This window comes from Varroa jacobsoni, unplaced genomic scaffold (assembly GCF_002532875.2).
Source record: "Varroa jacobsoni isolate VJ856 unplaced genomic scaffold, vjacob_1.0 contig00121, whole genome shotgun sequence".
NCBI classification, from domain to species: Eukaryota; Metazoa; Arthropoda; class Arachnida; order Mesostigmata; family Varroidae; genus Varroa; species Varroa jacobsoni.
Window position 1 is genome coordinate 33,089 of NW_019214411.1, and position 64,322 is coordinate 97,410.

At 38.1% G+C, this 64,322-nt stretch overlaps 4 protein-coding genes and 1 long non-coding RNA gene across 8 annotated transcripts; 2 read left to right on the forward strand and 3 right to left on the reverse strand.

Moving 5' to 3' along the window:
• Positions 1-7,846: 7,846 nt before the first annotated feature.
• Positions 7,847-10,186, reverse strand: LOC111270772 (uncharacterized). The gene is made up of 2 exons (XR_002686462.2): positions 9,198-10,186; positions 7,847-9,031 (listed from the first exon to the last, which is right to left on the reverse strand). It is a non-coding gene; the product is annotated as an uncharacterized LOC111270772 (long non-coding RNA).
• A 1,135-nt stretch (positions 10,187-11,321) lies between these two features.
• On the forward strand, positions 11,322-24,555 carry Arl8 (ADP-ribosylation factor-like protein 8). Of its 2 annotated transcripts, XR_002686463.2 has the most exons (7): positions 11,322-11,690; positions 17,980-18,060; positions 18,400-18,473; positions 21,213-21,374; positions 21,717-21,787; positions 22,004-22,228; positions 23,096-24,555. XR_002686463.2 is itself a non-coding variant. In XM_022851176.2 (6 exons), exons 1-6 carry the CDS (start codon positions 11,547-11,549, stop codon positions 22,045-22,047), a joined length of 576 nt encoding a protein of 191 aa, XP_022706911.1. In that variant the 5' UTR covers positions 11,322-11,546; the 3' UTR covers positions 22,048-24,555. The 2 variants fall into 2 exon arrangements, 1 of the variants encoding a protein (XP_022706911.1); XM_022851176.2 differs by having other exon boundaries at positions 22,004-24,555.
• Sirt4 (NAD-dependent protein deacylase sirtuin-4) lies at positions 21,676-38,888 on the reverse strand. 2 transcript variants are annotated; one of them, XM_022851174.2, is made up of 8 exons: positions 38,843-38,888; positions 38,609-38,702; positions 34,873-35,104; positions 33,421-33,573; positions 32,763-32,984; positions 29,578-29,693; positions 28,987-29,009; positions 21,676-21,764 (listed from the first exon to the last, which is right to left on the reverse strand). In XM_022851174.2, the coding sequence occupies exons 2-8, from the start codon at positions 38,641-38,643 to the stop codon at positions 21,700-21,702; spliced, it is 846 nt and encodes a 281-aa protein (XP_022706909.1). In that variant the 5' UTR covers positions 38,644-38,702; positions 38,843-38,888; the 3' UTR covers positions 21,676-21,699. The 2 variants fall into 2 exon arrangements, with proteins under 2 accessions (XP_022706909.1, XP_022706908.1); XM_022851173.2 differs by lacking the exon at positions 38,843-38,888 and having other exon boundaries at positions 38,609-38,836.
• A 57-nt stretch (positions 38,889-38,945) lies between these two features.
• On the forward strand, positions 38,946-43,099 carry LOC111270773 (eukaryotic initiation factor 4A-III). The gene is made up of 4 exons (XM_022851172.2): positions 38,946-39,170; positions 39,962-40,180; positions 40,562-40,940; positions 41,343-43,099. Exons 1-4 carry the CDS (start codon positions 39,093-39,095, stop codon positions 41,873-41,875), a joined length of 1,209 nt encoding a protein of 402 aa, XP_022706907.1. The 5' UTR covers positions 38,946-39,092; the 3' UTR covers positions 41,876-43,099.
• A 3,286-nt stretch (positions 43,100-46,385) lies between these two features.
• LOC111270784 (uncharacterized) lies at positions 46,386-60,465 on the reverse strand. 2 transcript variants are annotated; one of them, XM_086972635.1, is made up of 7 exons: positions 60,196-60,465; positions 55,855-56,259; positions 51,774-52,378; positions 51,207-51,554; positions 48,527-48,790; positions 47,904-48,196; positions 46,386-47,699 (listed from the first exon to the last, which is right to left on the reverse strand). In XM_086972635.1, exons 1-7 carry the CDS (start codon positions 60,242-60,244, stop codon positions 47,513-47,515), a joined length of 2,151 nt encoding a protein of 716 aa, XP_086828761.1. In that variant the 5' UTR covers positions 60,245-60,465; the 3' UTR covers positions 46,386-47,512. The 2 variants fall into 2 exon arrangements, with proteins under 2 accessions (XP_086828761.1, XP_022706919.1); XM_022851184.2 differs by lacking the exon at positions 60,196-60,465 and adding an exon at positions 57,995-58,367.
• Positions 60,466-64,322: the final 3,857 nt, after the last annotated feature.

Sequence of the window (64,322 nt, forward strand, 5' to 3'; positions counted from 1 at the left end):
CCAAATCATCTAAACTGAGCCTGAAGAGCTGCTATTCGAGGCGGCGGCATCGGTCTAGGTTGTGGTACTTGCGCCCGACACTGCGTTATACTTTTCAAAAATGGAGAACGTATTACCCAGGGCACCGCTATAAGGCTACCTACAAGGCTAATGAGACAGGAAACGAGCAAACAATAGTTCCTTAAAATAGAAAAGAAATAATACACCAGTACGCAGATATTACATAAGGCACTTGTCACTCAAGTGTATGCAACGCACATATACATATAATTGAGGAGGCATAGTTTGGTACTGTAGTATGTTATATAAATTTCAACATTTATACATAGATTACAATAACTTACTCATTTGGTTTTGACTATAGATTTCGTATGAAACTATATAGATAAGAGAACAATAAAAGGCGTCCCATAATAGAAGATGCAAAAAAGACTACACCTGGCGGTAAAATCAATATACAGTGAGTCACAGTACGCGACAGCAAGCGCGTTTTATTTCGTTATTTTATTGCTTTTTTTCACAATTTTTATCTCTTGTTGACCGCTTTTGACTAAACTGCACTTGGTGTGGATGACGTAATATTCCACACTAATTCAGACTCGTTCCTGAATAGTAGTGCCATATAGCCTAAATTATTTATGGGGATTCTTATTATTACGGAATATAGCCGAGCAGTGGCAACAGATCATCACATAACTTCAATTTTAGGCTATCTAGCCCGTATTTTAGAATTAAGAGAATGTTAATTTCGTTATTTCAATAATGCAAACTAAAGTTATCTGAACTCAACGGGCACGGTTCTTGTCGGTAGGCTCATGGAAGTGTTATAGTTGGACAGACGTAGTTAGTATTATCATCCTTGTAACTACAAAAAGTCTAACGCGAAAATTTGTTTATCTCAAAACATACATGACGTAGTGCATGTCGACTGAGGGGCTCCAATCAGCAACTGAATCTTCCCGCCTAAGCGTTAGGTATTGAGCCCATCAAGCTGACAAAGTGCAGTGTAACTTCGTGTCCGTAGGTGAACTGAGTCCTTTGACTGAGGCGATATTCAAGTTAATTTCTGGCTGTTCCTAAATGATATTCACCGTCCAGTTTCTATGCAGCCTCTAGGGAACTAAGATGTTCATTACAGTTCTATTCGCGCCTGTAACTTTACCCGTATAGCTACGCGTTGTCCATGTAGAAAACTTTCGTAGAGCGACATAATCAGATCCGAGCATTCACTTCTTTCCTATTTGCCACTTGCTTTCTTTTTTGGACACTATCAGAGTCATCTGGTGCCTCGGGGTTTTTGCCTTTGACTTTTGCTCTGACTTATATAACAAAAAATGATACAACACTAAAAAAAAAATAACAAATGTAATAAGTAAAAGAGAAGAAACTGATTAGTATCCCTAGAACATACAAAAAAGAAATACACTGTACAATATTAGTATACAATGATAGTTCTTTTTGTATAACATAAACTATTAATGAAAAAACTGTAAAAATGAAGACAAATAATCGCCTTAACTACAGTCTCCTTTATTTTGCACATGACACCTTGAAAGTGACATGAACCCATTTTATGTACGTAATGCGATCCAGTATTATATATATATATATATATAGCATATATACATAGTCACCTAGCATGTAATTCAGCAAATATATTATTACATTAACGTACCCTAAGAATATTATTCCAACTGAATAACGCCTAGACTGGCTGTTTAAAACAGTTAGTTTGGCAGTTTATTTTTGTCATTTTCACTAAGTTATTGTTCTTTTTAAGTTAAGCTTGTTAGGTTTTTTCCACAGACCTTATTTTATTGTCACTACCTTCTTTTTACTCTACATTGAGGAGTGTGAGCATACTGTCAAATATACGAGGGAGACCCATTCATATATGCCTTTGAGCCTATACAACGGATTTTTAAAGAGAATAACAAGGAAATGCTCTGTTCATCAATGCTAAAACAACACCAGGAACTTGCTAATCCCAGCGCATAAGCTATTTCGATCAAAAACATTTGTAACTATAAGCTATATACTATGTGTAAGCAAAAAAACAAACATTTGTAACTAATAGGTAATTTTCTGAAATTTATAGAAGTTTACACCTGACCAACATAATAATCTCCATCTTAGTAAATCACTAGAAAGCGGGCGTTAAGGTGTTTTCTGGAGACACAATGATTGCATGAATGGGCTACAGGTATAATGACGTCGCAAACAAATTAACATCATCAATAAGCGTCGGAAAGATGGCTGGTTATTTGGTGGTTATTCTCATTAAACCTTCAATTAAAAAAAAATTAATTAAGTAAACGGGAGTGAAATATGGAGAAGCTATTTGCATAAAAAATTAAAATACAGTAGCATACATTGAAAGATAGCACAATATAAATTAAAGTTATTTTTAAACTATAAATTAAAAAAATAAGAACAATGATGGAAGGGTCACTACTCCTTTTGGATAAATTGCATTTGTCCTAATGATAGGTCTCTTATAACAGAGAATGCCCCAATTTTTTATTTGTGTACTGTTTCTTTATAAGAGGTTGACTTGATATTCAGATATCTGAGGATGCTATCATTGTCAAACTGAAATTTAAACTGAGAGCGAAAGCTGACGCTATAATTGGTACACTTCTAGGATATCGACATTTGACCGTGATGCTGCCTAGCATTTCATTTCCAAAATATTATATGCTTATGAGCATTATGAATGTATTACACTGGACAAACAACCTTCCCTATCGACTCGAATTTTGATAGCAGCGCATAACCACTGTTTATGCGTAAAATAAAACTCCTAGAGGAGTAAGAGTTATACACACAAAATGGGGTTACGGAAACAACTACGAGACATTGCCTGCTGTGCATCTACATCATTATCTCATAAATTATTCAATTAAAATTCCGTTTAGGTTATTGTACATGTCGGCTTATTCACCAGGATTTTTGCCGTAACTGCCGACGACTTAAATGTATCTTATTACAAGCTTATTGATGAACTAATTTGGATTTGGACAAAGCATAAGCGTTCAATTTGCACTTACTCTTTTATCTAAAGACCAAAGAATTTTAATTCTCACTGAATGAATTATTAGAGGAAAATGTGATGCACTTTAATGGTCGAATAAAGTTAATGGATTATTGAAGCCTCGATATGAAGACATCCATATATTGGCAAATACTTCAATTTGCCTGACACCTCGTGTCAATAATACAAATAAACACAATTTTTTTCCAGTCCACATGCATTGAAAAAAGGGGTAATTTGGCTGTACTAATCTACTCGACACCTTTAATAATTGATAGCTTGCAATCAGCGATAGACCACTGCTGTCACATAAAACCTTGTTTCTTCAAGAAACTTCCTCAGCTCAACATCTAATACAATATGGACGTGCGATTAAATGTCCAATTCAGTGCCTGATTCTCGTCCGGCTGTACACTGGTGGGTGAAAATATTTTGATACAGCTGCTCTTCGACGATCCTTGCGTAACAGATTATATCTTAATAGTACAGTTTACGCTAAACATAAACAGGGCATCAATCTCATTCATCTATTCAATCTCTAAGGTTTTTGTTTTAAGATTACTCATATAACTACTGCTTTCAAAAACTACACTTGAGTAAACCATATCGTCGTAGAATAGTACCTGTATCAATTAAGTAGACATCCATTTACCATATTAACTTCAATAATATAACAGGCTTGCTTTTTGTTATATTTGATCATAGATAACTATTTCCATTTGTTGCAACAAATTGTAGGTACAAGTTTAGTGAAATATATTACATAAATACGCCTCTAATTCAGGTGTAACCTGAGTGGTCGAGTGCAGCTACAAGCAACCGAGTTGTGGCTACTATTCTAGAAAGACGTCACCTTCCATAATTAATAGAAAAGAGCAGCCATTGGGATCAATTGTTGTTTCAAGTAGATTCATAAAGTGAACTTTTCTCGACGTAATAATCATCTCATGGCCACAACGACGGGCAGATATTGATATAAAAACTGATCGTTTTAACCCGTTAAGGATAAGGTATACGCAATAAATTCGTCGTTAGATTCAACTAAACGTCATTCTTATTCTAATTTTCTAATACAAATCACATAAAAATCGATATATATCCATCATATGTTAAAAATGGTTTTAGACGTAATTCAAGCAGCATTAGATTGTGTATCCGCTTATCCATGGAGCTAAAAAAACTAGTGTCTAACCATTTTTTGCTTTTTACCATGTATGAATATACTGTCTCAGAGGTGTCAAACTTTGCAATGGTATGTATAAACAACTTTTTTTATTCAAGTATAATATAATATTTGCATTGGACAGCTAGCATTTCAGTAATTTTGAAGATTGGATTTTCAATGACCAGGTTCCGAATAAGGTTGCCGTCTTTGGCTCGTTCTCCAATGCCATTTCAGTGATAATTCCAGGAGACTGCAAATTTTCCGGCACTGAGCGGAAGATCAGCAACACAACAATCTTCGATCGAGCGTACAGTTTCGGCAGTGACTCCTGTAGAACTGTTTAGGTTGGCAAATGGTGCACTTACCAACAATTGTACAAAATGAAATGAAATAAAGTAACAGAGACTCTCGTCAGCGTTGTTAAGACTACAAATAAACTGCCATGCGCTATTCCTAGCTTTCGTCTTTGACTATTGATACAGTTTCCTTTTACTTCTAACTAGAAGCATATACACTGTCATTGCGCGTGGCTCACCAGCCTCGACTACTATAATGTCTGAGGCTGACTAACACAAATACCCGCCGTCGAGTACTATAAACTCGTCAACGACCTTATACGGTACTAATCAGGTTGTCGTCGTCGTCCATCGTCCGCTCGTCTCTTTGTTTGTCCTCGCTTGGACGTTCTCACTTAGTGCGCCAGCCAGTTAGTGAATTGGCGACTCTCTGCTGTCTTTAACGACCAACACGCCAATATGACTAAACCATACAACCGGTGTTAGTCAGTGTAAACTGACTCTATGCTACGCAAGGTCAGTGTAATAAGTAAAGGGCTCTGTTACTTTAACGGTGCCCGCAAAGGTCGCTTGCAGACCTCGCATACCTGGAACTCGAATCTCCCGCACGCACCGTCCTCGCAATAGTAACGTTTTTGATGTTAACAGGCAAACGTAGCTGTGGTCTAGATTCGAATCCGGGCATAGGCAGGCACTTACTTGATTTTCAGGCATAGATCCTGCACCAACAAATGCATAAGTAATCATTCCTTATTTTGCTCGATACCTCGGAGTACCTACCGGATAAATGACTGAGACAATGCCAAAGAGCGCTACAAGGACCTGTTATAGAAGGAGCAATTGAAAGTTGGTTTTGAAAAATCCTTTTAGCTTAGACATACACTTGTCCGAACATAAATGCACAAGAATGTTTACAATATAGATACATTATGCTTGAGAAAAAGTACGACAAATTCAATATACTCAAGTAGAAATGCCTAGAGTATGGTCGCTTTAGCACTATTCCAATAGAAGAAGAGTAATGGTCGAATATCTAGGGGAATCGTGCTCTTAATGAGGTATACGTGATTAGAATATATAGTTACAAGCTTTAATTATGTTACATTAGAATCAAAATCCTTTGGTAGCGGTACAAAAGTAAGAGCACAATTTAGCCCCTAAAAAAACAAATTCCATTATCTTCTTTAATGCCTTCTGAAGCTGATAGTTGCTTACTCCCAGTGTAATTATACATGGATGTATGTGCGTGTGTATGTAAAAATTCATTTTGGAATACATCTTTGTTAATCATGTTATACTATGAGGGACATTCATAATATACGGGGAATAACAGCCTTTGAATGAATAATGGTAGAACGAATACACCGTATCTCTTCCTCGTCTACATTTCTCTCCTACCCGATCCCGCCTAAGTTAGCCACGGTACGACGCGTCAGTGTCAATGACGCGACGCTAAAGCCAAGCCGCTGGTATGCGGTCGCAGCAGAATATTGAAGCGCAATATCGTTACTGATCTTGGGGGCGCGCGGCAACTCATGGCATCCTTATCGCTAGGCTAACTATAGAATTGGTAACGGAGGCGACGCCGGCCTTTTGTTCCCCTTCGATGGCCATCCGGTCGCATCACACGCCGTTAACCCAGCTTCGACCGACCAGTCAGCCTATCAGCTAACAATATGGGCAACGGTAACAGTGGCGACAACAACCTTGCCAAACAACAGCAGAAGCTGCATAAAACCCGCTGCCAGCAGCATCTTCTGGTAACAGCACCAACCTTTTTTCTTTTCCCGCGTTTTTCCTCTTACCTTCTCTTGCTCACCCCATTCATAACTCAACGTGAATTTCTGGCATGAAGCCGATGGTATTCAACGAAGCCGCTGCCGGCGGAGTTTTTTTCTCTGTTAGCAACTGGATGCAGAGCTAGCAACAACTCTAGCGAGCGCAGTCGTCGTTCTACTGGAGCACTAGCGTGATTCGCAATCTGCTGCTCGCTACTGACACAGACTACTATAACAACATTAATAATAACAATAATAATAATAAATAATACGGCAACAACGACTGCTTCTAGCGCCATCAAGAATTGAAATAATGGTGAATAGCAGAAGCGTCGTCTCTGCAGCGATAGGAGCCGACGGAACAGACAGCAACAGTAACCGCTCTGCTGGTTTTGAACTGAGCGTCAGGCAGCTGCAGCAACGAACTCAGCGCCATGGCAACCGACGCATAACAGCGAACAGCGGCAGAGCCATCGTCAACGACAACGAGGAAAACTCAACGAACTGCAGCAACACGATTATGTTGCTGACGCCATCTCGCGGCTGACACAACAACTGCCAACGGTAGCTTTCGCTGAGCGTCAGCAAAAATACCCTTGACAATTCAGCGAAAAGAAGTCGAATAACGCGTCTGCTGCTACTACTGGTTTCTTTGGGAACAAGCAAACAGAAGAAGCGACGATAGGCCCAACAATAGGTTGAAGCTGGGAAGTAAAAGGAAAATAGGCAGGCAGCAAAAAAGGGCAAAATAAACAACTATATAAGTCATAATATTATCCACAATGATAATAGAATTAAAAGATTAACATTGATAAGAGATTCGAATTATCTGAAGTAAAAGACCCCGCAACGAAGACGGCGCCGGTGACAAAAATCACAATAGCCTCGGTCAAGGGAGTTAGTTCTTGCGATTATAGCCAGCTCGCCATTATCCGCCGACTTATCACTAAAACCTACAAATTCGGAAATAAACTGGCAGCTCTTATCACAATAGACCAATTTTTTTCTAGAGCAAAGTTACAGTACATGAAACAATGCCATGTTGTTTTTAATTTGTACTGATAACTACTATAGCACAGAGCTTTGTAATGATTATTTGAAGAACATAACCTACGTGTTGTAAGCAGAAACGTTTGCATTGTTTGCATTGTTTTTCTCATAGATGTTTACCAAGAACTATGTCGAGCAGGCCTACCTAATACCTCTCTTCAAACTATGCAAGCTTCGGTTGGTCCATTCCGTTATTAATCATTATTCCATTAATGGTACGGTATCTCAACGTCATTCTGATTGTTGACGTTACTGTCTGACTTTTACTAATTCTAGTAGACAGTAAAGATGTCAACTTCCTGCTTATTTAAATAGATCAAATAGTACATTTGTGATTTTCATTTTCATTTGACAAAAGATGACACAAATACAGAATAATGCGTAAATAATTTCATTACACAAATGATAATTTGGTTTAGTAAAATTTAATCACCTTTGTCAGATATATCACAAAAATAATTACATAACAACATCGTGCAAAAACTTATTCTTGCAGCAGTTAATGAGAAGAGATCAGTAGTAATACGCTTTCGCGATATTTAATACGCCCGGTTTATTAGCGAGATCATGCTATCTATTACTACACTGTTTTCCGCATCTGCTACATACACACATTTCATTTAACTCAATGTTAACCAAGTAATTAAGATGGCTTATAGCTTACCACTGAAACCATACACCACACATTATAACATCAATTAGAAAAAACCGAGGCATCTGCTTTAATGAGCTAACATGAAGGTGATAGATCAGAGCGGCCATATATCAGTACACATAGTATGTAATGTCGAATTTATGAAAACGCGACTTTAACCGGATCTGCCTATGGACGAATAGACGCTGCCGGCAGCTATTTACATGCCTAATGCGCTACTAGTTAAAACTAGAGAAGAGTCACTATTTTTTTCCCACATTTCTGTCTATCGCGCAGAATTGCATCCTATAGGTCTGATGGATGTGCCTAACAAATGCTAAGATTTAAACATTTCACGCACGTAACCTTCTCAGGAATATGCAGGGTCACACGGATTACACACTAAGAGAAGGACTTTTATGGTCACAAAAAAAGCCATTATAACCCAGATACAGCATTAGTGGCCCCATTAATTATACTACGTTGTAGAACATGTGAAACGATGACTAACTGAGGGAAACCGGGCAGTCAAGTTGAGATGTAGAAGGCGCCACCTCGTCTGACACAGACGGATCTTTGTCTATGGAAAACGCTCTCGACAGAGAGGGCTGTGTGTAGCCAGAAACGTCACACCGGCGGGAACGAATCATAACACAGGATAGAGTAGGGAGATTGTACTAAAGCATCAGTCACCAGTACGTCCCGGGTCTCGCGCTAAAAGATAGCCCGCGTACATAGGCGCAGTTTGACATATAATACTGCCTGCAAGCATTCTGTCCCATTATTCCCTATTGACTCTGGAACGTACTCGCGCACACTTTACCTTTGAGAGCAGAGCATCAATTCTTCGGTTCATCACGTCAACATCATTTCACTTTGTTGGCTTAAGCGACGATGCCTGCTACTGTTGCCGCGGTTGCGAATATCAACGTTGATACCGGTAACGTTAAGTGTTTGAAGCCCGCAGACAGGTCAACCGCCAGCTGAAACCTTACGTCGCTTCGGTGGTCAATGTCTCCAAGCAACATTTACCATAAACACTCACTAACGAACGACTCGGCACAACAGAAGCAGCTGTAGAAAAACAACAGCACCACACAAATATAACAACAATCTACAAATCAATTAACATATATACTTTCTGGACAAAAACACTCCGTTGGTCTTGAATATTTTGTTTTTTTCTCTTGCACATTTATAGTTCTGTTTCGGAGTCCTGTGTGTTCGAATTCTCCGTCACCTCGACATGTTTCCTGGAGCCTGCAAGGCACTCCCTTGGCAAAAAGCCTCAACGACCGACGGTCCCAAATAAACAGACACACAGACGGACGGGACCGGAAGGCTGGTAGCGGCGGCGGCGACGGCGGTGGCCGTTAGTTGTCGATGTTGCCACAATGTGCGTTGCTGTGCTGAAAACACTAATGGTGACTGTATCACCTACAAGGGCATACATACACACACACACACAAATAGAACGCCTGCCGCTGTACCGCCCTCCACTCACTGTATACACGGATAGACAACCCACACACCATCAACAAAACACAACAGTACACGATCAACAACGATCACAACGAAACAACACAGAGAGCACGCAGCGGCAACGGCAGTTCTTCCATATCGAAGCACTAAACACTTGACATCAACCGCACAGAGCTACCTTATACAGGCTAGCATAGTTCCGAAATATTCGTGAACAACTCCGCCCACTTATTCTATACGCGCGATAGCTCAAATCAGCCTTTAAGCAGACGACAGGAGGATGGGTGTATATAATTGTCAAGAGTTATGTAGATGACGTCCTTATGACGACTGTATACTTGTTGGTAAATGTCAGTAATTATACGACACGGCACAACCTCACCACTCTGTTTGTCGCTACATGGTTTTTAGTGCGTGCCAATGATGTTTTTATTCGGGATCAGTGCTCGGTCGGTGCAACAAGCTGAGGTAGCTTTAATATAGCATAGAAGCTTCCGTCTTTCAGTACGACCAAGAGTGCCCTTTTACCGACCAAGTACATGACATCGTATAAATAAGTTACCAAAATGTCTGAATTGTTTTTTGTTGTAGGCGCCTTAGACTTGTAAATCCTATATTAGGAAGTTTGTAAATGAATTTAAAATTTGAGCTACGATAAATAAATCTGCTTTTACTGTTCGGCTGGTTTCAAGGACTCATCGGCATAAACCCTACACACGTATACCTATCCCTACCGTGCCCGGTCAAAATGAGGTATCTTTAGAAAATTCATTTTATAATTAAACGTGAATTTTAGGTTATTTGTTGCAAAATGAATTAGTGTATGAAGAATTTATGATATACTTGTGTCATTCTCAACTACGATCTCGACGAATTAATTGTTATTTAGATGCTTGTTACACAATTAGCAGCTTTGATTAAATATTTCAAACCATGATGTTAAAGGTTCTTATCGTTTATCTGAAACAGGTAAAACTTATTCTCTCAAACTTGTCGCTGAGGCTGGTTGTACACTTTTCATTATTACTCGAAAGTCAACTTTTACAACAATTAAATACACATGAACAAATGAGTTCTAAAGGACACAAACGGCGAGAAAATATTATTAAGAGCCTTTTTTAAGAGGAGATCTGTTGTGCAAGGTATTACGAGTAAGGAGAGACAACAACTAACAGAATGCTACAAATTCTAACAGAAGTGGACACAACAGTCCGAGTTTTATGGATGCGGTTGCAGTCGAATCACTAAAAAGTTAATGAGTATTTTGATTTTAAGTCTATCATGAGAGGAATTCTCCGTACTGCTGAATTAGAAAATACTTTAAGATATTATGTTAGTATGAAAGGGTTGAGATTTTTTAAAATTAATTTCAGGATCTTTTAAAATTAATCATGGAAAACGTCCAAGCTCCCATTCTCACACCTTTTATAATAATTCTATTGCTTACTGTTGTCCATAGCTGAAGTTACTTTCATTCAGTGAATGATCTTTATTACAAGTTCATCCGTTGCCTTTTAGTATTTATGAACATGGTCTTCTCAAAGCTCTTTTAAATTTGCTAGCAGCTAGTAGCGTCGCAGTAACGAGGAGCATAACTGTGCTGTAGTAGAGTGTCTCATGATAAGCACTTGTTGCCTTGCGTAATTCAAACGTGTAATTAAATTAAGTTAAATAATTTTGGAAAAATAAAAGACCTATCACTAAGATAAGAAGAAGACATTCTTAAAACAAATAAATGGCCTTTGGCGGCTTAATTGATTGTAAATACATACAGCTGTTTGGCGCTGTGTAAATTAGATATTGATTGAGGCTTCTATTGGTAGCTTCAGCCTCACAGATCGGGTTGACTATCGAGGAAGAAGAGATCATCATGCCATTGTTTTCATAGGGCTATACTCTTAGTCAGACGACAAGAATACTAGGTAATCGTTGAGCAGTCTGTCTGTCTGTTAAAGTCTCACAGTTACCAGAGAACTAGTAGTTAAAATTTCAGTTAGTGTAACTGTTCGGGTTTGAGTCCTTGTATCTTCGTTTACTATATTATTGATTGTGACTAGTGGCTTGTTTTGTCAAGGCTTTCCTAACGTTACCTTCATACCCCGTCGATATGGCGGGGAGCTCGAATCCAATCGTGAACGCAGTCAATAAACTGCTTGACTGGATAAAATCTCTCTTTTGGAAGGAGGAGATGGAGCTGACACTTGTCGGCCTTCAATATTCTGGAAAGACGACCTTTGTTAACGTTATCTCGGTAAGTCATTTCTGCTCATGTTATAGCCCGTGATATAACACCTAAAAAAAGTTAATGCTCAAGATAGCGCTTAATTAAACAGCTACGTTGGCTAAGCTTGTGGCTGTTTTGAATAATATCCCTGTGTATGTTAAGCGGTGGCTGAGATAATAGTAACTGTTGTAAAATAGTCGTTACAAATTTTTCAGCCTCAACATGGTACGTAAGAGTAATGGTTATGGTTTAGCAAGGCATGAAAATAGGCCTCACCGAATAATAGTTCAAAATTTTGATATTTCGATTCTTTTCGTTGAAATCATATGGCATTATTAGCATCAAGTATATTCTCAAGCCGTCTTAGAAGGTAACATCGTATATCTGAAGGCACTAGATCCATATTTTTTATGTCAACTGTAACATATTCCGCATAGTTTTTTCAATGCGTGTACTTGAGATCAAATTGATTTTTAGCTATACATAAAAGGCATTTAGTCTATACTGTTGTGACGACGCCCCACACCGTCGTCACAACAGTATAGACTACTGAGCTTTGCCTACTGAGAGTACAAAACAGACTGAGTAACTTTTGCACCTCAGACTCACTCCGATAAGCCAGTCTCTACATAAGTTCTCTGATTTGTTGAATGATCAACAACAAAGTAAAGTGGCATACCAGAAGTGTATTCTCACTCCTCGATCGACCTTTGAAAGCCGATTTATTCGTTCGTTTGTTTTTGGTGGCTTAAGCGTGTATATCAGGCGTTTCAACAGCATCAGATAAAGGGACACAATGCGGTCAATATTGCTCCTAACCTAGATCATCGTATATAGACTCCTATAGATACTCCTTTCTACATATACTATATGGCTTTATAAAAATAAAAAGATAAGCGAATGCAGGCGCTGAACAAAGATATCAGCTGCGCGTTCAATCGTGAGACTCTGAAACAAAGATAAAACTACAGAAACCACTATTACAACATTTAGTGCTATAGGAAATTAACACTATGATTTTTGCCAATAATGTATTAAAAAGAATCATTGTTGGAACAAACAACGCGTGTCGACTTCGTTATTGGCATGTTGCGATCTGATTTAAGAATTCTAGTTGTACCTCTAACACTTATCGGGAATGATATTGATACCTCTTTTATGGAATTAAAAGTCAGGTTTTCGGTTAGTCCCTAGTATGTAGAAAATTAGATTACTCAGTTGTTGAACCAACTCAATTATTGTGTCATTATTTATTCGATGTGAGAGAAAAAAAAGCTACCGAGTACGCTCGTTCTTACTGTCTCTAGTGTAATGTAGCTCTATGTTGCTGTCACATTTTAAGTCTTAATGCTAGGGCAACAAAACGCTTTCATTGTGTTGAAATAGTATTCTATTAATGTACTTAACTATTTAAGTACATTCATAGAATTTAGCTCGATTTACCAGAACGCACCACCAAATAGACACTGCAATCGATGGCCAACAGTGGTTGACAGACTGCAACGAAAAGGTATACCAACTTTTGTCGGCACCGGAACTCCTGCCAGGAGGTTACCAACGAAGAAATATCTAATTCGTAATCGAGATATGTCTCATTGAAATAACTTAAGATCCAGCGAAAGTTAAACCGCAGTGTTTAGCACAATTAACACAAGTCGCTTCCCCACTGCTTCGTAGTCCCATCATCTCTCAATTTAAGTAACTGTATACAAGTGTCGTTTTCCTCTTTTATTAATGCAATGTTCCGATTATATCAACTAGAGATCTTCATTGAAATACTTTTTTCTTATATTTGCGAGTGGTAGTGCTTTTTCTGATCAAGTAAACCGCAACGGTGGCACAAATTCAGCATAACTCACATAAATATATTCTTTTCATAAACAAAGTGAAAGCGGTGCAGTATCAACATGTTTTTTCTGACCTCTGTCTTTATTTACGTAAATGTATATATATATCTTGTTAACGTCGAGAAGTCGTTAGCTTTTTCAACCGTAGAAAACAGCTGTTTTTCATATACTTGAATTCTGCGTGAATCAAATCACATAAAACTTTTATGAATTTTTTTTTGAGATTCTATACGAAACAAATCTGTCGCGTAGGATTTTCTTTATCTGTTTTGCTGCAAACATTTTTGTTGAAATCTCTGCTGCTGTTAGAACAACAACCACATCAACTTACATGCGGAATCCTGCTTTAGAACATTTTGCGCGGGAAATTTTGACTTCAAGAACGCTGCTCACTCAGGTCAATTCTCTATGCTTGAAAACAACGAGACGTAATCAACCACTAAAAAAAGGGGACGGCATGGCAGTTCACATGACCAATGCGCATCGCTCTGGGTGCGTTGCCATAGTAACCACGAACGTAGTACGATCGCTGGTTCGAATCTAAGAGTTGTCCTATGGTTAGTATGACATGATGTTACCATGCCGCTTCACTGTTCTGTTGGAGAAAAGAGGATTCAGTAGTATAGTCAAAGGAGATGTCATACAAAACCACAGAATGGCAATAGGTAAACCTCAAAAATGGAGTCATTGGATAAGGAAAAGCAACGTCTTTACATCTTTACAAAATCTAGAAAATACGCCATGGGAGAACTTCGTTATTCACAGTTGGAAAGAATGGTAGCAGCCCATTCTCTTCCAAAAGAATAGTATTCTCCAGCAGGATAACACACGGACATACACTGCTAGGGTGAGCCATTATGGCATTACGCATTAACAGGAACAATAAGAAATTTCGCTGTGCCCCTCGTATTCATTACCTTACTTTGTAGCCGTCGACGTCCATCATCAAAACGTTCTTGGCCACCAGCTTACAGAGGATTAACTACCACGTCCTCATTTTTCACACGTTCAAATGAAAACTTTTAAGAACCTAAACTCATTCTTTGCATGTTCGACGGCGGAGACGCGTGTCTACCATAACATTATGTAGCGGGGATTACTTTGTACGGTGAATACCGCTTGGCTAGTCAGCTAATCTGAATTGTGTTTTATATCTAAAGTAAACACCACTGGAAGATTTTTTGCTTCTATATTTGTGCAGCACATATAATATTTTTATTGACTCTTCAGAAAACCTGTAGCAGAAAAATAGGACTAAAGAAGGAGAACATCATTTAAATGCATTTTCTTTCGTGCTGTAAGACGTTACTTGCTCATGGTATTGCTTACCATATTTATGTATTATCCATCGTGAGACAGGTTATATGAATAATAAACCAGGATTAATTAATTATGAGGTAACTAGTAGTCGTGGTAATTTATGCTTTTAAAATAGGTGTTCAAGACAGCGTTGCTATTCCACACCTCAAGTGAACTTTTTGCATTATGCGTTCGACGACCTTATAAGGAAACGCCATTTTAAAAAAAGTAATAAACTTTATTTAAAAAAGGCTAAGAGAAAGAGCGCACGTCGTGTAACTTTGTGCTGTAGCAAGGAAATTGATTTCCTGGATATCTATCATAATGCATCCTCAGTTTATTTGATACACAGAAGTTGGTCAGAATGCACATAAACATGAATGCAGCGCATTAGTGACACCTTTATCCTGACACTGGGTATCCCTAGTTATGCCTGGTGTGGCCTAGACCATGAAGCATTTCTATTCAGAGAAAGACGCACATTGCCGGTTCTATCGTTGATGTAGGGTAATTTTCTTCTTGAGAAAAAATCATCGCGCTGAATTGATCAGGCATAGTAATATGGATGAACCGTACCTAGATGTATCGAGTAGAGCAAAAGTGAGCGTAAGTTCTGAAAAGGTGAACCCGATTAGAAAAAGATTGGCTTAGTGGAAAAAATAAGAATGAGAAAAGAAGCGCATATATTTATTTATTTTACAACTACTTGATGCGTCTACTATGATAACATTAGAACGGCACTCCTACTTACTGTTCCAACTCGACGCTACCTTTTCTGTAACATTTGCTCTAGTCAACTTGTAAAATAAAGGTCTGCCGGAAAGCACGTAGCTCGTCTGCGTAACAGGAGTAGCGAGAGGGTCTCGTAAAGGTCTTTTTACTGCATGGAATTCAGATAGCAATGATTTTTATTTGGATTGAAAAGTCGCGACTAGTTGGTAAGAACTTTTCAAAAAGGGACAGGATGATGGAGTTGTAATAGAGCAGAATGCAAGCGATTTGTACAAGAAAAAAATCACTGATGCATAAACATCCACAGGAAAGTTTGATTGTTGCCACACAAATATTACTGACTCCTCAACTGATATATTTGTCCTGGCAGCTTTGTAAATCATATTAATTATTAAGACTTGATTATTATGAGCAGAATCGAATCGTTTAAGTCGATTTGTGATCTATGTTTGAGGGCGGTTCTTTCAATTTACATATATTTTGTACGTAGAAATCATACTCGTACAAGGGTTGTCTAAAACACAGAGTTTTGTATGTATTCTAAACGATTCCAACAATTTATTTTTAAGCGTAAAAGTTCATGCACTAAAGTGCGGCTCCAAAGAAAAGGATTACTTGAAAGTATAGTCCTTGTATTTCCAAACCCATCGCACTGAAAAGCCCGAGGGCTCATTTCATGCGATTTCTATTGAGTGATTCATTATAGAGTCACATATGTACGCTGTGTTCATTCAGTTTCTTTGGATGTACCCGGATTACTAGATAAACGTGACGTCGAAAAACGCGAGTGGAACATGCAGGCACGAGACCGCAGGTCTCACATAAGACCGCAAGGTCGTTATAAACAATTTATGAAAAATTGGCTGTCTCCATAGATTAGTATGCCGTTCGTTCAAAACATAAGGTTACCGGGTGCTCAATGGCATCATACGATTATGGCGCTTCGTGACGTATTGCTTACCACTGTTCCATTTGATTTTCGTCAATCCCGACTCATAGTTCATAGAAGCTAGCAAGCATCTTTTAACTGGCTTAATTTAGGCTCTACCAGGCGTTTCAATAAGTTCTCAGAACAGTATATAAAGGAAGTCACTCACCTCGAGATTTTTACACCGTTAGACACATTTTTTTCTAGGCAGCAATCGCCAGTGTTTAAGTGGACAGCAAAGTAACATGGCAGGCAGGCTTTCAACATAACTAGAGAAAAGGCGCGCGGTACCAGTAAGTAGTTTTATTCGAAGGGTTTAATGCCTATAGCTGTACATTAGATGATGGAATGTGGGTGCATCGATAAACCAATAAAGTCCCGAAAATAATGTCAATACAGTCAATCTGCTCTAACTTGTTTAAAAGTTCTAGCAGAGAAAGAATTAAAATAGGAGCAGTCTTTTAGAATGCCGGGCGTTAAGTATTTTTTATGAATGATCTAAAGTAGATTATGGCACTGCTGTACAACTATTTTGGGTCACTTGGAGGTGGGTAATGTATATAAAACTCCACTTAGAGGCGAAAATGCAGGTCCCTACAGGCCGCTCCTTTAGGCTAACTAAATGAAATTTGACTCATATCGCACAATGTAAGCCTTTTTCTTGGTTACTTGTGCCTATTTTCAAATTTTAAAGGAATTATTAAGGGAAAGTAAGCTGGGCAACAATTCAATTTTATGCTATTAATCCACCCTTAGGATAAGCGTCGTGAATTCCTGTCTGGTACGTAAATAGACGCCCCTATACCAATGTGCTAACAAAATACTGTTGTCGAGAGTGATGGAATATACTTTCTAAGATAAATAATAGTAATTCGGACATATATAATATTTTTGTTATAAAGAAGTGCGAAAATATATAACAGCTCAGTGGCGATTGTTGCGGCTTGTACGCCAAGCAAGGAGGTTGTTAACTGCTGCATGTTTTTCAGCTGTGGTTTCTGGTTGAACGTTTTTACTGCTTCGAGCATTCGTTGAAACCTTATCAAAGAAGCGCCTTGCTGTATCTCCATCTTCCTGACAGCTGTTAATAATTTTTGTATCGTGTTGCTTCAATAATTAAAGTGCATTTTTATATCCTATGTCATAAGTTCTGATATAAACATTATCCCTTGCTACGCCTATGCCCCACCTGGCAAGGCATATATCAGCAGAAGAAAGATGTATTCTCTGTAAAGTTTTATGTACCGTTTAGAATCTTTAATTTTAAAATCTTTGAAAAAACTTGTCACTTGTCTACATGGGCAAGTGACAAAAACTGATCCTTAAAAGATAATTTTCTAGCCTCACACAAATTGGTGCAAATGGCTGCGTTAGAGCTGACCAGTGGAAAATTCTCCATTTTTAATCTTCTAGATAGCTTTAATCTAAATTTGTTTTAAGTATGAAACATTCTAAATAATATTTTTATAAAAACGCTTATAAAGATCGTGTTGTATGTGCTTTTTTTCAGTCGGAAAAGTTTAGTGAAGACATGATTCCAACAGTCGGATTCAATATGCGAAAAATCACCAAAGGGAATGTTACTATTAAGGTACGTAGTTTTTCACTTCTACTTTGCTTCAAAACCAGTGGGTTTTACGGAGAAAATTATGCGTAATTTCTCATATATTTTTTGATAATTCTTATAGAAAAAGTGATACATTATAGCTGTGCTTTTTTGTTTTGGCCGAATAACTTTGGCCAATAAACTAGCTTTGGCATAATAACCGAACATAATAACCGATGGTTTGGCTGAACTAAATGATGTGCACCCAGAATAAGTTGTATTAAGCAAACATAAGCGCATATGATGATCTGAACAAACCTAGCTTCTGATGTCAGATGTTGCTTTAGAAACATAGAAAGAATGAATAAACAAATATTGTTTCAGATGTGGGACATTGGTGGCCAGCCCCGTTTCCGTAGTATGTGGGAACGATACTGCCGAGGTGTTAACGCCATTGTGTAAGTACTTCGTAGATCGTAATTTTCAAGCTCTGTAAAAATAGGCAGGGCATAGGATTTAAAAAAAAATTATTAAATATTTCGCATATTTACAACCAAAGAATAAATGGTGCTCACTGTGAAACTAGTTAACAACATGTAACATATGTGGACGTGTCATTGAGGAAACGGATGTCTCGAGAAGCGAAAACCAGGAAAATACGGTAATGAATTGGAATGATAACAAGAACGTTTTAATGGGAAAGCATTATTAGGTAAAAAAAAAAGGTAACGAGATTACGGCCACCTGATAGGTCCGCACTTGAGCTATAATTTATACTTAATATAAGCTTAATTAATGTTTCAAAAGCCGACCGGGATTATGTGCCTAAAGCTTAAAGTTAGCAGAATGCTAATGGAGTAAACTGTGTTTTATCTTTTCTTGGTAATTTCGGAGTTGATATTTGCTATTTTTTCAATTTATGCAACACACGCATTCTATGATAACAGATAATAACAACAGGAGGACATAACGAGTGGCAAAAAAGGCTTAAATAGATCACCCAAACAGACAACAGGGTCATTGATTAGTGCCATATTCTATCCATAACGGATGTTAGTTAGATGTAGCCAATAACTGGGACATGGTAATAGGATAACAGCTCTAAGGTAAAGGGTTTATTAAGACGATATAATAATTGACTAAATCAAGAACATAGAGTTAATGTAGCCACATAGCTGCCACAAGGTCATGTAATTATTTATTAACAAAATTCGTTAGGATTAGGGCACGAAACAGGATAACTGCAACGGTATAACGGTTGATGTGCTATAGTTTATGTTAGACTAAATATTATCAATTAAGCAGGTAGATCAATTAAGTAAACAAACGTGGAGTGAAACCCGTAGTTCAATACAAACTAATTTAACTTCATGATATCTGACCCGAGTGATCGCATAGCTGAGCCTTTTTATCTTTATTTGAGGATCAGCTGAGAAATAACTTTAAATTATGCGCTATTTGACTTACAATAACCCACGTCCATCCACATTAACAAACATTGCTCGGTCAACAAATGTTGCGCATTTCGCTTGCCCGATGTCTTACTTTTGGCGTGGTATTAAGATATTTTTTCAATATTTATTTTATTATAAATATTACCCCTATAAATATTAGAGCCGTTGGTACCGTCAAATAAACCGGCGTTGCATGATAGTTGCATGTTTGTAGTTAGAGTACCATCACATATTTTCATTTCAAATAGTACGGCAAAAAACATACCTCATGTAGTAAAAATATGACGCCTGAGCCGTTCTACTGAATATGGTGGGAAACTAAATCACAATAGTATAGACAGAAAATTACAGGTGAATTACGGAAGTTGTCGAAGCAGTTAAATCGCCATATTTTTATTTTTGCTGCCCAGTATTTTTTTGCTATGTCGTTTAGATTTTAATCTTAAATCATCCCTCAAATACTGGGTCAGAAAAAAAATTGTATCATTGATATGTCTATGTATTGGAGTATGTCCTGGAGTATATGGCACATGTTTCCTCTTGACTTATAAGAATTCACATAGCAAGCTGTTTTATCTAAAATTACTGGAATACGTTACCTTGCGTAAGTAAAGGGCTATTTTTGTCGGCATGTTTGCGCGCACAAAAAACCGATTAGGTTATAGTCCCCATTTGTGAATATTCGCTTCAACATGACAATTGTGACAAACATTTCTAACATTACAATTTTCGTTAGCTTTAAAAAACACACCTTCGACCTTCATTTGTTTCTAAATTGTTTTTCAGAGCAGGCTCTAATACAAATTTACTAAGGTTGCAGTCAGCAATTCGAGCCCGCCAACTCGAACAAGGTATTGTTGGGGTTACAATAGCCCCAGCGTTCTTCTTTGATAATAGACGTTGCCTGCGGAACCCATAGATTTCTTATAATTCAACTCTTACTTTTGATTATTTATCATTGTTGTCTCTTTGAAAGCGCAGGAAGCGTATTGGCTTTTTAAACCATTGATCATTCACAAATCAAAAAGCATGCTAAGTAATGTGCTGAGCACACATGTCTACATATTATCGACCAGATAGAATCACAAGGAACAAATAGTACTTAAGTACCCAGGTCTATAAAGGACCCTAAAAATATAAACGCACAGGTCTGGTGCAGACTAGGTAAATGCAAATATTACCACTATATTTAAACAGGTTACCATGCGCTTAGAAGAGGATAGTTTTTACTACATATAGGCGAATTTAATTTCTGTCTTTCATTTCGTATTATGAACCGTAGGTCATGAGGGAACTGCGGCCTACTAGAAAGGTGTAACCACGTCTGTTTTCGTGTGATAATCAATTGTACTTGTCGTTACACCCTTCCTGTAAAACTGCCATTTATCATGTGACACTATCACGGGGCATTTGAAATTTAAAAAAAAATGTGTAATAAAAGTTTTATGCTCGAAAAGAAATTTTCACTAAGGAAGTGAATAAAACGAATTGACAACCGGAAGTAAAGGAAGGCTTACTTGACTTCGTAGTTTCAACCCGTCAATCATTTTGAACTTCTCCACAAGAATAGAACGCGCCACCGTCTTAACAGCATAGCTTTCGTTCATGCTTTCATGAACACATTATATTGCAATCCATTCCGTTCTGATTTGGCCAACACTAACATAGTACACCACCTTCTAATCACATTCCAATAAAAGCTGGAGTAATTTTTGTGTTTCTTTTTTTCGTTGCGTTTGGCAGCTATATGGTTGATGCAGCGGATCGTGACAAAATCGAGCCTGCTCGTAATGAACTACACACTCTCCTTGACAAACCTCAGTTGGCAGAGATACCCGTTTTGGTACTTGGAAACAAGCGAGATTTACCCGACGCTCTGGACGAAAAGGATATCATCGAACAGATGTATGAGAAGAGTTCTTACTTCAGCTAGAAACACTTTTCTTCGTTATTTCTTGGTCTTAAAATTGTTAACATTACTGTCGTGTTTTGCATTGTACATGCAGTGTAAGATGAACTTGTGCTGAGAAAAACCATGTTAAATAGAACTGAGTAACTTAAAATTCTTAATTAAGTACGATCTACCAGTGTGTCAAAACTATGGTGGGTTGGTATATTTGATTTGAGATCCTATTCTAGGTACAGGGATTACGTTAAATGATAGATATCTGAAAACTAAGCTGATGTATCAAATGAACACTTCTAATTATAATATTAACCTTTATTTGGCTTATGATTGTTTCGCAGGAATCTTGGTGCAGTTACAGATCGAGAAATTTGCTGTTATTCTATCTCCTGCAAGGAAAGGGAGAATATTAGTGAGTTTCAGTCTATATCGACCATTAGAATAACCCACATTACCAAAACTGTCGCGTCCATTAGTGCCGATTATTTGTAACAGTGGTGTTTTAGTAGTTTATCACCTAACCATGTTAATAATTTGCCGATGCTAGTAGACAATCAATGTAATGATAACCAGATGTAAATCTGATGTATCTTTTGTCATACTCATTTTGTGATCTGTTGATTTTCAGATATAACCCTACAGTGGCTAATTGCGCACGCAAAGACCCACTAGCACCCAACATAATTGTACCGATTTGTTCGTGTGGAACCCGTTGGCTAGATAAAATCAATCTCAATCAATAGTCGTCAATCTCGAGCTAGTCTCAAGATTGATATATGCCATTGCCACCTTTACTTTGTCCCCGTATCGGGGTGTGACGAACATGGAGTGATGAAACAGAACTGAAACTGAAGTAACTGGCTGTTTCTTTTTGCCTTTAATGTTTATCATCATCACCATCACAACCATAATCATCATCATCAGCATCATCATCATCGTTATCGCTGTTTTACGACGATCGTTACAAAACACCAATAGTTCGAAAAACTCAACCCAACTAGTATTTACTGTCCGACCGCAATATCATTTATTAGAACGCCACCTCCTTCTAGCATGGCTTCGCGTAGAAGCAGTGTCAGCATTACCACCGCAGAAGTGATATCGCGCTGTCGTACTCGTTCAAACATAATATACACGCAGATACACCACATTACCTTGTTCATAGACTTAGACATAGACATCCTTGCGACACAGCTCCTATGGTGAAGTACGATCATTCTAGGCTAAACGATGTTGTCCCCCCAGTAGCTTAGTAGGTAACGTATCTGCCTGCATATCTTAGGGATACGTTGAAGTCTAGGTTCGAATCCATACACTTTATTTCAAGATGGGCTCCAGCCGTCTGATCAACTATTTAACGGCGATACGCTAAACCTGGAGAAACTAACGCAGATTTTCTTTCAACTTCTTTGGATTTAAAGCACTGCAAAGTATGCTTTTTGTGCTCTTTAGAGAGTTAGGTATTACGTAAAGTTAAGCAGTGATGAGGCAGAGCAACAGATCAATAGGCTTTTTGTCTAGCGTCTCTGTGCTTCATTCCCGAAGATAATCGCCCTTCGTGGCGTTCAAGTGCTACAAATTGCGACAAGCACTGCGACACTAATAATTCATTGACCTGTTTGACTAGAATTTAGTTTTCCTTTAGAGACTTTAAATTAAAGGTTATTATTCGGATGACGATGATAATAATAATGGTACATATCGCACCTGGTTTTTCTAGGAGTGTTCAAAGAAGAGACTAGCCACATATGCGCATTGTTACTATGACTACGGCAGTTACGTAATGGTTGCATTAATGGGTTCAGCTTGAGCTGCTGCTGACGTCGCTCCTTTCCCTTTTACAAGTTTTGTTGTTCGCGACAGCGACGTTGTTGTTGTTGATGATGATGATAACCACGACGGCGGTGATGATATGCAAACGAAGCAAACAATCACTCGAAAGTATCAGCCCCTGTGCTTCCAACTAAAAATGACAATAAGGAATAATAGTAATAATAATGTAAAGCTGGCAGTCGGCCGTATCTAAAGTGTAAACGTAAGTAAGGTATGTTTTTTGCGGGAAAGGGGCGTAAGCTGTTCGCAACGATGAAACAAAACCCAGGTTTCTTGAGAGAACAGAAAGCAAGCGAAAAGTCCCCGTTTGGTATTCGCAGTTTCTTTGTGTGCAGTGTATTAATGTTGGTAACTTCTGTGAATGCATGTCGCATATTTTGATGAGTGACTGAAAGAATTCCAAGAAAAATGTGGGAAGAGAAGCTGAAGACGTGAGCAACACGGAAAGAGAACGCGAATGCCAAGCCAGCAAAAGGATTACACATGATAAAGGTTGTAAGAACCCGCTTCGAACGACTGCCCCAACAATGTTTTGCAGAAAAACTGGAATGAATAATGTAGGAATTTAATGTTCTCAATTAAAAAAGTAGGCTACGTGCCAATTTGGCACCCAAAGTTTCCGCTTAATTTTTTTCAATTGGTACAGTCTATGGCTTAAAATAAATAACCTAGCTCACTTAATAGAGATAAGCTAGCTTACGCGGTCACGATTTATATAAGAAACACATGCGTCGCTTACGTTCGACTGATTATAAGGAACAATTGATTAATTCAAGGCGTCAGGGTAGACCATCTGACGCCACTCCCGGAGTCTTTGGTCATAATTTAAAAACAACAAAGTGAACATTTATACCATAAGAACGTCTACGAAAGTAGCCATTATTGTGGCTGATTATAAATTTGGGTGCCAAATATGACCCACTTAGGTCATGACTGTTTTAGTATTTCATGACTGTTTTATGAATGGATTATAATAGTAGACCGGAAGGAACAGACCTGTTTACTAGTTCAGTGCCCATACTTCACTAGAAATAGCCACTGGACTTCAATGAATTCACGTTTTATATATTGTATAGAGTCGGCTACATATGTCAGAGAAAGGGGCTGGTAGTTTGTTTTTTTGGGACTTTTAAGTTCAAAAATCGCGTCTGAGCTTGTTACGGCCATACAGAGAGGGCACCGTGATGTTGAGAAGGCATCGTGATGTTGAAGGTTTCATGTAACACGCGCTAAACCATACTTTGCAACGAGGTTAATTATGTTAAGAAGGTAATGCCTTTTTTGGTACTGTATATTCGCAAAGTTACGTATTAAACAAACGCAAGTCGCTAGAAAAGTTGAAACACATTTTTGCGATTATTTAATTGCTTTAGTTATATAGCTGGCATAAAATTATATAAATTGTGTCTATGAAAGCGGTTTAACTAATACACATAACGATAGAGTTGTAGTATTTACAGGCTGATATTCAATCACTACTTACGGGACAACCGTATAAAGCTTGTTGATGAAGTAGTAGTGAAACTTACGGTAGTGAATGCGTTCCAAGTTAATTTCCAAATACTTGCTGGCAACACGTTGCGATATGCTTGTGGTAGTCATTATATATTGCTTTCATGAAAGAATCTCTCCTTTGATAAAATGCTCGTAGTGGCCCCCGTTGTGGGCCCCGAGGCCGATAAAACCTCTATACAAGACTATACTGTAATGTATTAAATATATATACATATAAATAATAATATTAAAAAACTAGGTTGGAGAAAAAGAGTGCAATATCGTGATCATTAGCATTATAGTTCTTAATGTTAGCGGTCGGAATGGACCTAAGAGTATCAAGGTGAATGTTGAAAAGGGACATGTGTGTGAATTGCTTAAATATATTAATTAATCTCCCTTAAGTGCTCTCTTGTATATACAATTAAAAACCTAGAAACAGAATAGCATAGTCAGCGCCCAAATAAATTGAATAGATTTGACCAAAAGAATCTGAGCTTAACAGTTTGGCGTTGTTATTAGCTTATTTAGAAAAGTCCATGATTATGAATAAGATGTAACGTCTAATCATGGAGTTAGGTTCGACGAAATTGTTTCCTATGAGTGTATTATATATGCACTGACTCGCAGACTTCATCAGCACCAATTTTGCAGTTGACTTACTCGTTGATGACACACCTAGCCTAATGTCTACTACAGCTCGGGTAAACATTAACAATTATCCAGATGCAGTTATTTTATCACAGGTCTTCTTTTCCCATTAAAATGTTTTAAAAATGCTGTACTTTTATAGTTGTTATTAATAATATTTACGAAGTTTGCTTGGTTACATCCAACCTGGCATAAACCGAACTAGATTTCCTTACATCTTCACAAATTTTCGCTCAGAATTTTCCTTGTTGAATTGTTGCACTGAGCCTGTTACCACATTGCAATTACCTACAACTGCAATAATTGTATTTTCGTTATTTAGTCAATCTATGACTTTTCTCAATGACCCTCTTACTTATACGCAACTATCCTAGGTTATACCCAAACAAATTCATAATATGTTACGGTTACAGTAGGGCGTTAATCTTGTTACTTATCTGGAATCGCTTCCTACCTGGAGGATTGATCAATTTTGACCTAAATATATCCAATGTAAAATTAAGCAGATTTCACTTTATCTGCACGTGTAACGTTGGGTTCCGATATTGCACTCTGCGTCAATCTTCTAAGACCTTACATGACCCAGATTTGATCAATTATCTTTGTCTTCCGTCTAAACGCTTTTGTCAGCCCGGTATGTTACAGCATTTTCTCGCTTTCCCACCGCAATGAATCAGTGTCCCAACATTCACAGCAATGTATTCTAGTTCCGAAAATCTCAATGATTCTTACAACAGACGCCAGCTTTAGCCGCTTAATGGAAGCCATGCAAAAAACCCAACTGCTTTAACTAAAACAGAAACAACGACCCAATATAATTCCTTCAGAAATCTTCAGTCGTTGTCGAACAAATCGCCCAAAAAGTCAGATGAAGCCATTGTTGCTAAGAATCTTTAATAAAATATTCAACCAAAGACGAAAATTTTATGTGCAGCCGCAATAAAAGCCTAATAACCCACAAAAAAATCAGCTCAAAGCAACCACTCCATCTAAATCACTTTAAAAAGTAAAAAATGAAAATACAGGTTCTTCATTTTAGTAGTAGGGATTGGTGGGGCTATGTCTGCGCGTGGCAATATAATCCACTCCGTCTTGTTCTAACAAATAAACGTTGGTTTTACGATGAGACAATAATAAAATAGAACAAATGATAAGTAAACCTAACTGAGTAACTTTTTGATTAGTTAAATAACCGTTATGGGACAAACGCAACCTCACAGCTCTTAAATAAAACTATTCGCTTTGAGTTTTGTATATTAGACTGCCTGGAGCAATGTTGCGGGCTTCCAAACTGTTCCTCCAAACTTTAAAACTATTGAAGTGAAGGAGTAAAACTGAATAGTTTTCATATTATGGTATTTTCGTATTAGGGCCAGCACTCTTTTCCAGTTTCTTAATGGTCTTGTTCATTATTTTACATTACCATAGCTAATTTTATTTCTTGAAGGACACTACGATATTACGGGCTTCAATTCGGAAGTTCTATTCATTCCTAAAATCATATCGAAATAAAAACATGTATTTCAACTTAATCTTTTACAATTGTTAAAAGCGTCATTTTTAACGGTTAGGCATGCTTAAGGATTCCTTAACAATCACCAGCTACTTCGATTATAGCTTCAATTCAAGCCTAATTCGCTCGTTGATTTATGTTGAAATATCTTAAAAGGCTTGTTCCAATCTTATTTGTAAATGGGTATTTCGCTACATTACTCCACCCGACGAACAGGTGTACCATTTGGTAGGAAGACGTTTGGCCTTCTTTTAGACACTCCATATGCCCACGGTCGCATAACAACTTACAGGAATCGTATAGATACTACTATGCTTCATGCTAATGGATTCATTGCTCCCGTAGAAGTACTGTCGCATGACGTCTTTTTTACTGGACATAACACCCAGAGCGTAATCATTAATTAAGGTTGGGTTTTATACTCAATAGACACATCGTCGAACTCGCAGCTAAGCTAGCAATCACAACTGAGATTATTTTTTACAGCGAAGCTAAACATTCTCTCCACAGAGAAATATTAAACTCTTCCTTTTTGAGAGAACTGAGGAGCACACGAGAATCTATTACGACTGTACTGCCAAATTGCACTCTTTAGATGCATGTAAATCACATTATTATCAGCTGTCAATAATTCTTTATGCCGCGATCGATATTACTTTATATGAAGGCAAGGATAACTGTCGCAGTGACATAGGCTTCTATACCTTCAATTTGGCATTGCATAGCTGCATTGGTACATACATCAAATTTTTCAGGCAAAACGCAATCCGTACAACAACCGATATTTAGGCGATTTAAATGCCGGCTTTATCCTACTCAGCGGAAGTTCATATGGACTTACATTAGAAGAATCATAACATTTGACTTAGCTATCTTGACGTGATCGCCTCCTCTAGCCAATATCACAGTTATTTATTGAAAAATAAAATTTACTTTTAGCTTTGTTGAACGATTGGCTTTTTCGCCAAGATTATATGGTGTCTTTAATTTTATAGTAATAAATTGTTACAGAGCCCTTTTAAGTCACTGAAGCCTGTGGCAACCACAGTTTAATATAATTAATTTTTCTTTTATGGTAAGGACTGCTTTCAACAACATTAAATTAACTTATGGATAAAGCATATACACCAAGTACATCAGGTTAAATAATGTATAAGCAAACATGCTTATATATCATTTAAAACTATTTTATCATTTAAATAATTTTATCAGTTTTTGTCCAAAACAACGCATCAGTATTTTACAAAATTTTTAGATACACTTGATCACGGTTGGAAGTGATGCCCGATATCGACGTACCGAAATACGTTAAATTCGTAGCCCACTACGCCTCATATGATCAATTCACAACTATAACGTTAAGTTTCCCGTAAGTCCTTGTCTTGTAAGCTTGTTAAATTGGAAGAAAATTAGTTTTTCCACTGAATAGTTGTTGCAAGCCGGTTCTATATATCTTAAAACGTGTAATATTCCATTCTGCACAGTGCCTATGCGCCTTTAAAATACCTCAGTCATCCTTTTCTATAATAGCTTTCGCTCTCTCAAAGCAACTAAAGAAACATAGCCACATTTACTAATTCATGGTGATTAAAACGCTATACTCACCTCAAAAAACAGCTGGTAAAACCCTAATATATCAGTATTATTAAATGTGCAGATTTCTAAAATTGTATCAGCTTTCAAGTTTTATGTTTTTTTTTTTAATTATTTGCACTGTTACTTGAATCTTTCTTGAACTCTTTGAAAGCTGCTTAGCCACTCGTAATCTTGCAGACCATAGATTGCGGGCAACTAAAAATATTTCTTCAATGCTTGACTTAAAGGTCATGCTTTATTTACCCTGTATACATGGTGCAGTTATATGAAACACGCGCTGTAGACAGGTGTAAATCAAACATTTAATATCATGCCTCTTTGCAGTTACATATATATATTTTTTTATAAGTGTCCGACATATAAATTAAAATAACAGCGGCACTTCATAAAAGTTATTCTACAATAACCAACCGAATAAGAATAATGGTATTTTCCGCAACACTGAGAACTGCCCTTCCCACTTGCGAGAAGAATCATTGACTAAGTCGATAAGTTTAGGTTGAGAACTTTTGGAAGAGTCTCACCTGCGGGTCCTTGAAATACAAATCTGTAAGAAGCGTAAGATAAAAAGCTTATAGTGTTTTTTGAATGCAACTTTTAATTAAACATGATCCTCCGCAGACAGATAAGCCGCAAAGGTTTTGTTAAGTTGGTGTTTACTGTAAATTGTCTAAACCTTTACAAATGTTGAAGCCTATGTAAATATTATGTGTATTTCTATATTCATTAGTGATAGAATGTTTGTATTGTTCTAAAGTATATAGACATTAAGGATTGTTGCCGAACGTCGGGGCTGGGAACACCAAATCTAATTATAAGTTTATTGACTCCCAGCACAGACCGTACCATGAAGACTAGAGAAAAGGCAATCTCTTACACAGGAAAAGTGATATAAGATAGTGATACGACTTCGTCGTTCATCGTTGCTAGTACAGTGGACATTTACTTTAGCATAATTCCAAAAGAGAAAACAAATGTTGCTTTATCTAACTTGCCTGCTTTAAAACAGCGCACTCGGATTTTCTGGATAACGATAATTATCTTATTTAAAAAATTTCATTTACATTCTTTCATGTGTTATCGTATAAAAATTATGTGCTCATGGTATGACTTACTGAAAATTTCCTGTCTCTGGAGTCGTTTGAATGTTAAACTCTGCAACGGGAACTAGCCTTCTGGCTAACTCTGGAGCAAACATTGCTGCTGGATAAACTACCGAAGAGGTGCCGACCTTCAAGCAAAAATTGCAAAATTACATATTAGTATAAGATAAACTGTTTCCGCCTATAAACGAATCGTTTTTAGAACTGACGTTTGCAAAAAACGGTCTAATCGAAGATTTGGTCCAGCCTACCATTGCAACTTACTGGAGCTATTGTAGGCTGAATTCAGCGCAATAAATATTACATTGTTAATCGCGTACCATACTGTCTACATGCACTTCATATTTCTAATTAAATCAGTTATTTGGAGCATGGTTGTGCACCCTTAGCTGGCACCATTTTGGAAATGTGCATTGCATCCAAATCACGGTTAGCAATCGAATCACACTCTCCATTTTCTTATGCACTTATGTTCCGCGTTTATTAACAGCGTGGATTTCACAGCAATAAACTAAAGGAACTAAATTCATATAAAAATTATTTTCACGGTTTTCGTCTTCGGAATCATTTAGTTGCCAAGATTTGTTGATATTTAATGAAGTTTTAGCATACACCTGTTTTCTAGAAAAATATACGACCTTACTATCAACGATTTAGATAAGGGCGTTTTGGTGACGAATTAATCAGAATCTTAGCGGAGATTAAATACTTATCCAATTTCTTTGCACTGGACGGAGCACTAAGGAAACTATACCCCTCTTCGATTGCTTTGAATCCACTGTGTACAACGCCGTGAGTGTAATAAGAAAAACAGACGCAGGTTCCAGCAGTGGTCCACAGAAAACTTACGACAGGTAATAAAATAATGTGGATTCTACGGGAATCGATGCTACACCAATTTGCATTCCTGATCGTTCTTTTATCACGATCAAGTCGTTAGTGAAGGAATTTCATGTGAGCACGGCCTTTTCGTTGAATTGTTCGCGAAGATTTCAGGCACACGCCGCATATCCTAGCTATGCAGATGGTGTATGAGGCCAAGTAAAATATTGAGGCTAACTCGATATTGCTTGTTCCTCCATTCTCTCAAAAGATACGCGGTATAGCTTGTGGTTAAAACCGATTTTCTAGCCAAGGGTCTTACCCTGAGTGTGCTGTCCAATGAAAATATCGCAGTACATTCTCTAGAAAGGAGATATCATCAACAAGGAAAATTATCTACATGTTCTATAAGTGACATGGCTGCCGCTTAAACCAGATTTGAACCTGTTTTACTCCTATGTACGGAGCATGACTGAATGAGAATCCAACGAGTATTGACATAAAAATATTCGGCTGCTCACCACCCCTAATCGTAAGTCTGCGATGGAAGGGAAGCAGTTACGTTAATTGAGGCAGTTGCGGTATATAAGTATATTGTATTGATCTACAGAGTGCTTCAAAAAATGAGTCCAATGTGTAATAACTTTCTAACTGTTCTTTGTTCCCAAGATATGATTAATTAGAAACAATCATAGAGCCAAGATCAATTTTTAAATAACAAAAATTAAACTACTGTAAAATGAAGTGTAAGGAAACAAAGAAAATATTGAAAGGAGCTTGCACATTCACATACACGACTTACAATTAATCGGATAGAATATAAATTTGAGACTAATTCATAAACGTTCCGAAGACCAAGGACATCTACAGGCTCTACTCGGAAGAACAAGTACTAAAAAGTTAAAGCAAAACAAAAATCTATAAGACAGGTCGTAAACTTGGCATCAACAAATAAAGTGTCCATCGCAATTTAAAACATTGTAAATAGAGAACTTAGGTTTCTACAGGAACACATGCTATCACTGAAGATGATCCGGGCCGAAGAAAACAATTTTACAATAATAATTAAAAAAATGTGAACAAAATGCATAATTTTAAGCAAATATTGTATAAAGCTACATTTATATTGGATAACATAATAAACAGACATGATTGCATCTACTGGGCAGCAGTAAATCTGTGTGTTACGCAGAATTACCATGCAAAATTTACAAAAAGTTAGTATGGTGAGGCATTTCCACCAAAAAAATAATTGAACCATTCTTTTTTGAGGGTATAGTAAGTACTGCAAATTATTTCAATTTACTGCAAGAATCTATTATTCTACGCATTTGAGAAGACTTTATAAAAGTTTTCTCAAATAAGATCACGAATTATGTTCTACACAAGATTAAACACGCTTTTACATCTCCCAACGAGAATCTCCCAAACAAAGGCTTTAATGAAGAGATCCCGTCGAATACACTGCTCGTTCTTTAATCCCAACATAAATAAGACCTTTTTTTTATGGATATACCTCAAAAATAAAGTATATACCAAAAAATCGACGACACTACGCAATTTAAAAGCCATAATTGAGTAAGAATTGAAAAGAACACCAAATCAAATGTTCGTTGAAGTTCGACTAGAACGGCAATAACTTTCAGCGTCAGCAACAAGAGGGGAAGTTATACATTTTATATAGATTATTTTGCGATTTAAGTATTAATTATATGTGAGTTAAAACTGAAATTATAATCATTCAGTATCAATTTTTGGGCCAGACAAACAACCATAGATGAATAGCGGATCCGGGATGGAGAGTGTAACAAGAAAGAGTTCGTATAATTATGAAGTAAAACCTTGAAGCATCTACTCTGAACAAATACGACCGTTAGAATTGACAGTTTTAATGGATGCAAAAAATGTCGTTCACCCAACTATTTTTGTTTAAACACAGTCTTTGATATAAATAGTGAGCAAAACTCCAAATTGTGGTCGAGCACCTTGTAGTATCTTTAAAAAAATATAATTAGCGATTAAGGTAATTCTAAATCACCTTGAACACTCTTCAATTTCACTAGAAGAAAGTTAGGTTGTTCTTTTTCAAGCTTTAGTTGGGAGCTGTAAGGTCGTGCTTTTAAAATGAAAGCACTCGAGTATGCTCAATCCAGTTCAAAGAACTAGCGATATCATATTAATTCAAATCTCTGCGTTAGCTAACACGATCAGCAACAACTAGCATATGACTATATTTGACCTGCATAATAATGATAATTCTCACCAATTCCATGCAAATATTAGATCAAAGTTAGTTTTGCTTTCTATCCGTACGCTATAGCGCTATTATTATTCAACATGTTTATCGGCAGAGATCTAGATTTTGATAGACTTACGACGAGGCAGCAATCGCAATTATCCAGCGCCTTTCGGGCTTTTTCTATGACTTCCGGTTCAAGACTTTCCCCAAACCAAACTATATGGGGTCGAAGAAGACCGCCACAACCTGGCCTACCACAATGGGGAAGTTCGTCTAAACTAGTCGTTTCTTTTGCCAAGCCCGCACAAACAGGACTGTTATGATTGTCAGAGATCACGTTGCACTCTGTACATCGCACCTGTAATAAATATTATTACCATAGCTTATAAAACAAGCGCAATTAATCTTACTTGTTTTCACCTTATACGTTTCGCCAGGTTTTACGTATTCTAAATTGGCTGCTATTCCAATAAGTTGGTTCAAACTCCAGTTGCAACGCAAAATGAAAGTAACCTTTTTACAGGCTTCTTCAAAAGTTAAGTACCTGTTTTCTTTATCGCACGTTTGGTGCCTCAGATAGCGCAATTCTACTGATGTAATGCATAGTTTATAGGATAACTTCAAACTTAGAAATCCATTTTGTAACTCATTTTTGGAGAAAGTTAAGTTTCCGTTACTGTTTTTCTACTGTACTACTAAAGCCTAACATATATACAGGTCATCCTAATAAAAACATACGTTTTTGATTTATCGACTGATTATAGGCGCGTAAATTTATATTCTCGGTTACGGACCTTGTACAAAGAACCATGTAATTCGATTACATTTTCCGATCCGGCACGCTGGTGCAGACCGTCCACATTTTGTGTTATAAGCGTAAATTGTTTTCCTGATGATTTACATTCTTTTTCAAAACGTGCTAAGGCTTCATGAGCAGGATTCGGACTCTGAAACAATGCAAGTAACATGTATCGATTAAAACATCAAATTTTTCAACATTTAGTGGATTTATGGAACAGTAGGTATGTAAAAAATAATCCTTTGTTCCAAGATAAACAAATCCTTTATTCCAGATTTATTTAATCCTCCTAGTTCAAGCTGTCCTTTTCAAAGTAATCTTTGCCTTTATCTCCCCTTAAGACTTTTTTCTACTTCTAGAAATGGAAAAAAATTGCAGTGAACAAGGTCCGGTAAATACGGGGATTGGAGGAACACACATATCAGGTCTTTTTATTAAAACTGCTGCAAAAGTAGTGATATGTTGACCGGTGCACTATCGTGATAAAGGATCCGGAACTCGATGCGCTACAATTCTAGTCTCTTGCGTAGGACATACTCTTAGAAGAAAAGTTTTAAAAACTTCCTTTCTTTAAAAATCTTGTTGACCGTGAAATAAGATAGCATGAACTCGTGATAAACGATTCTCCCGCAGTAGAAGAAAGCCATAAAGGACGCCATTGTTCAAAACCTTGATCTTGCGACTTTCTTCGGTCGGGGTTTGTGTACTTTTGAGATCTTTTCTGCTAACTCGCTTATGGTGATTTGGCGGTTGGCAGATATAAGTTGTTTCACTCTTACCACGTTCTCGTCCGTTGTCACGGGCTTTCTGGGACGAAGATCGTCTTTGATAAAATCCTGTCCGTCTTTGAAACGCTATTTGCACTACCTAATTATTTGACCTTTACTTAGTATCTAACTTCCAGCGATCAAGCATTTCAGTATCTGGGTATTCCGCAGCATCCGAAAAGTCGCGGCTGATTTTATTTCTGACACAAAATCTAATGCATATATGCATAAAATCGTAGGCTGCTCTGTACATAGACTCAATATCATTAGAAAATTTAAATTTACACAAGACTGCTATCATTTTTACTGTATGGAGAAGCCCTGCTTTTTTTTTACCAGAACAAACATGGATCACAAAACGATCATCTAGTAACACGAAAATTCAAACGACTCATTCATTACTGGATAAGGAGTTATATTTGCAGTCAACCTGTAAGGCAGATTTAGTCATTGAAGACCCTGGCGAATTTCCAAAATTTTCACTCGCATTACGCTGATGGGAAAAAACTATCCTCAGTTAATAATGTCAAGACCGGTGTCAAAAATCTTGCGATCCTTGATCCTTTTCGATTAACTAAATGCAGATACTACATTAAAGTGCAAATTAGCCTCCTAGGTCCCTAAGTTCAACATATGTACATCCGGTTATGTGTAAGTAGATAAAATGCACTGCATCTAACCTTACTAAACACTAGCTCTCTTCGGTAATGGTAGAACTGCCAAACAAGCACTGGATCTTTACGGAACGCTTGAGGAGTTGCTAAATCCGTCGCTTGGTATGTACGCCACAACCCTCCAGACCCTCGAAAAGTAGGTACTCCACTCTCTGCCGACACTCCAGCACCTGTCAAGGCAATAATTGCTCGTGCCTTCTTCAGAATATTGCGAAACACCTCTACGCCCTTCATTAAGCTGTAAATAACAATAAAAGTTAACTCAGTTTTTTTTAATTTTCATCAAACACTCAAGTTCGGGTAATTAATAAACTTATAGTTACATTAGTACTTGCATTTCGAATGGCCGTTGCTATTTGGCCGATGTGATTATGATAAAGTTATTGCTGTGTACTTACGAATCGCATTCTAGAAATGTTTGGATTCTAAGCCTACCCGCAAGAGATCTACAGACTCAGCGCCATTTTTGAAATCATAAAAATATTACTGCCACAGATACGCTATCGTCATTTAAAACGGGATTATTTATAAACATTTTAACATAGCCTTTAATCATCTTCCTGGGGTCATATTTCACTCTCTAAGTTAGCCGTGGGTTAGAGAGAGATCGGGTTATCTTGAACGTTTTCATATGTACTCACTTATCCTCTATAAGTAACGCGGATAACCAGATTTACCTAACCGCTTTTACTAGTTTTCACTTGCACGTACTGACTACCATCTTGCACTAACTTGTTCTTTACTGGAATTAGTTCCATGGAACAGAAAATTTCCATTCTCCCATCATTTCAGAAGCGTCTTATTTTGATTGTGGCAATAGGTTGTCTTATCGGATCTCGTGAACTACACAACGTAACAGTAATCAGAGGTATCCGGTGCTTTCGAGTCCTCTCACACGTGTTGTATGCACAATTACTCAATAATTTTGGCCTTCGCTCGCTCGCACAGAAACTTATCGCACGGCCGATTCAATAAAAAGAATCTGCGGATCTTCTTACGCGGCTTGCAAATATCTACAGATCGAACCTATACATATAAACTTGTAGTTGCCTTTAAGTCCTTAAGATCTTTTGTTTGTATTTTGAATCACGAACAGGTTTTCTCTAAATACTAACGTGTTTCTTCATTATTATAATTGCATTTCTTTTATAGTTGTAGGCTTATGTGACTGTTTTACTTCATATATGTATATGAATAAAGGTACTATACACAAATTGGAGCAAAAATTGCCGGGCCGTCTGTCGGTACGGGCACGCATTCATTTACCATTTCTGGTACTAAAAAAAACCTGATCATTATAGAACATACCTCAACGTGATACAGTACATTATTTCCGCAATATCAGAGAAAATGAGGTATTATTCAATCTCCCTGCGCTATACAAGTTCTCAACAAGATTATAAACTTTTTGGCCTGAAATAGACGATCTAAGTTATCGCCAATTTTTGTGCAGCTTCTAAAAAGACCCGAGTTAGAGGCGGATTAAAGTTATATTTTGAAAACAACTGTGCTTTAAATTCTGAATTAAAGCCGTAATTGTAATGAGTGTAGAGACATCAAATAAACATGACCATCAGGAATGGCACCTGCGGCACATTAAAGATATTTTGTTAAAAACAAAGTATAAGAAAAATATGTCTAGGTATTGTACTCTGTATATATATATATCGCAACTGCGTCAAGTCTTCATCTTACTCTCATTCAAACGAAAATCCGCTCTTTTTATTCTCCGTATTAATTCCGTGGTGGATACCATCAGGAGCTTCGCCTCCGACATGAGTCCTTTGTTCCGTGCCATCCGAAGACACTGCGTCTCGTTACTACTAGCGTTGGGATCCTTAGCTTAGTAGCACCCGGCAATCTTGAGCAGAAACAGAAGCTTGACCTGCTATGCACGCTGGCTGACTCTGGCAACGGTTTGGCTTATCCACATGTCGGTACATTCGGCAGTCGCGTGCAAGCTTTGCAAGTGCCATGAAGTCAAGCGGCGATGCTACAGTCAGGTTTTTATGAAATTTTCACACAAGCATGATTTCTTGATGTCTGCTAGAAACGTCTTAAACCCCGATGACATACTGACACGGTCCGGCAGTACACGCTCGAAATTGATGAAACGGTTTTCCTCGCTACCTCAGACCGGTGCACAATATTCTCCTGCGTGATGTGGAAACCGCTCGAATAGACGAGTGTTGAACTCATCCCGCGTCACCTTCCTGTTTAGTACTGAGCTAGACCCGGCAAAAATCTAAGCAATCTAGAATAGACGCTAATGGGAGCTACCGTAAATACCTACTGTTTTCTTTACGATCCTGATCCATTGCCTAGGCCTGGAGTAGTCGAGAAATAGTGGCTTTGACGGCAACGCGTCTCTCTTTACATTCTCCGTCAAACGTTCCTACACATACAGTAGCTTGCAGCTTGGTCGATCATTTCGTCCAACCTCGACCTTACTTTTGCTGCCACCAATTGTACCAACGACGTAATAGTGCCGGCACAAATATAATTTATTAACTCTACACCCTTGTCTCAATATAGCAATCACGACAAAAATACCTAATATATATAGTGGTTCTCCTACAGCTCTCCTGAATTCACTTCGGGGTTCCTAGGGCATACCGTCGCTGTTCTTCCATTATTCTAGTAGCACTAACATCGCTCACTTGTTGATTTGTAATGGAACTGAGTTACGCGGTATCAATGTTGTACAATTTTTGCTCTCTTGTGGTCTTGCTGCGAGATTTTTTATCACTTTTAAACTGGGTGCTATTCTAGAGACGCTACATATTTATAAAATGTTCATAAGATCATCCTTAACGCTCTCTTCTTTATAAATGCTGCATACGATACACTCTAGGATAATACTAACAACTTCCTCGACTTACTACATAAGCTGGAATTTTGTATTAGCTTGTACTGTTTGAAAAACATCAACGGCCTTATTCTGCTTGCTCCTGCAAAACGCATGTTTTTTATAATACATCGTCTATACTGTAAACGGCATCTGCTGAAAACCACTTAAATATGGTTCAGCATTAGTTCTTGCACACCTTTGTAGCGTTTGGCTGGCACTTAGCGCAGTAGCCGTTACATGCGAATTAAACTTTTGACATATCTTCAGGCCCCTTTAACTATACTTTGGAAATACCCCACAAAAATTGTGTGTCTGCAACTTGATTACAACTCATTGAAATCAACGTTACACCCTCTAAAAGTGGGCCTACAGTTATTATTATTATTATGTGTATCTTATTTGTAAGACCAAAGAAACTTGCAAACATGTCAAACTGCATCACACAGTTTCGATAAGGTTTGACAGCCGAAGAAGAATAGATTTTACGACTTGAAAAGTTCTACCTCAATTTGAAGTATTTTTGTAACAAAATCCCTCTAGTCCACTTGCTCATAACATGTTTCTATAAAAAATGTTAAAAATAGAAAGTCTTGTATGCGCCATACTCGAAGTTTTTATTCAGTATGTAGTCAGATATGACATGCATTTGATTCGCGGTTACCTACGACTTTGTTCAGTGGCTGGATATGCATAGAATAGAGGTTTAGTACAGTAAATAATGCCTTATAACGTACAATCTAGAATCCCGTTAATTTGCAATCTATGCCTTACTCTGGACTTTAAACAGAGCTGAACGGTGGATAGTATATGACATGCGTTAGAATGGTAAGGTCCACTGATCAAGCCTACTATACATTGTAGAAAATCACGTTGGTTAAGGGAGTCACTCACTCGGGATCGATGAAGCTCGATGTGTTGGTTGACATAATAGAGTAGAATCAGCTGTAGTGAAACTCCCCGGACGAACGAACACAAACTTCTTGCGCTAGAAGATATGAAAAAAAACACAATTTCAACAACGTTGACACATGTAAGGATTTGCCACAGTTTTAAACAAAAAATAAAGTTTATTATCTGGAAATGGCTAGCTAAGTTAAGAATAGATCTTCAGTTGTTTGTTATAACCTAGATAAACATAGAACGTATTTGAATGCAGCGCTGTTCGGGCAGTGGTAAATTCTGACCCACCATCAAGAAACCTGGTCTGTGAATACGGCCACCAGAGCGTGTATCTTGCATTCCGATATTTTGGCATGGTGGTAGGTTAGATTAAGAAGTCGATGAGCGGTCGGAAGTTAAGAATTTCGCTTGATATTTGAGGTAATCTGGTCGTTTTGGTGTCGCCTTTCGACGGCCGTTTACAATAAGCACGAACATGGCATACCGAGGCAAAAAACAGAGTCCAGATGAAGCTATGGCCAACCTCGAGTTTGAAACTAGCGACGGTGTTGAGGTACGTAACGAAGCTTTTGTACGTACATCTTTGGCGAAGCGGAAGCAGTATAATCGACAAATTCATAACGATACCTTTTACATGTGTAGAGCTATTAACATGTTACCTGAGATTTAAAAATCCGAACACATATATTTTTGCCTTCTAGCAGTTGCTTGGTATGTAGATGTACCAAGCGAATCTTCAAATGAGCGATTTTATGTAAGCAATTAAAGGTACATTCTGCGTCATATGTTTCGATATCAGTGTGCTACAGGCTGTCACTTTTTTTAGCATATACTAGAAAATCTTCTTGACGTTATATTTTGTCATGACAATCTATGCTGGTGTTTTCTTTACTCAGACATGCTAATTTATTGAGGGAATTCAGCAAATGTCCATTAGTACCTTAATACTTAATCTATTTTAACTTTGTATGAGGTGTGTTATACAAATCAGTTAACAATATTAAAGCTGCTTCTTTGAGAAGCTCTGGTTAATGTTTATAGCTGCCGAGATGATCCGAGGGGCTGACCATGGACAGTCCTAATAATGATGATTGAATGACGCCAAAAATACGAAAATAGAGGTAACCATAGTACTGTGTTTTCAAACAACAGTATATTTGAGCTTTTTAACTGAATGACTTCGCAAAGCCTCAGTTTATTCCAAGGATGTAAATAGATAAAAGATGCGTTTTTCACGTTTCATGTGTAGCTAGCTCAACCAGCAAATATCCATTACTGATATGTTTCTGATATATTAAATGTGTTAATCCCGTTGCCGCGCACGTTCCATTATTGATGTTGTAGGTGATTAATTCTTTCGACGCAATGGGGCTTCGTGAGGACCTCTTGCGTGGCATTTATGCCTATGGATTTGAGAAACCTTCAGCTATTCAACAACGTTCAATTGCACCAATCGTAAGTAAACGCGATGTCATTGCTCAGTCACAATCCGGAACCGGAAAAACTGCCACATTCTCGATCGGTGTTCTTCAGTCACTTGATACGCAAGTTCGTGAGACACAGGTTAGTTACCTGCATTTCGTTGTAACACAAAGCTGGAGAAAAAAACAAGCTTGTTTTAAGTAACATTGTCTAATTACTAAATAAAAAATGTAGTTGTACATCTTTGAGTTTTCAGAATAATTGTGTCAAATGATTCACTTCTGTCTAAAGATGCCAACAATATTCAGTGTAGGTTAAACCCGCGTATGTTTACCGCCTTTTATGTTTTACATCTATAACTCATATGGTCGTCTCGTCTTAGCCATTAAGTCATTGCATTATAATGAGATAAAAGTGCGGTAGTGTTGTCGAAACTACTGTAAAAATTACAGAAACTCCTGTACGAAATTACTGTAAAAAAAACAGTTTGGTAAAAGATATTTTTCCTAAACATCTATTTAGGTTTTGATACTTTCACCGACACGTGAATTGGCCCTTCAAATCCAGAAGGTCATATTAGCGTTAGGTGATTACATGTCTGTACAATGCCATGCGTGTATTGGAGGAACGAATCTTGGCGAGGACATCCGCAAATTAGATTATGGCCAGCATGTTGTTAGTGGAACGCCTGGCAGAGTTTATGATATGATTAAGAGACGTAATCTGCGCACCAGAGGGATTAAAATGCTGGTATTAGACGAAGCCGATGAAATGCTCAACAAGGGTTTCAAAGAACAAATCTACGACGTCTACCGTTATCTACCCCCCGGCACACAAGTAGTTCTTATCTCTGCTACGCTTCCTCATGAAATTCTCGAGATTACCAACAAATTTATGACTGGTGAGTATAATAAATTTCAGTTCTCTCAGGTCATTATTTACTGCAAATAATAAGTGGCTCAATAGCAAAGGCAGAAAGTCTAGGGGTTGTTTATACAAGTTATCGGTTGGTTATACAAGACGACAAGAAAGTTGCGTTGATTAAGATAACGTGAGCTAGAGAAGCTTATCTGAAGATAAAGGGTCGCTTATGTCTTTTGATCCTGGCATAAGAATGTTCATCGACATATCATATAGTATTAAATACAAGTGCGATTTGATGAAACGTAAAATTAAAGTGTTTCCAAAGTAATTTTCACAGATTATTTGCTGCATTACAGGCATATCTCCTATTTAACTGAATGTATAGCAACTTTTCGTGGTCACAACGAGCATGAACTATTGTGTGTCCTTCTTTTTGCAGATCCCGTGCGCATTCTCGTGAAACGTGATGAATTGACACTCGAAGGCATCAAACAGTTCTTCGTAGCGGTAGAACGTGAGGAGTGGAAATTTGATACACTTTGCGACCTTTATGATACATTAACGATTACACAAGCCGTTATTTTCTGTAATACGAAACGCAAAGTAGATTGGCTCTCTCAGAAGATGCTAGAGGCAAACTTTACAGTGAGCTCGATGCATGGTGACATGCCGCAAAAGGAACGTGACGCTATCATGAAAGAGTTTCGCGCAGGAAGCACTCGAGTCCTCATCACGACGGACATTTGGGCCAGAGGAATCGACGTACAACAGGTCTCCCTTGTCATTAATTATGATCTACCGAACAATCGAGAACTGTATATTCACCGCATTGGACGTTCAGGCCGTTTTGGCCGTAAAGGTGTAGCTATTAATTTCGTTAAAAGTGACGATATTCGAATCTTACGTGACATCGAGCAGTATTATGCTACGCAGATTGACGAAATGCCCATGAACGTCGCCGACCTCATCTAAACACCAAATAGTAACACTTAATCTCAGAGAGAAAGTTTACTCAAATCTCAAAAGATGCATACTGCCGTATGGCAGCGTAAAGTTTAATTTTATATGGTGTATGTGTTGATAAAAAAAAGCAAGCTCGTTACTTTGATTGGCCTAAGCTGGCCCATTATTATTTTGTATAATGTTGTGAAAACTACAAATTATCATACTACATGTAAACCATTTTTAAGTTAGCGAGAAATCAAAGAAGCATGGACTCGCGCGATTTTTTTGTGTGTAAGTGGAATATACTTCAATTTATAATGCACCGTAATTGGGTGAAAGAAAAACCTAGTGGGTAGCTGCCGCCTGACAAGAACAACGATACTTATATTGTATATTGCGCTGTGAGTGACAACACAAATTATGTAATAAGTACACTCGGCTATTGTAATAAATACTATTCACGAAACAAATACAAGCGCTTTTTTCTCCCTAAATGAATTTAATCGACTCTTCAGTGTGTATACTTCCATGATAATAAAAGTGTAGATTGTTGGAATTAAGCGTGGAAGTTTAGCACGGAATGATGAATGGCGGAAGGTAGAAGAAATGCCCAGTTTGTTTTTTAACGAAGTTTTTGCAAAACGTAATTTTTGAAAATGAAGATTCCATTGTAACTCCCTGAAAGCATATTTTGGTTTACGCTGTATGGTAGTCAACACAATTAACTCTGTTCATATTATGCACAAATGTTTCCCATGTGGCCCTAGTACTCGAAAGCCTCGAAACTCGAAGACTACGTTTTGCTTGCCTGAATATAATCACATATTCGAATAACAGCCTTACACTTATTTTTTGGCGCTTGCTAAATATAAAAAAATGTAGTGCAATTGCGGTTGTGCATTTTTAACTTAGTTCATAGCATTGGCCATGTATGCAAATAAAAATACTAGATATGAGTTAATAGGCTCAATAAACCGCACTTGGGCTTTGGGCCTACAGAACTCTATTTGATTGTTTCACTTAAGTCAAATATATGTAATACTGTAAATAAAAATAGCGCATACGCTCGCTGAGAAGTTAAATCTCTAGAAAAGGTCATTCAGTAAGCGTCAGCTAAAACAAATATAATGTTCGGCTGCGGTTGCTGCAACGTATCGCCAACAACTTGCTTCCGTTTTTGAGGGTAAAACTTCAACGAGCTGTATTATGTGCACAGAAATGAATGTAATAAAGCAGAATAGAAAACCCATAGGACGGTCAGAAAAGCTTATTCTTGCCGTTTTAGGCCAATGTTGAGTATTGTGTGAATATTAATCTTATGATGTAGTTACAGCTACAGTCTATCTTTCCAATAAAGGCAATTGTCTTAGCACTAAAATTTTAATTTTGCGGGACATACAAATGCGGCCTACAAAGGGACTGCCTTCTAAATTCTAGAAAATGATTAAAAACGAATCCAATCAATTTAATCGAAACACTGAAATGCATCGACTACATTTATCTTATTCACTTCAATTATAATACTTACTATTTTACTATTTCAGCTCTTTGTTTCTACGATTAAAAAGAAAAACCGCTATCGGTGGATCACTTCCACGTATTCTATTTTTTTTTTTTTTAATTCAAAAACAACATCCTGAAGACCCTGTCTAAAAGACGTTATAAAAGATATTAAAAAAAAAATGTTGAAATAACAAGGCGAATACCATAAATCAATTTTGTGACAGACGGGAGTTTCAATACGGACATCCGCGTGAGAAAGATCTAAGAATGTTTTCGTGATAGAAAGATTCTGTACAGAAAAAGCTTTGACGCAGAATTCTGGACGTACAGTCGTTCTAAAGTGGGTAACTTCAGGAACATGCAATGCAGATTAATAATATAGCCGCAATGCTACGATGTTGCAATGTAATTACGGACTTGTGCGAAAAAAACGGCCGTAACCCGAAGCTTCAAACACGAAGGTAACCCGAAGGTTATAAAAGTGATGTCTGTTGAGAATAGGAAAGAGGAACGTTTTCTATGAAGCAGAAACATTAACAAGATAATAAGGCCAAAGGGACGCACAAGAAGATTGCTCTGCTACGAAACCAAGTTTACGCGTCTTGCAACACTCGCGGTGTACCCCAAAGTAAAACGCAATAGCTATTATTGCAAGACATTCCAGGTTAAGAGTCAACTAAGGGCCGCACTGTTTTAAGATCCGTAAATAAGGATGTTGAAAAAGATTCATTTATTTGACAGTGTTACAAGCTGAGGAAGTGGCTACCAGAAGAAATGGAAGTCTCCAAAAATGACTAGAGCAGCTCCGCATCCGCCCTATGGAGACATTGCCACTAGACTCCGTGACAACTGGCTGTCGTTTCGTAGGTCAAGATTTGGCTAGCGTATTACAACAAAATCAGCGCTTTTTCCTTCTAGCTCATCAAGCAGATTATGCAAAGCCCTTTACCGGTTACTAAGTGAAGAACTGATCATATTCGCTGAGTTTGAGGTGCTTCGAATTCCGTTTTACTCCATTGAAGGGAGCTACTGCTACATTTTCGCTGTCGTTTTTTCCTTTGCTTTTGTACCGCTTTCAAAACCATCGCGGTCTGTCGTCGGTTCTGTTTCGGCAGGCCGAGCCGATGGCTCTCTTGTAGACGGTTCAGGTGGCGAAGCAAGAGAAAGAAACTGCTTTCGACTGCCTGGTTTCTATGTTACATCTGTTTGTATTTTCAGTAATATATCTGGAGTTCGCAGGATAGTCCGTCCCCCCACAATTATGTCAAAAAGGCTGGTCTCTTTCCTATTCCTGACAACGTGCACTGAAGTTCCTTATCAAAAACACCTTTCATCGTGACCACCTGGTCAGTGCATTCAGACGATCTGTGGCGAACCTTCTGAAATAACGAGCAGCACAGGGCAGACTCACTCTCTCAGCAGGTAGGCGTTCTCTGCACAGCTTAACCCATGAGCGGATCTTATTTGCAGTGGTTAGTGGCCCGCATCAGGGCGGACTAGAGGCCAGTAGCGCCCTGAACAAGCTCACCAATAAAGCTGTCCTTGAGTCTCTTCAATTTTCTTTGTAGTACCTTCTACAAGATTCCTAATTAGCAGGCGCTTGTGGTAGGCCATATAGATGAAAGCTGTCGGAACGTTTTGCGCGCTTGTACGAATGCATAAAAAGCCATTGCCGTACTATAATGATTCGAAACATCAACAAAGCGATTTTTTTCGCAGCGGCTCTGAGAACCTACAACACAACTTCGATTCGATGCGGCATGTCGCAGTCACGGGAACCAAGATCCTGCGTAATGGGGACGTGCAGTTCAGCGTGAAAGAAGCAACGTATCTGGAATTTCCGGAAACAAAAATCATAGACTCATCAAGCCAAGACAGTTTCTAACCCTTCTGTTACGTATGGTTTTATAAGAATCTAGAAACCATCACTTCGATTTATTAATTTATAATAACAAAGACGGTGTCCACTTTATGCGCTCTGTCCGTTAACATTGGTGTATTGATCTTACAGCATGTTTTTTAGGAAGCCTGCAGTAATGAAAAACTAGCGTCACTTTACATCATTATTTTTACCGATGGGGTTTAGACTTGGTTTAGAAACTGTTTATTTTTATAATGAATTTTGGCATATGGCTTTTATATAATGTGTGATCAAATCAACCATATCACTTTCACCCGAGCCTTACTATTTGTATATACTATGTTCGATATAACTTCATAAGGCTTTAAAACCTTGAATGCGAAAATCTTCATACGAATATTGGCGTGAATGATTATATCGAACTGTACCATGGAGCTGTCAGGTTTTTATTTAAAATAATAAAACCATGGCCTTCTTAACCAAAGTACACCATAACTGATAACGGACATTCCATGCTCTATAAATGTGTATTCTTCTACACAATCACCATACGTTAGAAGACGCCTTCCATTGTCTATGATAGAAAGGTTGCATAATGTTGCAGAAGGTTCTAACTCATTACAATGTTGATATCAAATTAACTGTCAAGCTCCAGTTTGAGGACTTCAAAATGAAACAAGTTCTGCTGCTTCTGTGCACTGAAGTTAAATTCTTTGGGATATTAAGGGAAATCAGCAGCCTAAGGGAACCGCGTTTCTAAAATTCATGTCCTAAACCAATGTTAGTGATAGGTGTAAAGTTGACAAGAGCAAGTTGTTTCTAAGAGTAAATTATTGGCGTTTTTTAGCATATAGATTTTCAGATGTCCTTTACTTCCTTTTTTTATCAAATTGAAATTATTATACTTCGTGGCAATTATTGCAAATTGTAACCATCCTAAATGTTACTTTTTGTTGACTTTGTTGAATATTACTTTGTTGTTTGACTTACTTTGTTCTCCTAAGAATTTAGGTAAAAGCAAACGTTTACCTTGTTATAGGCACTGGTCTGAAACAAAAAGAAAACTGATCTACATTGGATAACACTTTCTGCATATAACTTGTAATACACAAATGTGATTGTGAATGTTCGGATGTGGAAACTCAAGCTACCTAAAGAAATTAAAAGGCAACCTTATCTTGCTTCGAGCCTTTCAACATTTTATTTACCACTTAATCTCTCGGAGGGTGGTGGACGCAATGTGAAGATAAAAATTCAAAGCAAGCCTCTTTTTCTTTCAAGTTTTGCTCACTAATAATTTTTAGTTACTACTATCTTTCACCGTCCAGTGTGCATGAATTATTAATAATGTACTGTTAATAGTAACTCCCAAAGTAAAAAGAAACTATGAATCTATCAGTCTACCAGACTCACTGGTAGATTAACAGATTCTCACTGCCGAGTCCAGGGAGTTATGTTTGCCAGTTGCTGTTGCGCTGCTATGCTTAGTAGAATTTGATTATTCTGTCGGTCTGTCAACGCTCAGAAGAAATTATTTATTCGACTGGGCTTTCCCATAATTAAATAACTACGTGGCCCTCACTTATTTTTGCATGTTTTTTTTGTGGAATCTTTCCTGGAACTAACGCATGAAAAATTTTTTGGTTACAAATTATATTATAACATCTTCTCATTCTCTTAAGTAAGGTTTCGGTTTTATAATATAGCTAACATTTCAAAAGGTCAAAAGGAATCGAGAAAAAATAGAAAAATGCCATGATATCTTTCTGACTTCGAAACATGCTCTAGTTTCTTTGTAGTCGGATCGGAGAACTTCGGTCACCTTTACCAGCCGTAAGGCCGACGAATGGTACGTCACACCGTTGACAACGAAAAGCGATTTGGCCATCATTGTTAGACATTTATCGTTGGCATCTGCCCTATCATCAAGGGGGACAAACTGAAATTTTACTAATGCCTCTCGGAGCATTTTGAACAGGCGATGACCTTGCATAGCTTTCATCAAATACGTGCGAACGATGGCAGCAATAGGAATTAACAGTAGGTAACTGTGATAGATAGAATATTATGATCTGATCTGAAGAACAGTCGGTAATAGTCTTCATGGCTATCCAGAGCACGGCGCACATTGAGTCATGAGTACAGACGATGGGTTCTAAATACGAGCTATGGACCCATCTTTAATGAACGGTTAACATCAACGATCACGCATAGGCATAAACAACTTCAGCAATAACAGTATTAGTTGCAGTGGCAGAAGTAGCAAAGGAAAGCAGTAGGCGGCAATGTTCTACTCCTACCTAAGGATAGGAGTTCGGGTTAGCAGCATGAACTGCACGCATGAAGCTCACTCCGTCCATATTTCTTATCATGTGCTCCACAGCTCGAGCGCCTACCAGTTCATGTACAATTTCCGCCCTTGGAACTCTTGCCAGATGCTGCAATAGTTTTGGCAAGCATTTCTCCACCCAATGAGCGGGTAGGCGACTGCAAACAAAAAAAAAACAATTATGTGAGCACAAGAAACTACAGTGAAAACGTTGGAAAGTTTTCAAAATTTTCTGTTCACTAAGAGAATTGTGAAGAAGCAAAAATCTATTCTACATAAATAACTATCTGTCGACAAACATCGTGAAACAATCACAGGCCCACACTTATGAAGTCTTTCGTCGTAAGGTTCAATTATCTTACTTAAGCTCCGAGTCTTCAGCACATTCAAGGATTCGACCAATGAAGAAAAGGCCAAGTTTGGACTCAACGGCCATTGCTGGCGCCTTCAGTAGACAAGTGGTGAGAGAGACCAGTTGCTCCATTGTGCACCCGTGGAAAATACGCGCAAACACCTGTTGCTTTTGAGCGAATACCATATCAGACCCGTCGCTAACCAGCAGCGTATCAAGGCGACGCAACATTATACTAACCAATTCCAGTACATGATCACGCAGAGATACCTCTGACCAAAGATGAGCAAGTGTATACATTACCTGTAACGAAACATTCTTTTTACAGACCCTATCTCAAAAAAAAAAGAAATTTTGAAAATGTACTGTTTTGGTTAACCCTGTTATTTGACGCGATTTCTTTTTCTGACCTAATAACACACTTGTGACAGATTTGCTGTTTCTGAAAATCGTGGGTATCGATTTTGAATAGTCCTTAAGTAATAAGGAGGATTTTCATACTCGTCAACAAAATTTTGCAGCAATTTTATTCGAATTGAGTTATGTACGCAGCTACTGCAGTTCGAAACTGATACTTCGTGGGTGAATTACAAGCCGGCACCATTAGTGACTAAACTGTGATTTAAAACTCACCAGTCTTCGGGAATGCACAAGTCGAACGAGATTGCAGACGTTATCTGGTAAGACATTATCTGCAAGCTTCCGAAGAGCCTTGAGACGATCTTCCGCTGAGGGTGGCTCAGTGGGATCAACCAGCCTATCAAAGACATCCTCCATGATATCGATGACTGGTCCTAAATCTGCAGCTAATTCGAGCTGCTCCCATACCTTGTGTTTTAACTCCGTCATCTGGGTTTCAAAATGAACGTCGCCCGTTCTTTGATCAATTGAGCGTCGCTAATAATTGACAACAATAAAATCAAATTAGTAAACATTTCACTATAAGGACACAAGAAGAATACAGTACGTAATAATCTGTGACTAGGCCTTAAGTTTAGCTTTACAAATTTGAGATTTTGTCTTAGCAATAAGCCAAACAGGTGATTAATCAATAAGTATAGGAACGTAAGTCTAGCATCTCCAGAAAATGCAGTACAAAGATTATAAATCAAGTATGCTCAGTTAGATAATCTCGTCTACATATCACAAGTCGATTTTATGTCTTTTTGCTACTAAAATTACTGTGATTACAGCTCACACATGCTCTCCGATTTATCGTAATGCATCAGTTTCTCTGCATCTTCAGATTAAGAAGGGCCGGCAAACTTGTTACGTACTTGGCAACTTGAAACGCAAGAATAGTGCTTTTTATGACGATGCGACACTTGGCTTATTTCTGTTTTTGACATGTATTTGCATTGCTTGGAAATTGAAATAGTTCATTAAAATATTATTACTCGTTTTTTAGTGGGCGAATTGCAGTGAGCTACTAAAATCACCAGTCAGAACCTATCTTGGAACTATGGTAACGAAGACAGATCGCCTGTTTTTCGGTGAGCGATCTACTACTAAAAATCTTGTGAACCGTTATGAACAGGAACGAAATTTTGACTTCGAACATGAGCTTTTAGAAATGCTCAGTGGATCAATAACGAACTGTTGTTGAGAGCTCTGATGAAAGCCGACCTATATACAAGCGCACGATTGTAAACACTTCGATTTGATGCAAATAACAATATCATATTAATTCTCCCAGTTAAATTAATAAGATAAACAACTGCAAAATGACTACCACAATGATTTGAAAGGGGAATAAAACATTTTTTCTCTCGCACTACAACGACTTATGACTCATGTACAGTTGCATAAGATTTTGGTATCTGTCAAGCGGCCTAGTGGAAATGTTACCCACTACAGCTCCTAAGTCCTGGTTCGTCGATTATGGCTGAGGCGTTTTGTTAGTAATTCGAGAAGATAATAAAATTAGGTAACAAAGTTAAGGCACTTTTATTACACGCGAACGCTCGACCTCACACAGCAAGTTTTACGGTGGCAAAGATGCAGGACTTCCAACTGGGTGCTATTTATAACTAATACCTAACTAGATATTGCTCTATACAAAATTTAGTAACTTCTTAATAAATTGTTCACATCGCAGTACGCACAACTGTTTTCATTATATCAGCTGCACCGGCGGGATGTATTCTTCCATCAAACTTGGCAACACTTTTCACTTATTTACTTTTGCCAAAGTCTTCCATGAGACTCACTAGGTACCCTAAATTTCCACCCTGGAATACTTCAAACCAACGTCTCGATGTGTTCCTAGTAGAATATACTTGACCAAATACAACGTTTATACAGCGAGCTAGGCCGTTATAGACTCCAAATGGACTCATATTCGTATTTCCCTATTTTCCATTGCTCACTGCGATTCCTTTGCCATAAACATGAGTGACGGTACTTGAGTGTATTGTATCTATATGTTTCGAAAACAAAAAGCGTTCTGAAATGTCGCGCGCTATAGAGCAGTACCATTTTTCAGAATAATCCATTTACTATGATACATTCGCATAGGAATTGCTGAAACGTACAGATCAAACGGTTGTTGTGCCCACATAGTATATTTTGCTTAGCATCGTTTTCAACCCAAGCGGTGGAAGAACAGGAAGGAAACTCATTTTGGCTGATGAAATTTTAACTAATTATGCTATTGTGTAATTAAGAAAACTTATCGCCTTAAATGTAAAGCAAGTATTTTCGATAATGTTCTTAGTAGTTCGAAAACTTAGGCCAACAAGCATCTTAACTTAGCGATGAACTCGGCCATTTGACGTTTTTTGCCTCTGACTGTATGATTTATGTCGTGCACGACATTAAGAAAAAAATGAAACAACTACCACAACATACTGGATTCAACTTATTTAATGATTGGTTGCCCGTAAAACTATATTTTATTTTAATCGAATAATTTTGGCACGTACTGTGTCTACTACTCTATATGTATAGCCAAAGTTGGAGCTCAGGAATTAGTTTTTCCACTATATTGTGTCAAAAACATTTTATATGCATCCTAATGGTCTCTCGCTGAATTCAAAGGCCGCGGAAATAGCTATGGTAGGTATGACATGTGCAGCGAGGACGAACTATTTAAAAGTGGCTTGCAAATCGCCGTGAATCAGCTTTGCTAATGAATACTTGTCTGTATTGGAACAAATATTCCAGGAAGTTGACAAAAATGTGAAACAAAGCAGGCGTTGGAAGTGCTGTTGTTGCCAGCCACAAGAAGAGAATACTTAGCGATGAACGATGGCAACGAAAGAAAAAACACTTGAGCATTTATATAGGGAATCAACAATGGAAAGCAACTAACCGGACCGCCAGCTAAACGGGAATCGCCAATGCCGCCATTAATGTTGTAATGATTGCCGCTACTACTGGAAGTGTTATGGCTGCTGTTTCCGCTGTTATTGCTTGCGCCGAGATGACTGTGGACGCCGCTAATTCCGCTGCTACTGCTGCTGCTATTGTTCATGATCGAGTTACTTTCCTCGGCGGCAGCCTGCTGCTGCATCCTTTGCCACAACTCCATGTAAAAGTCGTACATGCGAGGATCTCGAATCTCGGGCAGTCTTGCACGACTATCTCCCCTCTCACTGCCGAAATTGGCAGGGTTCGTGGAAGAACCATCTGGGTCGTATCGTGAACAGCTACGTGAAGTCTAGGAAGCAAACAAACAAGCAACAGAGTGTATGTGTTGAGTTGCATTATCGTGATCGTATTTACTATGTAATCCATCTCATAGTAGTAAGAATAATAAGAGTAATTAAGAATGTTACAGTTAGCTGCTTTTTTGGAATCGCTAAACATTTTGATAACAAAACACACATAAGAAATTGTAAGACATCATAAGGAAAGCGAAACAAAAAATGTATCCTACTCTGGTAACCGGATTCGTAGCAGCAGCAATGGATGCGTGACCCGAGTGTTGTTGTCCTCCCCCACCTCCTCCTCCTCCACTCGTCCCGTTTCCGTCCCATTTGCAATCAGAGCTGTTATTATTTACCCCGCTATTGGGGGCGTTAGTATTGTTACTGTTGCTGCTGCTGTTGTTGTTAGTACTGCTAGGAGCGCCGCTGCTGTTGCTATTGGTATTGTTAGGATGATGGTCGTGTATGTGTTGTTGGACTGCTTCGATACCAAACGTCTCGACGTTGCGTAGGTCGAAGTTTTCAGGCCGAATCGAAATTGCATTCCCGCTCTGACCTGTTCCGCCGCTGCCGCCGTGACTAGGAGCATTCGGTCCACTAAAGCGACGACAGTAATGACCATTTCCGCGCTCGGCACGTCCACCATCAAACCTGCCTGAGCCCCGACGAGGGGACACCAATGGTGCCGTTCCTCCAACAACCACGCGATCAGCATCGCCTCTTTCAAAAGAGATCTGGTGAACTGACTCACGTTGAGGAGCAGGACCATCGTCAGCATCAATAACGGATCGTTGTTGATGCAGGCTGCTACGACTAATATTTTCCCGGTAATTTTCTGCGATACACAAATATTTATTTACTGTTTAGCCTGATGTAATAAATTCCTAAAATCAATAAGAACAATTAAGTAGCGGTGCACGCAAGCGGATGTTAAGATGTTTGGAAGTTATTTCGATATAACCTGCTCTTGATAACAACAATTATTCCGGTATAAAATAACTGCTACGTATTATGCTCATTAACTGGTGCAACAACTAGTGTCTGAAATTGAGGACAACTTTCTTCATTGAATGCATGGGTTGTTTGTAAAGCAACACTTCGCCATTGTGACGGCGTCAGCTAACGCGTACATTTACGTGTGCATTTTTTAACCACAATCTCCAGTTTCAGCTGTCATTCGTACTAAGAGATATGAAGCCGTTAAGAATCAGGCCGGCCTATGTCTTATCTACGTCTTATCCTACGTCCCTTGATGGAGACCGATTAAATTTATATAATAGATATATCTATTATTGTATTATTATGAAATGTACATAGTAGATATAATATAAAACTGATGGCTTCAAAAGATTATGGGACAGATAATCATACACGCTTGATAAAGGACTGATAGCATGTAAGAAGCAGCGATTATATACTTGAACCCACACACACACTTATTAACAGAAACACTTATTAAGCTAACAAAAGCTGACGTATTTAAATAGCTGGTGTAATAATTATGTGCTAAAGACACAGGTAGTTTTATGTATTTGAAACTATAATTATACCAACTAGCCTGTTCTATTTACACATTAACGAAGTATAAATGTCAATATATACATATACATACGATTAAAGTAAATTTTTGGGTAACATAATTGCCTTTTTTGTTTCGCGACTGCTTGGAGATAAACATACATTATTATTATAGGCTGTTAATTGTCGCTGACGCCGCAGTTTCTACCGTAGATATGAACTGATCGCTTCTTAAATGAGCTTTCTAGTAGACACGTCAGGTAAAATTTGACTGGACACGCTAAACTGGCACTGCGTGTTTTTAAGGTATATTCGGCAAGCTTCGCAGTAATATGTGAACCTAAAATTATCTAAAAATGTATAAATATTGATACAAATGGCGTTTGACAATACAACTGGGAGTTTATGTGGCAATATATGGGAAATTTTATTATAAACGCAATTTTCAGATACATGGTGGGTAGAATCCAAGTTCGGTATTGCTACAACTTGAAACAATAAATTAAGACTAAAACCTAGAGTAACAACTTTTTGAATGGGCATACAATGCAAACAAGCAAATTATTTAGGGTATACACATTTAGAGCATTTCGGTGTTGATATAACTAGATCTGATTAATTAGAATCTTGGAATCATAGCTAGTTGAATCTAGAAGCTTCCAAATTACCAGTCCGTGTTAAAAATATTTTTACGATTTTTTTAAAGAATAAACATCACTAACTTATCCGCGTAGTACACACGTTTTCTGAGGTCGCACAGGTTGTAACAGATTGGACAACTATAAGCATCCATAGCCGTAAGCGATATGGTGCTACGGTGCTCGCTAAGCTTGACTTCGTGTGGTCGTCAAGCATAATTTTAGTCTTAAATTATGACTAATATCATATAAAGTCCGAACTATCGTCTTGTTTTATGCAAGGTGAAAATTATTCAGATCCTCTCAATTTTTCATCAGACAATGATCAGTCACCACACACGACTTACAACCGCGTGCCTTGCTCGCGGTAATTGCTGAGCTGTGCGCGTACGAAAACCAAGTTCAAAAGAACGGTCGATTTTCGAAAAGATATTGGATTGTCGTATTGACCTACTTTATGATGCAACTGAATTATATAATATGGCGACTCTGACCTACCTGAGTGTTTTTAAAATTTCAATGTGGTTTGAGTATCCTCAAAGTGAATATTTTTAACGCTAGCACATTACTTCACAACAGCAACAAAATATGGACTGATGATTATCGTTTTCTAGTCCGGTCATTACTATTCAATCATCGCCAGACTAAGCTTCCTTACGACGCATGCTCTAAACACATCTAAGAAGGTCAAATAGAAGAAGCTTAAAAGACGTGCCACTCACTCTTATCCACTTGTAATCAACGATGGGCTACAGACAACAACTTGATCCCACATGTGCCTCCGATCTCCTAGGCATGATTCAAAGACATGCCCCCGGAATGGATATGATAAGATGGAAATGTTTTCTTTTTGAAATTTTGGGAGATGTTATAACAAGTCCTAAAGAAAATATTAGCAAACTTTACTTTTAAATAAATAGCATAACGCCACGAGAAGCTATTATATTTAGATATAATACAAACTTTCGATGAAAGACCTATCTATAAAAAGTAACGTTTGTAAACTCTTTCGTAGATAACATCACAGGAGATAACTAAAATCTCTATAGTTAATATTTCATTAGAAAAATAAGAACTTAATTGAACAGAAGAACATCACAGGAGATAACTAAAATCTCTATAGTTAATATTTCATTAGAAAAATAAGAACTTAATTGAACAGAAGAAGACGCAAATAAAGGATGCGATGAAGCATATGAAGGGAAAATGCCTAATGTTAATTCTCAGTTTTTTGTAGCGTGGATGATAATCTGCAAAAGCTGAAAGTATTTCCGTTTAAAAAAATAAGCTTGTTCACTGTTAACAATAGGTCCGCTGCACGTTGCTTTCATCGTACAGTTTGAAACAAAGGTTAGCCAAGAGAGATTTGTATCTGTAACTATTGCGGTAAACTTTTCCCCATACTTTATGTTAACGAATGTATGGAAATCTTATGATGATAATAGTCACCTAGCGCATTGAGGTTCACAGCCATGAAGGATGTGATCATCTTACAAGACCTTACTTAAATGTTCATAGTGCTCTATACCTAATATGCTTCAACAAGGACATCCTAAGCATTTATCGTCTATCTATGCCCTTAGGCATATAGATAGATTTGCGCTCGTCCTCTTCCCGTAATGATAGGTTAATTTTTTTCCTTGTTCTGGTAGACATTAGTCAATTAAACATTTTCCCTTTTTAAAATTCGTATATGTAGGTATGTTTACATTTCTACAATGTCAACACGCTACGGAAGCAATTACTATCCTTACTTAGTTTGCGCGTAGCATGCTACACGCACAAAAGATGAAAAATCATTACCTATTTCATTTAAATACTTCGTATTGCCTTTCACCTCCATTTCTCCATTTCCGACTTATTAAATCTATAACTCACTTTCTGATTTTCTTCCTGTGAATAGAATTTGACTGAGCTAATTTTAGTATTGAAGCCCGAAGCGGCGTACGTAAAACCAAGTGACTTGGTGACTTTGCTTTGTGTATCGATCGACCTTTCGTAAACCAAACAGCAAATGTTTTGGTCTTGCGTTTGGTTTTTGAACCGAACGCTTGTCATTATTGCTGCACACATCTTTTGGTAGACATTTAGTAGTAAATTATCTAGTGCAATTTAGCGGCTACAGGATTTTATAAGTAAAAATGATCGAACTTACCTTCTGATTTTTGCTTTCCTATAGTCCACTCATTTTCCTCCGTGTCGGGAGGTAACTGCTCAAGAGAGTCGCCCATTTCTCGACCTGCGAGTCCCTCCAATTCCTCGGTGGCGCTTTGCCGGTTCCCGTAGAGTTTTTTTAATGCTCCACAGCTACTGCCGTCCTGTTTCTGCATCGTGAAATCCAGGCCTAGATGCGAAAGAGTTGAATCAATCAAAAACGCCATATTGTCTTTCTCTTGATCATTGTCATCGACTCCAGCACGCCTCGAACATCGTCCCGAGACCTCTTCGACTGAATCATCGGCTTCTTTCTCTTTTAAGCTTGCAGAATCACCATCCGTCTCGGCACCGTTTGATATCGTCAGTGTGCTACCTGACTCAAATTCACCCTCTTCCCAAGTTTCTAAAAGCATAAGCATACCCATTTATTAGCACTGTTGATTGGGGATCCTGGGACTACTTTTTTCAACGTTGTTTAGAATACGTTTGCTCCCAACAAGGGGCTAAGCCCAACAAAATACTTTTAATAAAGAATCAATAAGAAGAAATTTGTGTATGTATGCATTTCTCCTTCAATAGTACCGTTTACGATACATTGACTTAAAGTAACCGAAATAATTTTAGATTCAATAAACGGTAATAACTCAAATGAAGATGGCCGTTTCCAAATCTATCCCCAATAGAAAACAAACAGATCTTCAGTATGAGCCCAATTAGTTTCATAAATAAAGTTAATTGATAGAACTGGACATAATGAACATTCATATTTTTACGTTTATTTACAACATTTACCTATGAAATGTGAATCCTTTAGGTAATCTAAGCTATTGACACCAGTTATATCAGATAGTAATTTGTAGTTATTCGAATCTAGTATTCAAATTAAGATGGAGTAATACTTCCTACAATTCGTAGCGGATTTTTCGTACTAATTTCACGAAAAGATTGTATCGTTAGAGCAAGACGAAGAGACTTCTAAAAAAATGAATAGTTCATTATCAAAGTCATGTCTTTGCAATTTTTATGGTATCTATACTTATGGATCTGTAATAATTTACGAAGTTGTTACGGGTGAGACATCTGCTCTTGTGGTTATATACGTATGATTAAAGACGTGCATTTCTATTAGTATGTGAAAAACCGCAGATTAGTCTAAATTGATTCCGAACGTAAGATTAAGTCAGCTAGAAACTAAACAGTACGCTACTTCGTTAAATTTATCTCGTTAAAGAAAGTTGTTCTTTCCCCTTTAGAATCGTTTTAAAATCCTTTTAAATTATACGCGGCTATATTAACGTCATAAAATGTTGGTATAGAATCTCTTCGGCAAACGGGTCTCTTCAAAATAGCCTTTGCAGCAAAAATTTCGAAGGAAAAGCAGCTATATGTCTTAAACAGGACACGGCGTCCGACATGGTAGACAGCGATATGTCTTGAAATACATGTGAATTAGATGTCCATTTTGACCAACACGGTGACTGATGAACCCGCGTTATAAAAAAGTTTCGGCGTTTTTTTTAAACGAATGTTCGAGAAAAGCTCTACTTTGCTTGTAGGACGAGATAGCTTTTACGTGTAATGAACCAATACAAACGAACGCATCTCCAATGACCACAGCTTTTAAACTGCCGCCAAATAACCTAACCGATTGACCTTACACGCTGCGTCCAAAATGAGAAGTGTATGCATGTGGATCATCGTGATTGAGGCACCTTAGCGGTTCGATGCGTAAATGTTTACAGTAGACTAAGATTGAGCTAAACAGATGTTTTATCTGCACACTTTCTACACCACCAGACCTTAGATAAAGCAGATATTCGAATAGTGGAATTATGCAAACCTTCTACAATATCCAACACGGCATAAAAAAGTTAAGTCGACAGTTCTAGTTGAACTTTGCTCTATTTAAGGAAGCACTTTGTACCCTCAAATACCTAAAAACAAGAATATTCAAGTTCCTATAAAAATTAGTTGCTACTTATAAAAGACATGTTGATAAGCCTTCCAAATGAGACCTGTTATAGGCAAGCTTGTGACGCTGTAGCTACGAGGTTAACCGTGTACGAATGATTTAGTCCAAAGGTCTGCAGGAGTTTACACGAAAACAGAAAAATAAAATGAGGTACTCTTTGCCTCACCCATGGTACCGAAGGTCTCTTCGTTGAAACTATCGTAAACCTCTTCCCTGGAATCCGGTGGAGGGCTGCGTGTCTCAAACAAAGCCTTCAAATTGTTTTCCATCGTGTTTAGTGGATGAGCTTTCGGTGATCGTCGACAGGGTTAGTGTCAGCGCTATCGATGTGACGCTGGCGTCCAATGTAACTTAACCAAATCACGTTGCAGGGCACGTTCGATCACAAAAGTTCAGCTAACCAACGCACACTTCGTTCGACTAGAAAAAACCATACGACGACAAGAGGTTTACCGCCGCCATCTTGCTAACACCAACCAGATTTCCGCTGCTTAATCAGTGCGCTGCTGTTGCAGTTCTGCCGCCACCACTGCCGCGACAAAGTGATTATTATTATTATATTAGCTGATATCTATGTGTTATGAATTATGATTAATGTGTGTTGGTGCGTGCCATCGTCTAGCCAGTATGTTAAATGGCAACGCGCATTTTAAAATTAATGGCGCCAACGTGCTAAGATGCTGGCCGATGATGATAGTCGCTGTCAACAAGGATTAGTGCTACTTTGCTATAAACAGTTTAGGCTAATTGAAGGCTCAGCTTATTCAATCGGCGGTCAAAGTCAGGGACACCTAGAGGATAGCTGATCACTCAAGTTCTTACATTATCTTTTTTACACATCTGAGCCCTGTTCGTCTCATCCGTTATATAAATCAACGTGCCCTAAACTGAAATGTATGCGGCACTGATCCACAAGTTGTCACAGAGTACAACCTTCACTTAGGAATTCAGTACCATGTAATATAGTATAGTTACATCTACCAAGATCGATCAAGAGTTCTGGGCCCACACTATTCTGTGTCAAGTATTTCGAGTACGCCTTCCTTTCTATAAGGTGAATCCTATAAAAAACCAACGAGTTAGTAATAACTAACCAGCTGTACTGCCGTTGGGGAATCGTTAACGAGACCTCATTGTTAAGTTCTTGTACAGATTACGGACTCACCCTCAACTTGAATTACCCAACTACATGGTATAAAAGGCTGCCTGCCCTAGCACTGCTGCCTTTGTGCTAACTGGATCTGATTTTTTCACACCCGGAGAGGCGATGATGAACAACGCACTCATAGTAAAGATTTAGCTTCGTTATCCTCGTGTAGAATAGTCATCAGCCATAAAAAACGAAATATAATCACTACTTTTTCTTTTTTTGTTGTCTTCAATGACGTTCCGTCGATTATGTGGAACAGATTAAGCGGTCGTACGTTTCGTGTCGTAAAACTGTGTTACTCCTATGAATGGACATCGGTCGTTTTCTGGGCTAAAAGTGAAGGCAGAATTACCACAAGGCAAACCCAAATGACTACAAATAGTTAAGTTCACCATTACAACACCCCTAAGACAAATTTAAGTTTATTACTTGACCCCTCTTATTTTACTTATGCACAGGCTAAGGTTACCTGAGTAAGTTGCATAACGCTACACTTCGAATCAGATTTACGGAACACAGTTAAATGGAAAACGTACGAAAACATACAGATAAACACAGCTAAAAGGAAAGAATCCAGCTTTTTATGGGTCACTACATTTCAGTTAAAAGTGCTCCAGCGCCGTAAATGCTGGCGTCTCCAAAGAAACAAACTGGCTTTTACGTTTGTATGTAGTTAGTCAACTTAACCTATACACGTGGCCTGTTTACGGCTAAGTCTAATCCCATAGGAGAAGTTTATTTGAGGTAACAATAAAACAAAATTTGTGGATTGCATCACTTACGGGTACAAAGTCGCTTAAAATTAAATCGCCTGTAAAATTTCATAGGAACATAAATCCAATGTGCAGAATCGGTACAAGTAGATGATTTGGTCCAGCCCATATTTTGCCCGCAACTAAACCTCCGCATCATGTAAATACTGTCAATGGTTTAGTTTTTCAAAACCAAGCTGCTGTTTCTCATCAAATAGATTTGTCATATCGCTTAACCACTATTGACTTAAATCTGCGATCATTTTTTGACAAGAATGGGCAAGACGCGGCAACAATTCATGTAAAGAGCATTAATATAATTTTTCTAACTAACGTGTAAAGAAAGTATGCATGATTTATTCAATACACAAATGCTCTTAGTAACCTGAATTAATGTCGGCAACTCATTAAATAAACATAGTAAAGGCTGCACTGAAAAATAGTTAGGTCTTCGGAGTCAATTACCTTGCTTTTCGGTACTAGTGGTCCGTGATGTCAACTCTCTCCTTGACATTCTACATCGGCCTGTAAATTTAATGTAGCTCCTTGCTATCCATTTTTCGCGTTTTACTCTTGTTCCATATACACTTTAAAAGACCCACACAAGTTTCGGCCTTGCAGCCAGATTATGAGAACAACCGTCAAATGTTGGCTTTTTTTATAGTCGCACGCAGACACTTATGAAGTCCGTAATCAAAGCTTCTGGCGCTTCTTTAAATGTTTGTCCTGCATCATCGTTTGCTAATCATCGCTATATGAACGGCACTAGTATTACACCTGATGAAGAGCACTCAATTGTTACAGGGGATCAGAGGGACATCACAGTGTATCGTACTCGTATGTCATTTAAACGCACGAGATGAACAGATCGGCAGATCTGGAAGCATTGATGGCCGCATTTTAAAACATGTATTGAACAGGCTTAAAATTGGATAAAAACATTAATGTCAAAGGAGAGAGTCAATGCGTCGAACGCGTTATACAACCCGAGAATATTCTACCTTATCCTCTTGATATGCTTTACTTTGTTCTGATATTGAGTCTACTAGCCTCCCCCACGCATTCTTGTTACCAGTTTGCTCCGAGCATTGATATCCGGCACGAAAACAAAGAGTTTCCTGTACAACATCCAAAAGTCGGCAACATGATCCCGTCGAAATGGACTAACGTGAGGAGACTGCCTGTCGCTTATCACCATAGTATTCAGCCTAATCAAAACATGCGCTACTATTGGGATTAGATCGAATGCTAAAAGTGTCGTAGAGGTTTGGGTCGCCTATTAATTATGTCGAGTTGTAGCTGATACAAAAGAAGAAGAAGAAAGATACAAAATTGAGACCTGTGCGTTCTTTGATATCATATGACTAATAATTAAGTTTCGATTACTAGCTTGCGACCCGCTAGAATTCGTGTCTTTATCGATAATTAATATGATCATCTTCAATACTATGTTAAAAAAAAGAACCTTCGATTTAACAGCTTTATATGGCGGCAACGACTACAGTAGGGAGAATCAATTCAACCAAACCTGTAGATTAGTGACTTTAATCCTCTGTCAACAGTTCCCTATAATCAGAAGGCAAAGTTAATCGATATTTGCGTTCAATAATGTTTTTGAACATTGTTTCAGACGGTTGGTCCCCAGCGTAAATCCGCATGCGTCGACAGTACATTATTTCAAATACAGACCGGCTTAAGTGGCCAATTACCTCACAAATAACTAAGACGAAATAGTAACTTGTCTGTTACTAATTGAGCGCGAAGTTGCTTTGTTATTATAAGTACTTTTTCCCCCTAAATTAAAAAGCAAATAATAAAAAATATGACACCTGTAAGCGGGATATATCAGGCCGTTGTAAGCGAACTCTGAAGGGTGATGATTTCTTAACATGTGATACTTTCCTTTGTTTCTTATACATCTGTCCTAACAATCGGCAAATATGTTCGATGCAAACAAATCAGGTACAATGACCGAAATAGTAGAGTAAAGCATGTTTAGTAAACAGATCTTAAGACATTTTTGTAATTAGGAGGAGCCCTATGGGGAAAACGATCAAGAACGGGGCGGATCTGGACCAAACACTTTGGATCAAATTGATATGCACGTGTTTCCGTTTTAGCCTAAATTAGGTAACTATGGGCGTTTGCTACATGTGGAGTTCCTGCTGCATCTCTTAGAATAGAACAAAATAGTTCTATTATTTAGTTCAAGTTTTTTTTTTACAGTACTCTTTGCGTGTGGCAACAACTCTGACCGCTAACACCTTCCCTTATAACTGTACTTTACACAGTGTAGTCTATTCCAACTCTCCACTATGTGCGCATACAGAATGTAGCTTTAACAGGTTTCCGCTGATAACGGCAGGGTCGAATGAAAAGCATTTTAGCAATATTAGTCAACGATCTGAGTCGCAATACTAGTAAGTCTAGAGCCTCATATCAATGGAAAAGTCATTTGAAACTAGCAAGAGATAGTCACCATGCTGAAGAGAAACTCTATCTGATAAATTATTACATCTGGCCCTTGATCGATAAACAAGGTATCTATGAAAACTTCTGACAGAACTAGCTGCCTAAATGCGTAACGGTTTGTTATATCAGTTCATCAATCGTATTGAACTAGAAAATCATCTGCCGTTTTGCCAAATGCCATGTGCAACGAAAGGTAGCGCCTAACGTACAATGTACACCGCACGCGCTTTCCTTCAAAACGGCAACAAATACTGCTTTTGGAGATTTCAAAAATACCTTCTATTTAAAGAAACGCGTGGAAATTCTGCGTCGTGGAAATGGCTGCCTGCGACGAAAGCAATGAGAGTTGCTGCTACAGGTTGTTATCCTAGAAACAGTGTTCTATGCTCGCGGGGACAAAGTCGGCAAATCATCGGGAGTCCTTGACTAGGCTTACACCAAACTCATCCACAAAAGTGGGCCTGATTGCTCATTTGCGCAGGGTTACGCGTAAAGATAATGAAGCGTAGTTGGAAAGCGCCGCTCAGTTCTGGAATGGCTCAATTTGAGTCGACGCGTCCACAAAGACGGTCAATGGGCCAAATAGAAGAGGGTGGGATCAAACAACGTAAAAAACTGCCCACGAAAAACTCCGACTGAATGTTAATTTCGACTAGGCAGCAACCAACGATGCTGGCAGCAAAACATTTGTTTGAGGGTACATCTGATACGTATGCCCCTGGACATCGTAAATTAACACGAGGAGGCGACGGAAAGCTTATGCAATAACGCGAGATGAACGTACCTTAACAATGATCTGATGCAGGCGCAAACCCTCACATCTGTGGGGCTAAGAACATCTAGCGCTTGGGTCTCTTAGAGGTTATGCCACAATCTCGCCCTATTTTCTTTTTTTGACAAAGAATATTTCTGGAACCAAATTGCTTATGACTGCGCAGTCCAATAATTATATCGATAAGGACTGTGATATGCTCGGCGGTGTTTTTAATACAAATAATTAAAATATTTACTGTTGTAATTCTACAATTATTACCAATGGATAAATTAGCAACATTATGCATAAAATTGTTATTATCATTTTAATCTCAAAGTATACGTGCTACTACAAATATGGCGTCTGCAGTACATGATCTACTGAGAAATGTATAAAAAAAATAAAATCAACAATTCAAAGGCATGAGGCGTTTGTTCTTGTTTTTTTTTTTATCTGTTTTCTGCTGCACTGTTTCTTATTATAGGGAACTTTCTGTGTTGACATTGAGTTAAGTTCATTATATACTTGTTTTCTCATTCCATTCATTTTATTCCATGGTATCTTAGATATTTTTTCAACTACGCCGATAGCCTATTGACTTCGCGCCATATTTACAAGTAACTCATGGCATATGGGTGCGTGTGTGTGGCATACGTGTTTTTCAAGCTCAACTATCTCCACGACACTGTGGGCGTCTACCATGCCTCGGCGAGGATGGTCCAACCGTTTAGTGCTTGGTGCTTATTGAACCAGATATCAGCAAACACGTAACTGTTTAGTTTTTCGTTAACTTGTTCCAGCAAACTCGGGTGCCAAACTCTTAATGGAACCTGTGCGTTATCGCCAAATAATAAACTACAGATACTCTGAAGTAAGCGTTGCGCATTCACAGGCATTGTATTCAATCTGATTTCCACGAAACCGTCCACCAGTACTGATAATGGTGATTGCCAACGGGATATATTTATTGCAATTTAACTTATGTAGCACACGCGATCCAGATTGACTTTATCGGTTTTCAGAGTCCTAATAGTAGCAGTGAACTAGCGGGTCATAGAATACGCGCAAGAGCCCTGTCAGCACGTGTTACTTATGCCTAAACAGATCGATGTCAGTGACCTGTTAGGTAGGACACAATATAGTGAACCTTGGTTTACGTTGATCACTCGTTTGTTAAGCTAAGCCAACGTGATACTATCGGATCAATAAAGAATGCCTTCGGATATATCACTGATCTTCATATCAGCATCGTAAAAGAGCACCTAAAGTAATAGTGAATAATACCGCTACAAGGAAGAACAAGGACAGAACAGCGTGGTAATCTAACGAGAAGCATGATCAACGATTCCGCTTTCGCTGCAGGAAG

What these genes read in the sequence shown, in the direction of transcription:
- LOC111270784 (XM_022851184.2), bottom strand. Translation starts at nt 58,097, where the DNA reads ATGGAAAACAATTTGAAGGCTTTGTTTGAGACACGCAGCCCTCCACCG. An exon ending in CCCGTTTAGCTGGCGGTCCG is followed by an intron (nt 48,791 to 51,206) that starts GTTAGTTGCTTT and finishes GTCAATTATTAG; the next exon opens with CGACGCTCAATTGATCAAAG. An exon ending in TTGTGCATTCCCGAAGACTG is followed by an intron (nt 48,197 to 48,526) that starts GTGAGTTTTAAA and finishes GTTTCGTTACAG; the next exon opens with GTAATGTATACACTTGCTCA.
- Sirt4 (XM_022851174.2), bottom strand. Translation starts at nt 38,643, where the DNA reads ATGTCAACCAACACATCGAGCTTCATCGATCCCGA. An exon ending in TACATGGTTCTTTGTACAAG is followed by an intron (nt 32,985 to 33,420) that starts GTCCGTAACCGA and finishes TATTTATTACAG; the next exon opens with GTGCGATGTACAGAGTGCAA. An exon ending in CCAGAGACAGGAAATTTTCA is followed by an intron (nt 29,010 to 29,577) that starts GTAAGTCATACC and finishes CGCTTCTTACAG; the next exon opens with ATTTGTATTTCAAGGACCCG.
- Arl8 (XM_022851176.2), top strand. Translation starts at nt 11,547, where the DNA reads ATGGCGGGGAGCTCGAATCCAATCGTGAACGCAGTCAATAAACTGCTT. An exon ending in CCTTTGTTAACGTTATCTCG is followed by an intron (nt 11,691 to 17,979) that starts GTAAGTCATTTC and finishes GCTTTTTTTCAG; the next exon opens with TCGGAAAAGTTTAGTGAAGA. An exon ending in AAGGATATCATCGAACAGAT is followed by an intron (nt 21,375 to 21,716) that starts GTATGAGAAGAG and finishes ATTGTTTCGCAG; the next exon opens with GAATCTTGGTGCAGTTACAG.
- LOC111270773 (XM_022851172.2), top strand. Translation starts at nt 39,093, where the DNA reads ATGGCATACCGAGGCAAAAAACAGAGTCCAGATGAAGCTATGGCCAAC. An exon ending in AAACTAGCGACGGTGTTGAG is followed by an intron (nt 39,171 to 39,961) that starts GTACGTAACGAA and finishes TTGATGTTGTAG; the next exon opens with GTGATTAATTCTTTCGACGC. An exon ending in TACCAACAAATTTATGACTG is followed by an intron (nt 40,941 to 41,342) that starts GTGAGTATAATA and finishes TTCTTTTTGCAG; the next exon opens with ATCCCGTGCGCATTCTCGTG.